The 71,430-nt window shown below is 45.8% G+C and overlaps 1 protein-coding gene across 2 annotated transcripts; it reads left to right on the top strand.

Annotated features, from left to right (window-relative positions):
• Positions 1-21,148: 21,148 nt before the first annotated feature.
• B3galt5 (beta-1,3-galactosyltransferase 5) lies at positions 21,149-70,727 on the top strand. Of its 2 annotated transcripts, none has more exons than XM_074072626.1 (3): positions 21,149-21,249; positions 64,121-64,290; positions 65,111-70,727. In XM_074072626.1, the coding sequence occupies exons 2-3, from the start codon at positions 64,270-64,272 to the stop codon at positions 66,035-66,037; spliced, it is 948 nt and encodes a 315-aa protein (XP_073928727.1). In that variant the 5' UTR covers positions 21,149-21,249; positions 64,121-64,269; the 3' UTR covers positions 66,038-70,727. The 2 variants fall into 2 exon arrangements, with proteins under 2 accessions (XP_073928727.1, XP_073928726.1); XM_074072625.1 differs by lacking the exon at positions 21,149-21,249 and adding an exon at positions 36,261-36,464.
• Positions 70,728-71,430: the final 703 nt, after the last annotated feature.

The following is a 71,430-nucleotide window of genomic DNA, read 5'->3' as shown; positions in this document are numbered from 1 at the left end:
GAGAGGGGGAAAGGGTGGGGGTGGGAACAGGCAGGAGAAATAACCCAAGCAATGTATGCACATGTGAGTAAACGAATAAAAAAACCCATAAAGTAGAAAAAATATATTTTGACATATATCATATATATATTATTAAATAAGAAACACTGCCAGGGGAACTTGTATGAGTATATATTTATATGTGAAATATATGCTACTAAATAAGAAAAAATACTAAGAGAAATCACTAAAGTAAAATCTGAATGGAGAAATTCTGAACGAAGATTGTTATCCACATGTCAAAGCAGTGTTTCTTCACAAAAGTTCTGCAGCAAGCACCTATAAAAACTCGTATCTCCATAAAGAATTGTGCAACTTTAATAAATAAAAATTATATCAATATAATTTAATTTTTAGTTAAGTTTTAATATTTGGGTGTCAAAGTTGAAGAACATAGACATTTTAAATAAAGTATGTGCTGTATTTGAAAAAAAAAGAGTCTATGACAAGGTAATTGTGAGGCATTTTTACAGGCTCTCACATGGGATGAGGTAAAATCCTGGGGTGGGCTGTAGTCTGTCCGGGCTACCATAACACAGTTCCATACATGGGCGGCTTAAAAACAACAGACATTTATTCCTTGTGGTTCTGGAGACTGAAAAGTCCAAGATCGTGGTTTTTGCAGACTGGGTAAGGATGTAGTGCTAAGGAAGACCAAGTCCCTGCCCTCTCAAGCTGCCATCTTATGATAAGATGATTTCAACAAAGTCTAGATTGAAAGAATATCAAAGTAGGAGAAGGAATTACACAGAGAAAATATTGACTGAGGAAATACATGCACCCCCATTTTCCCAGTAGAGTTCAACCGAAAGAATGTTGATTTCAAGTGAGAATTCAGGCAAAGAGAAATTGATCATATATAAATAGCTATCAAGTATTTTGAAAAAATATAAATTCGGCATCGGTTTGTGTAATAGAATGAAATCGTGCTGCTTAATTAGTCCACAGACTGGAGGGAGCGCAGGTCGGCAGGGTGGTGACCGAGAAGGGAGACTCATGGCTGAGTCTTCCTCTCTGACTAGCTGGTTGGGCATGGTTTCTTAAGGCATTTGTGTTTTTGAGTAAAAGATGTGGACTCAGAAAGGTTCCTTTGAGCCTCAGGAAATTTAAATTCTAACTTTCCTTTCTACCAATGGTAAATTGAGAGAATACCAAAAGTATAGTGTCATTGTACACAATGTATCCAAAATCTATAGTTCAAGTAAGTAGTTTAGGTTCCAAAGAGTTCTTTGGTATTATTTTGAATTCAATGTTAGATCCCAAAACTTAAAATACAGATTAGGACTTCCATTTTTATCAATGATGTAATTTACATATACTGAAAACCCTCCTTTGTTTTCAAACAAGAAAAACTAGAAATACTGGACAAAATAGAACCCGGTCTCTTCTAGATCCCAGGTTGAGCCTGCAATTAAGTAGAGCAACTCTCTGATGCCAGGACGAAGTGTTACAGGATGGTCTCACTTGGGTGGTGGTTGGGAGGATCACAGGTTCTTGGCATCTTAAACAAAAGATTGGATGAGATACACAAATAGCAAAAGTACACTCCACGAGACCTTGAGAGTGGGCTCAAGCAAGGTGGCCAAAGAGCCCTGAAGTCTTGCTTTAGAGGGGGTTTTGTACAGTACTCGAGGTTAAACAAAGGAGGGGGACATGGGCCATCCCTGGGAGGGACCCTAGGATTGAGAAAAAGTGGTTATGTAACTCTAAGCAAACTGTTCATGTGGTTACCCAGAATTCACTTGGTTATTCACATATGTGAGCCTATGATTAGGGGATTTTACTGAAAAGGTTACTTTGGGGCAAGATTTTTCCCTTCTGCTGATTTCTGGTCTGGGTAAGTCCCTTGTGGTCAGTCATCCTGTCCAACCATACACTGAGGTTAGTTGTCGCTATAGCTTTAACTCCAAAAGGGGCATTTTGAAGTGGTTTTGGGTGGAGCTAGACAACTTATATCTCATGGGGGTGAACTGCAGGGGTAATTTCCATAAATTTCCTGTCTCAGAAATGAGAACCAGGACCTGAGCCCTCAGAGTGGGACGATGCTGTGTCTGCCTTGGGATGGCTGATCTTGGTGATCCAGGGGTTTATATTTTGATATACGTGCCAAGAAAGAAGCAATGTCTTGGGCTTGCTTAAGTAGGAAGTGGCACAGAAAACGTCTGTGTAGAGTCAGAACCCACAACATGCTGTATCTCAGTGAGTGGGGAGATTGTGATGAGTTGTGGACTCTGTCCCGTGTGCTTTGTCTAACTTGAAAGGTACCCAAGATAAAGAAGAAAGCCAAAGTGTGATTTCCAAGCTAATCTAGGGCAAAAAAGGAACAGAAGAAACTTGACTTATCTATAATTATTATAACACAAATATTCAAAGTCTTGTTGATAGTCTTTTCTTGGTTTTATTATTGGTGTTAATTAAATGTGACCTTATGTACAAAGGGGGGAATGGCACTAGCCTGCATTGACTGACCCACAGGGGCAGGTGTTTTGCTCAAAACATTGGGGTTCATCTTCACAATAAACCTATTAGTACATTCTCTATTGTTCTACCACTGTATTCTGCATTAGTGTGGAACTAGTATAACCCCCAACCTTCAGAAGAAGGAACTAGGGCTCAGAATTAATGTAACTTGCTCACAACCACACAAATTTTATGAGCCAGAAAATAACTTGAAAGTCAACTGTCTGACTTGAAGTCCAGGACTTTTCCACTCTGCCCGATTTCTAAACGCCCGAGTTGCAGAGAGCTCCACAAAGGCCTTTGGATCCAGCCAAGCCCAGCAATGTGTCTTGTCTTGCTCTTGAGAAAATGGGTAGAGAGCCTTGTGAAACAGAAGGTTCAAACTCACTTAAAAGTTAGGAGCTTTTATTCGGTGTTTATCTTCTCAGGCAATAGACGTTACTAGATGAGGGACCCACGACATTTTTTTTTTCATGTAAAGGAAAAAAAACCAAGCCAGGCACAAGTGGCTCATGCCTGTAATCCTAGCTACTCAGGAGGCAGAGATCAGGAGGATCAAGGTTCAAAGCCACCCTGGACAAATAGTTCGAGAGAAACTATCTTGAAAACACCCATCACAAGAAAGGGCTGGTGGAGTGGCTCAAGGTGTAGACCCTAAGTTCAAATCCTAGTACCAAAAAAAAAAAAAAAAAGAAAGAAAGAAAACAAGCAAACAGTCCTTTTACTAAATAGACAGGAGTGCCTGAACTCGACTCTTCACCCCAAACCCTCAAAGGCCCTAGTGCACTTGCACTGTGGGGCGTATTTTCTGCCGGGAGCTGTCCTGCACCAGAAGGGCAAGTCTAGTTAATCTTAAGATTTAGATAGCTTTGTCAGGAAAAACAAGATTTTTAGTTAGCAATAAAAATTTTAAATCAAACTTTACCTGTGTTTAATACCTTCTGATCCAGCCCCACACCCATTCATTCACTCATTCATTCATTCACCTGGCACCTGCTAAGGGCCACGGTGTGCCAAGACCTTTTCTCACAGACCCGGTTCATCATTTCTCACGGCACACACCCTTAGGTCTGAGAATGTTTCATTGGCTTGTCCAGGGTTATGAGCTTCTTAACAGAAGGGCCTTGCCTTTAGATTACTGTTACAGGGCTCCTCCCACTTTATTAGCCTGCATTTTTATTTAATCTCCTTTCTGTCCTTGAGAGATCTGTATCAAAGTGGATGTGGCTTGAAACTTCCCGCATTTTACCAAGAGCATGGTGGAATATTCGCTGTTCTGTAACTATTTTATTTTCTGACCTGCTCTGTTTTTGGTGGGGGACTGCCATGGATCTAGTCAGCCCTAACCTTGGAGAAGGTGGGATTCCAGACAGTGCGGAGGGGAAGGACAGCTTAGACTGGTTTCTTGCCAATGGCAGGGCCATAGCCATGGGGACATCAGCCTCCAGAGCTGGCAGGTGAGGTACCTGGAAGGACAGCAAGCTTAGTGGCTCAACAGCCTGAAGGCTCATGCCCAAGGCGAACAGGTTGGCTGGATGGATGTGAATAGAACAGAGCAGAGCCATTTAGCCTTCAGATAGACCTGTTGCCTGTCCAGAGGGCAAGGAGATCAGAGCAGAAATGGGCTCCATGTCCTTGTTTTGCAGCTCAGTCCTGGTTGATGCCTGCGGTCTCGATGTCCTGTCTTGTTGAACATTTTGCTCTCTTTAACATGGAGCTGACTTTGAGAGATGACTGGGCAGAAGCTGTACGTCTTTTTCTTGACCCTTTTTTCATGACCACATGAACACAACTGGGCAGGTGGACATATCTTCTTCTCAGGAGATGCTGCCAGTGTATTTGCTCTGCTGCTCCTGATGGTGGCTGAGTGTACCAACCAGTGGCCCACATGCAAATAGGTAAATAAAGTCCCAAGGCCACCAGTGGGTGAGTCCCTGGGAAAGTAGGATGTGTGAGTCAGGTCTATGCAAAATGTACATGAAGAACAATGGGTGCTATAGAGCTGGTGGAGAGCCATCTGAATCTGAATGCCCCTGTTATGGTGTCCTTGTCATTTAATATTGTCATTATCAGTTTTATAGTTTGGTTCTGGAATGTCCCCCAAAGTCTCATGTGTTGAAGGCTTGCTACCCAATATAGCAATGGTCAGAAGTGTGTCCTTTGGAAGGTGATTGGATCATGAGGACTCTGGCTTCATGAATGGATTAATCCACTGGTGGGTTCATAGTTTAATGGGATAGGAGAGCTCTCTCTCTCTCTATCTGGCCACCATGAGGTGAGCAGCTTTTCTCCACACATGCTTGTTGCCACAATGCTCTGCCTCACCACAGCTCAATGAAACCAAGCAACTTTGGACTGGAACTTCTGGAACCATGAGCCAAAATAACTCTTTCCTCCCTTAAGTTGGTTTCCTCAGGTATTTTGTCACAGTGATGGAAAGCAGTGCAGCTAGTAATTTCTGGTAGGGTTACTTCGTAAAGCCAGGATTTACAGAAATAGCAAATTCTCCATGTGTAGGTGACCTGGTGCGTCCCCGCAGTAGCGCTCCGGTGTTCACTGATGTTGAGTTGGTAGGGGTGGCCCATGCCAGACATGTTTGAGGCAGGATAAGGGCCCCACAGACTTGTCCATATCTTTCTGCCAGGAGCCTGAGAATATGTCAGGTTTCATGGCAAAGAGGAAATTGAGGTGCATTTGGAATTAAATTGGCTAGTTAACTGATATTAAATTAGGGAGATTATCTTGGATTATCCAGACAGGCCCAATGTAATCACGAGGGTCCTTAAAAGAGTAATAGTGGAGCAGAAGGACAACCAGAGAGATGGCAGCATGAAAGGCTCAACTAGCTCTGAAGATGGAGGAGGGGGCTGCAAGCCAAGGAACACAGGTGGTCTCTAGAAAAGGCAAGGGCTTGGTTTCTCTTCTAGAGTGTCCAGAAAGGAATGTGATCCTGAGACCCAGTGAGACTGTGAGATGTTTGTCCTGTAGAACCATAAGATAATGGGGGCGCAGAAGCACTAGGAAACTAACACGTGGATGCAGTGGGAGAGCATGAGCTCAGAACCCTGTCAGATTTCAGTTACCCTCTTGGCTTTATCTTAACCAGCTGCCTGCTCTCGGGTAAAACCAGAACTTTCTTAGGCTGTAATGACAGTTAACATACAAGCTTTTGTACATGTACGTGAGTGACTGTCTTCAACCTAAAGAAGTATGTAGCCTCTAACACATTAGCAATATATTGTTTTTATCTAATTAAGCTGGGAAGATAAAATTTGCTTTTAATATGTCAAGTTTTCCTTATATCCCAGGTTTGATTAAACAGAAGAGTTCTCATGATATTTTTGCTTAATTAAAATCTGGATAATACAAAAGAAACTCGGTTATTTTGTTATTTCTCCTTTCATAAGGTGAAAGAGACAATATTCGTATTTACCTAGTGGCTGTCCAGGGAAGTCCAAAGACATTTTAGGGGTAAAACATGTCTTGAAAATTTCATGATTCTAAATTAGGGGCTTGAGTTTGGGAGAAAAAGTGACTGGATTTGTCAGGACATATTGGCTACACACATACACAAAATAGTTCTATTAGCATCTTACTAAGTGAGAGTGGAAATAGAGCATTTAAAATTAACATGATGAAAATTAGCACAATTTAATTAAGAATAGTAATTCTTCCTAAGGAGGAATCCATATTGCATCAACTAAAATCACCCAAGACATTCTGGTGTTGACAATGTGAATTAAGATCAGTACAACTTATTTCTACCACAGATCACAAACTCGGGACATGATATCATCACCTGATGACCCTGAAAAGTAAAAGCAACAAATTCAGGACAGAAGTCAAAGTTTGAAGTGACCCACAGGAGGAAAGTTTTCCTTTTCCCTTTCCAGTGCTTATCTTTGGCCTCTGGGTGGCCCTAGTCATGGGACTGTGCAGAGGATGTGGTCACAGAGTGTGAACAAATGCCCCATTTTCCAGCCAGAGGGGCTCTAATGGGCTCTGTGTAAGCCTGAGTGTGTGGGATGAATCCCCACGTTCCTCTCCTGACACATCCCAAGTTGTGGTCTAGTGTGTAACCATCTGGGGGTCCACATTAGCAGCCAAACCTGTGAGTGAACCCCCATCTTTCTAGAAGGCAAGAAGAGCTGGGGAACAGATCTTTGAGGTTCAGAGAGGTATTTTCACCCAAATAGAGCCCCATGTGCTCAGAACCGTGGCTAATACATGGTTAGAAACACGTCCTTTTTGATAGAAGAATCGGAAATCAGACAGATAAAGTGGAGAATATACACATTATTTTGTCATCAAAACCACTGCCATAGAAGGCATGACAAAACTCTTGACAAATTTGACCAGGCTGATGAACTGCTAAATCAACCCCAACCCCAACCCCAACCACACCACCACAAAACATTCTCCAGAAGATTTTAATGTGGTTCAGTCTCACACCATAACCTTCCATCTATCCAGGGTGCAATGCTGATGTACTCAGCACACAAAGAACCAGGAAAAGGTGCTCCATGTCAAGAGACAATATAATCACCGAATATAAACCAGAAGGTGACCCGAAGTCAGCTATTTTACCCATATCTCACGAAGTAAAGGTGAACACTCTTGACAGGACTGGAAAGTTAGTTAGCCATTCTCAGCAGGTGAACAGAAAGTTAAAAGTACATTTAGGCAGCATTTTGAGAGATAAGTGGTGAGGGAACTTCATCATCCAGGTGGCCTGGCCTACTGCACACTTAGACTGTGTGGCACAGCCTCTTGCTTCCAGGCTACAGACTCGTACAGCCTGCACTGAATTCCATGGGCAACTGCAAAATAGTCAACAAGCATTGTGTGTCTAGGCATATCCATGTACAGAAAAGGCACAGTAAAAGCACTAGGCGACAGGGATCTTTCAGGTGCCTTATAATCTTCGGGGCCACCAAACTATACACGTTTATGAGACTCAGTTCCTCTTACAGAAATGTTGGCTATTAAGATTCAGTCTAGTTGAACATACCTCCGTAATCTTAAGTTAAATGTATGAAAGCAGTGTTAGCTTATGACCAGCAAAGCCAGTGTAGGAAAACTAATTCAACGTTCCACAAGGAAGTAAATGAATGGTTACACAAATTAGAATGTTATGATAACATTATTTATATACTGTTATTAAGTCAAGGAAATGGTCTAAATTCTAAATGATTCATTGGGACTTGAACTCAGGGTCTTGTGCTTGCTAGGCAGGCGCTGTACCACTTGAGGCACTTGTCAGCCCCAAAATGACTCATTTTACCTAAGAATATGGTTTGAAAAATTTCTCTTCTTAATTGCCAAGGCAAGTAAATTAATTTTAGCTAAATCTTTCTTTTTGATTTCAGACTCTAGCCTCATAAGAATGTTTTACTCAGAAGATCTAACACATGGGAGCATTAGCTATTCATTTTTTCCCTTTGGAAACTCTTTTATTCTATTTTAAATGTATGTAAGTGCTTAGAAGACTCTATAAAGAAATTAACCCAAGAGACTTTGTAATCGATTGATTAATTTTCATGTACTTAGTATTAATTTCCTATGTGAACGTGCATTTGTGGGTAAGGGCCTCTGTAGAATTGAAAGGGCTTCCTTAAAAGGTGGGGAGGGAGGTGTGAACCACTTCAGGCTGAAGTCCCACGGTGAACACAAAAGAGGCAGAAGGGACTCTAAGGTCAAAAACAGCCCAGCCCAGTGAAAAGCAGCCTTCTCCCCTGAATCACAGTCAAACCCCAAACCAACCAGGCCTGAAATCTCAGTGTTACGACACTCAAGAGTGAATGCAAAGTCTCCCACTGCAGACCAGAGATACACGACAAGCCGTGAGCTGTCTGTGCACAGCTGAGCTTTAGCAGCTAAGCTCAGGAGAGGCTCGCATGCCTCTGGGGGGCACAGGTCATGATGGTGCTGGAGGCCCACGGAGACACATGTTTCTGCTTCCACATCCAGGTCCCTAGCCTGGCAATGTCAGTGGAATGTCCAGACCATTATAGAATAAAACAAACACCACCAGTGCTGTCATATGAAGCTACCTTTATTACTTTGACAAGGACAAGTCAGGGAGCATGTGTCAATAAAGAATCTCACAGTGATGTAAGGGCCAGTTCTATGTGTCAGCTTAGCTAGGCTGTGGTGACCAGTTTTTGGTCCAGCTGCAGTCTAGATGCTGCTGTGAAGACATTTTATAGATGAGATTGACATTGAAGTCTGTGGATTTTGCTGTGAGAAGTTTGCCATCCACAATGTGGGGGGGGTCCTCCATCAGCAGAAGGCCTGACTAGAGGGGAATTTCTGCCCTCTGTGACTTTTCACTCAACCCTTCCTTGAGTCTCATCTGCTCCCCCTAAATCATAGAAGTGAATTCCTTACAATGCCTCTTTCTCCCTTCTCCTCTGTCATTCTCTCCACATCCTTTTGGTTGTTTATCTGAGAATCCTGGATAACACCAGTGGGGAGTCAGGGGGTTTCACTGCTAGAAAGGAAGTCCATGCTGGCAATGCTGAGAAAGCCCTGCATTGTGTCTGTGAGGTAGGATGGGAAGATCCCACAGGTGTGTATGCAGTTGGTCAAGGGCATCTCACTCTTGTTGCTCAGGAAATGATCGTCAGTGAAGTCCAGTGGGTTCTGACATTCTATGTGCTTCTACGGTCACACTTTGGCTGGCTGGAGACACTGGAGGTGACACACAGTGCCGTTTTGGTGTTTACTCAATAAGTGTGACTGGAAATGGAAAGGCTCCCTCCCTTCTCTCTTCCTTCCCTCCTCTCTCTTCCTTCCCTCCCCCCTTCCTTCTCTGGCAGCACTGGGGATTGAACTCAGAGCCTTGCACTTGCTAGGCAGGCATTCTACCACCTGAGCCACAACTCCAGCCCTTTGTGCTTTAGCTTGTTTTTCAGATAGCCTCATACTTTTGCCCAGGCTGTTCTCAAACCACAATTCTCTTACCTCTGCCTCCCAAGTAGCTGAATTACAGATGTGAGCCACCACACCTGGCTCACTGGGAAGGTTTTCTTTATGTCTGTTTGAAGCCTGGGATCAGCATATGCCAAGTTCTCATTCAGAATTCTGCTTTCACTTTTCCTCTTTAAGATTCAGTAGCAATGGAATATGGGCTTCATAGCTATAAATGGCCGTGGTAGGAAAGTAAGATTAGATTTAAAAAAAAAAGAGGGCAAGAAATAAGCAAGAAAGAATTGAGTGAGACATTGTCCTCGTCTTGCCGTGCACTGATGTATGTTAATGTCACTCGTGATCAGAGACCCTTGAGGCATGAAGGGTTCAGGTTCCCCTGGCCCTGTTCACACTGCCTGGAGCTCCATCCACACACTGACTGAAGCCCCAACTTCTTTTGAAGCTCTGCCCCCCCAGCGTGACCATATGTGGAGGTAGGAATTAATCGGGAGGATAAATGAGGTGATTATGTCCCTAGAAATGGAGAGTGGGTCCTTGGTCTCACCAGAGAAAGAATTCTGGGACAGCTACAGAGAGGTCTTAACAGAGCAAGATTTATTGCAGAGAAACTGAAGTACAAAGGCAATAGCACACTCTCAGGGGAAACTGAGGCCAGGCAGCTTGACCAAGCAGCTGAGTGTCCTGAGCCCACAGGTCTTGGCTTAAATTATCATTCTAAGGACATATGCATGAGTGTGGAGACTTCTGAGAAACAGAAGGCATTTCCAAGAACTGGGAACAGGGAGCAGTTTACCTAGTGACATGTCCTCAGAGGCAACCTGGCAGTTTGAGGGGAGGTGTGCGTGAAACCGCAGCTATAATGGAGATGTACATGAGGCCTGTGGCTGACCTCAGAGGACTGGGAAGGTCCCTGCTGGGGACTTTTGGCTGCTGTTCCAAGAAGTGGCCTCAACTGTGGTCATCTGTTACTCCATGATGACGGTGGAGCTGAATGTTTGGCAAAATGTTCCCAGATCCAGTGCTGCACCTGCTCTCTGGCTTCCTTATTATCTTTCTCTTCCCAAATGCATACCCACATCTCAATGATGGTGAGATTGGTGCCTCATAAGAAGGGGAAGAGAAAGACCACACGCCAACGCAGGAGGTGACCGCTACTCACAAGCTGGGGAGAGGCCTCACCAGGAACCAACTTGGCCTCCCCTTGGTCTTGGACATGCAGCCTCAAGAATGGAGAGAAAACAATTGCCTGCTGTTGAAGCTCCCAGGTCTGACACTGAACAATCTCTCCTGTGGACCACAGGCCAGGGGCCAGCTCTACAACTGCAGTTCACCCATTTGGCTCTTGGTAAAAGTTGACACAAGGCCAAAGACACACTTCACCCACCAGCTGTTGTATTTTCTTGCAAACTCAGAGAGTCTGTCTGTGTTGCTTAGTAGGTGCACTAACCTCCCAAAGGTGACAGCCTCCACTAATGTGACAGCCTCTGCTCCTCTCTGCGGAGCCTCCCTCTACCTCAGGCCTCTATCCCCCAGCCCATGGATTCTATGTGGCCAGCAGAATGATGGTCCCCAAAGATTCCCTGATCCCTGACACCTGAGGATAATCATCTTACATAAGTGACAAACTTTCACAGCTAAGACACAGGACTCTAAAATGATGATGTGACCCTGGATGACCCAGGTGAACCAATATCATCACAGAGGCCCCTAAAGGTGACAGAGAGCAGAGACAGGGTTGGAAGGAGAGGCAGGAGAGAGTCAAAGTGTGAGAGGGACGTGAGTGACCTGCTGTTGCTGCCTGAGCTATGCAGTGGGGCATGATCTAGGGAGAACCAGGGCCTCCACGTGACAGGAACAGCCTCAGACTATAGTGGCAAGGAAACAGCATCAGGTTCTTAGGACTGAGCCCTGCCGGCAACCTGAGTGAGCCCGGAAGTTAATTCTCCCCTAAGCTCAGCCTGGGAGCCACCTTGACTCTGTTCTTGAGAAACTCAAAGCAGACGTTTCTGATACTCAGACTGTACGATAATCCATCCTCATTGTTTCAACCACTAAGCTTGTGGGACAGTCATCCTTTGGTATCCATGGGAATCCAGAGATCCTTGAGGTACAAGATCCATGGATGCTCAACTTTCTGGTACAGAATAGTGTAGTATCTGCACAGAATTGTTAGAAATATCTTTAAGATACTGGGTGTCACGAGAGAGACGACTCTCTCAAGTCAACAGGCAAGGCAAAATTTACCTTTGTAGAAGGGTACACAGCAGAAAGTCTGGGAAGCAAGCACCCTGGGTGGGGAGTCCTCAGGGGTTTTATCTGATGCCATGCTGTCCCTCTCCTGCCCCTGGATTTGGACAGGCTTTGGGCTCACAGTCTACGCAGTTGGCTACTTAGAAAGGGGCCAGGGTGGGAGGTGGCTTTGGGAACAAAGAAGTTTGAAAGTTCAGGGAAGGTGCAGGTGGCTCACACCTGTAATCCTAGCTACTCAGGAGGCAGAGTTCAGGAGGATCGAGGTTTGAAGCCTGCCCAGGCAAATAGTTTGTGAGACCCTCTCTCAAAAATACGCATCACAAAAGGGGCTGGCAGAGTGGCTTAAGGTGTAGGTCTTAAGTTCAAACCCCAGTTCTGTAGGGAAGCAGTAACTGTTTTTGGTTATCAGCTCCAGAACCAGGGCATCTAGTGGAATTCTTGCCCCAGCCCAGCTGAGGGTAACAACCCTTTGTTCTTAATAGAAACATTTATCATATTAAACTGAGCCTATGAAATGAGTGAATGGGAAGTGAGTTAGTAAGGTGGTAATTACTGATTAAATTCTTTGACAGAAAAGACCAGACCTAAGCTGATTCTTACGGAACCTCCCCACTTCCTCCTGTGTACATGACATGTAGCACCTAGTGCAATGAAAATGCTGTCTATATAGTTGTATGGCTTACGAAATAATGACAGGAGAAAAGTGTACATGTTCAGTACAAATAAGATTTTTTCAAATATATATATAAATATGCTTTTCAAACATATATATATATATATATATATATAACCACACATATATATGTGTATGTATTTGGGAGTACTGGGAATCAAACTCAGGGCCTTGAACTTGGCAGGCAAGCACTCTCCCCCTTGATCCACTGACCAAGCCCTTTTGCTTTAGTTTGTGTTTAGATAGGGCCTCACACTTTTGCCTGGGCTAGCTTCAGACAGTGGTTCTCCTATCTCTGTCTCCCCAGTATCTGACATTACAGATGTGTACCACCATGCCCAGCTTCTTCATTGAGATGGAATCTTTCTAACTTTTTTATCCAGGTTGACCTTAAACCCTGATCCTCTTATCTCTGCCTCCTGAGTAGCTGGGATTACAGGCACGCATCAGCATTCCTGGTTCTCAAATATTTTTGATCCTCGGTTGAATCTGAGGATGTTGAACCCATGGATATGGATGGGTGACTGTAATTGGTTTCAGCAGGAATAGGGAACTATGCCCCGTGCCTTTCCTCACTTGCATGTCTTTACGTGTGCTGATACTGCTACCGTGAATCCTTTTCTTGGTTTCCCCACTTAGATGGAACCCACCTGTCTTGTGAGGTCCAGCTGTCAGGGCCCCACCCTGAGCAGCATTCCCTCCTAAGGGCTAAGCAGGGTGAATCATCCCCCTGTGTGCTCCAAGGTCATCGGCTCCTGCCCGATGGTAGCCGTCTATGCAATGGCTACCCCTTATTGCACTCTGACCTTTCATGGCAGGTGACACTCATCGCAGTCCAGTTCCTGACAGTCTGTCAGTCGATACTTATTGAGGGGCTATATTGTGCCAGGGGCACCTGTGCTAGGTACTTGTACATGGTGACGTCCAGAGTGGAGCCAGGCCCTGTCCTTACTAAGTTTGCAGGCTGCCTCTTGAACCCGTGCTGAGGTAACAGAGCTAATGTCTCCCAGGCAAGAGGAACCCACAGTTTCCAGGGAGGCTGGCCTCTGTCATATGGTCACTTGTCCCCACACTGTCTTCCTCCTGTCCTGCTGGCCATCTGCAGGGAGGGTGTGGGACCCCAGGAATGTTCACTGTAGGTCTGCAGAGAGGTGCCTTGAGCACGATTTGCTGGGGTGTAATAACCAGAGTGCTTCATTCTTTTTCTCTTAAAATGTCCTCTTTTGTGACTGAAATAATAGTTATACGTGTAGTTTCCAAACTGCTTTATCACCATTCACTTTGACATTGAATCCTCATGACAGGTCTTGGGCAAACACAGAAGTGAAGCCAGGAAAGTACTGTACTGGTTACAATCGCACAGTCGCCTCATTCGTTCATCTTGCTGGAGAGTCCCTTGCTGCAGCCTTGTGTTCCATTTTTCATTAAATGGGCATTGTTTTATGATTGCCAATCAAGCAAGATTAAAGCCACCGATGAAGTCTCCCTGGCTTTGTCTGCGTGGCTTGGTGGAGTCCCCAGGCAGCTCAACCAGCTTCTGGGTTGGTTGAGTTTCTGGTTGAGCTGCCTGTTCCACAAATGACTGTTTGCTCAAAGAAACTCTTGAAACCTCTGCTGTGGCCCCATTTTCCTTTTAACAGTGGCCTCAGAGAAAACCAAGCCTGCCCCTTGTTGGTGTCAGTTGTCCAGCCTCCAGGACTGGGGGCAAATGGGTCCCATACTTGTATAGGTCTTCATTCAGGTTCCCGGCTTCCCCCCAACATCGACCCCTTCATGTGCTACCTTAATCTCTGGTAGTATGTCCCCACCTACTTAGAGAAGGTGGGGACAACCTGATTCAGCAGATCCCTGAGCTGGCATGGGGAGGCCTGCAGGCTGAAGCCTGGTGACAACCAGAGAGTCAATGACACATAAGTCAGAAGCAGGCAGATGAGTCAGGGTCCCAGGGCCAGAGAGGACGCAGGACAGGCTTTCTGTCCAGAGGAGCACAGGGGCCGGAGAGGAGGATGAAGCCTAGACCTGTAGGCAAGAGATACAGAACGCAATCTCCTGGAACCCTGGAGGGAGGGGAGCTGGTTGCCCAGGGGGCCCCTTGCTGGGGACCTGGGAGGAGATGGCCTTCCTGAGCCCTTCAGAGTGGTCAACATCACCCTTCTTTCTCTCCGTGCACCTTCTCAGCCTGACCCTCCACAGCAGGGGGCACTTCTTCCAGAAGGACCCCACGACGCACCATTTGCTTCTATCCTAGTGCCTAGTGCAGTGTCTGACACACAGTAACTCAGTAGAAGGTGCATATTCAACAAAGGGGTGGACTTTGTGCCTCCCCCTTTCAGTTCCCTGGCTGGCACTCAGTGGGCACAATCAGGTTTTGTGAAATGACTGGCCAGGACAAGAAAAGCCAGGCTGGGTTTGTGGCAGGAAGTTAAACACTTAATTCCCATTCAGCAGGAACAGAAAAGCAGAGTTAAGAGTTAAGTGTGATCCCAAGACACCCAATAAATATATCTTCGATTCCAACGTTGGGACAGGTCAAGTGTAAAGACAATGAAAACCGTAGCTCCATCCTAACTCGCCTGCAGGGTCTTACAAGGCAGGTTTGAGTAGAATAAATTATCAGGCAACCTCTTTACCAGTAGGGGAGCTGGTTATTTTAGAGCAACTATTATTATCAGTAAAAAAATGGATGTCAGGAAATTTATAGTGCTTTACTGAGAGAATGGAACATCTAGGTATTAAATGCTTGAGTGGTTTTTATGCTTAAAATAAGATTAATGATTGGCACAGAACTATAACAATAATAATAATAATATTTTTATTTCTATGAAGATGGTCAAATGAGTTTCCCCAAATTGTCTTAGATTAATTCTGTTGCCCAGGCTTTTCTTAATAAAACCAATAATAGAATATAGAGCCACCATGTCAGAGGGTTACTCATTTATTCATCAAGCATTGCTAGCTGGAGCTTCTTTTTTTTTTTTTTTTTTTTTTGTGGGGTTTGAACTCAGGCCTGGCACTTGCTAGGCAGGCGCTTTAAGGCTGGTGGCCCTAGGTAGCATTTTTATTTGCAGGGGAAACAGACAACCAAGGGACAGTAGAGTGAGTATGTGTGGTAGGGGGTTTAGGGAGGGAGAGAGGTACACACCACACATACACACACAGAGAACGGGGGAAGGGAGGGAGGCGGGAGGGAGCTGATCTCCTGCTTTCAGCCCATTTCCTGGCCATTCACTAAGCCATCACTAAGGCATGCCAGACACAGTCCTGCAGAGCAGGGACAGCAGGTGACACCAGGGATCTATGCACCTCAGGCTGTCCGAGGCTGCAAGGGACAGTGTGTGGAAAAGCTCCTTAAAGCTGCAGCGCCATGGACCCCCGCCGCGGTCCCCAGGACTGGAAGCGACGTCCCCCCTCCAGACCCTGACGTCACAGCCGCAGTCCGGCGCAGCCCTGGCCGCAGGCGCTCTCGGCGCGGCCGGTAGGGGCGCTGTTGAGCGAAGGCCTTGACCTTGTCGGGTTCAGGGCGTTGGAGGTCCGCGTTGCATTTGACCAGGGGTCCAGAGAGCAATGCATCAAGTCCCAGGTCCAGCGTCTGGGAAGGTCACTGACTGCACTGTGTGTTCCTGAAGGAGAAAGAGTATTTTTGTGCCCCCTCCCCCCACGAGGATGATCAATGAATGAAGCCAGCCTCCTAGAATTTTTAGGTGAATATCCCCCCACCCGCGACCCCAGGGACACAGCGCGCTCTCCAGTGCCTCCTCCGTCCCTGCTGTTTGCAGACTGGGGACTGAAAGCCCCTGTAGACAGCTCTTTGAGCGTGAGTTTGACTTCGGTGCACCACGAAATCCTTAGTGCTGAGTGGGTGGCTTCTCTGACAAGTGACTGTCACTCGGGAGTGTGGCAGAGGTCCTGAGGTAAGGGTGAGATAAGGATGCGACTCTCCAACGTGTCGGAGGAGTAAATGTTGGTGTTTGTTAAACAAAATCCATTCTGCCATTTATTTCATTTTTGGTGGCACTGGGGTTTGAACGAGGGCCTCCTGCTTGCTAGGCAGGTGCTCTACCATTTGAGCCACGCCCCCAACCGCCCCCTTTTTTCCGTTTAGTTATTTTTTGTGCTTGGAGCTGGCCTTGGTCCACGATTCTCCTACCCATGCCTTGCAAATAACAGGGATTACAGGCATGTACCACCACATTCAACCATCACTGGTCACTTTCCAAGCATCCTTAGGTTCCTTATGTGGCATAAAATCCCATTATTATATCGCATTATTGTTATAATTCCCCAAACACAACAACTTATGTGGAAAATGAGCTGAAATGTGCACTGAAGCAAGGGTATGCTATGCGTGTACCATCTCTGTGCTGCAGGGCTGCTGGCTCTACCTTTCACAGGTGGCCCAGGGCCATCCAAACACAGCATTCCTTCATTTATCTGACCTGCTTTTCCCCGCGTGGACTCCCTTTCTGGTCCTATTCTGAGTGCAAATTCCTGTCATCTGGGCCATGTGATCCCACCTACAGGAGTGAGGGAACACCCTCACCCCAATCTGTACAGCAGGACTGGCCACAGCCTTGCCTGCCTGTCCCACTGAGAGCTGGCAAGCTAAGGCCACATTGGTCATCCTGGCAGGGATGGGTTTCCTCAGCCCCCTGGGAGGGAGGGTGGGGGTTACCATCATACTCTGTTGTCCCATTGAGGGCCTCCCCCCCATGGGGCAAAGCCAGCCTGTCTGTGTGAGGGGACATCAGTCCACATGGGCAAGGCTTCCCCCAGGTGCAGCAGCCATGTCCCCCACAGGGGCCCCTCACGGTGACCATGCCATCCGCAGCACATATACCAGGCCCTCTGCCGCCCTGTTCCCACAACCCTTCATCTCGCTTCACCAGAGCTTTGTTTAATGTTCAGAAAATGACTGTGGGCTGTCGTTCTAATTAGGACGGTGGCTTCCCTGTGAAAATGATTTTCCAAGTCTCAAAGAGCTTCTGATCCTTCTCTCAATTTGCACAAGGGTCCCTGGGACTCTCAGCCATAAGGCTGGTTCCACCCAGGTTCTTGAACCAGAAACGCTGGGATTTCTCACTGGCAGTGGTGTGAGCCTCCCTGAGATGAGTGAGAAACCTGCAAGCAGCCTTCCCCTGACTTCCTGTGACCACCAGCCTGGATCAGCAGAGGAAGGAAGGGCTTGGCCTGTGCCTTTTGGTTCCACCCACACCATGCAAAGAGCCTGGCTCTCTTCATTCCCCCCTCCTAGCTGCTGCACCATTCATTGATTCAAGCATTGCTTGTGTGTCCACCATGTGCCAGACTGGGGCCTCTGCTGGGATATGGTCCTGCAACCTGGAGTCTCATTTGGCAGGGCAAACAGCACAAAGAAGCAGGTGTTGACTACAATGTCAGGTAGCAGTGCTGAACAAGTAGGATAAGGTCGTATTCTGATGCTATAATGAAATACCTGACACCAGGTAATTTTGTAAAGAAAGAGGTTTATTTAGCTCACGGTTCTGGAAGCCGAAAATCTAGATAGAGCAATACCATTCACTTCATTTTGAGTGAGCTCCCCTGGCCCATCACACATGGTGGACGGCACCATTCACATTTTGAGAGATCCTAGGAAAAGACAGAAGGGCAGAGAGCAGGGAGGGGCCGGCATTCCTTTTATAACCACCCTCTTGGAGGAACTAACTGGGGTGCCATGGAAACATTGATCTCTTAATGGACTGTGCCCCCAATGACCTAATTACCTTGTACTAAGCTCTGCCACCAAATATTGCCACACTGGGAACAGAGCTTCCAACACATGAACCCCAGGGACACTCAGATCATTCCCAACCACAGCAAAGGGACAGGCAGTGATGAGGTGCAGGTGTGCACAGACATGGTGTCAGGAAATGTGGTGTCCCAGCAGAGATCATGGGAACCAGAGAGCTAGGTGAATGTCTGGGCAGGGAAGGGAGGGTGCACGGATTCTGAGATGGGGATGAGTGGGGATTGTTCTAGCAGACAAGGGCTGGTGACAGGGGTGGCAGCAGAGGACTTTGGCCAAGATGCTGTCAGGTAGTGTATCAGTAAGTGGCTCTTTTCTTATTTATTTTTGTTTTGGCAGTACTGGGGTTTGAACTCAGCACCTTGTGGTTGGTGGGCAGGCACTCTACCATTTGAGCCACTCCACAAGCCCTTTTTGCTTTAGTCATTTTTCGGATAGAGTCTGAAGTTTTTGCCTAAGGCCATGATCCTCCTACCTATGCTGCCTGTGTAGCTGGAGTCATAGGTGTGCACTACTGCGCTGGATGAACTTCTTTGTTGCAGTGGGGTCTTCCTAATGTTTTTTGTCGGGGCTACCTCAAACCTCAGTCCTCCCAATCTCTGCCTCCCTGTAGCTGGATTGCAGGTGTGAGCCACCTTGCCCGCTGATATGGAATGTCATTGGTGAAGGTCCTCTCTAGCTGATTGTGGGGCACTGGGTCCCTCTCCTTTCTGCTGGAGCAGTAGTTCTTAATGGGGGATGTTTTGCTCCCCATGGGACATTTGGCAAGTCTGGAGACATTTTTGCTTTCTGCAACACATATGTGTTTGTGTGTGTGTGTGTGTTCGTGGCCTGGAGGGAGTAGAGAGCAGGGACACCGCCGAACATCCTACCACGTGTCTCAGCCTACAACAAAGAATGATCCTTACCTGGAATCCCAATGTCTTTACCATGGCTTCAAGACCTTACATGATGGACTCCTTGGTATATTAAAGACTATGATAGATATTATCCAACATTCCCCCAGCAGAAAAAAAAAAAAAAAAAGAATGATCCAGCCCAACCTTGAAGGCAGCAGGGGTGGAGAATCCCGGGTGGGGTTTTAGCAGCTCCTGGGGAGGCTGGCTGTTTGACCAGCAGCCACTGCAGCCAGGCTCCAGAGAGGGTTGGGATGGTGATGAGGACACATGGGGAAGAGGCACAGTGGACATGGCTCACAGATGAGACCTGCCCTTATGGGGGTGTATCAGGCCACTACTGGGGCCCCCCTCACAAGCCTCTATCTACACTGAGCCACAATGTCAGAACTTTAGACCATGACTTCTGGGTCAGGGTGACTTCACCTTCCTGAAAGTGTCTCTAAGCCCAAGGTCAAGGCCAAGGGTAGCTCATTTCCCAGTGGCGTTTATTGGACTCAACAACTTGAACACATCGACCTGCCTGATCTGTCCTCTGCTATGAGCTCTTTTCCATACAATAATACCAACTCCCAGGCAGATAAGGTGGCATCACGGGGCCTTTGGCTCTGCTGCCCCTCTGCCTGGGGGGCTCTCTCCTCTTTCTCCTGGCCTGTTCATCTGGCAGGTCCCTGCTGAGATGCTGCTCCCTGCCTCTGGGTGGACCGCCAGTCCCATTCTCCCCAAGCCTCTTTCTTTGGGTCAAGAACCTTCCTGGCTTATCTGACCTCTACTTAAAAAAATACCTGCCCTGTGTCACAGTCCCCTAGCTCTTGGGGTAGGGTGAACCAGCAGAACCCAGCTGTCAGAGGTATGGGATGGGTGGGGGCTCTCCAGGAAGGAGAGGCAGGAGTGTGGAGGGCAGCCTTCACCCTGGGGGGCTGGTGCAGTCTCTGCAGGAGTCTGCGTCCTGCCTGGCTCTGCTCCTGTGAGCGCCAGGCCCGCTTGTTACCCCAGGAAACCGAGCTTCCGCCTGACGCTGGTGCAGAACAACGTGGGAGTTTAATAATGGGGGGGGGGTGATTGTGTGCTAGCTGAGCGTTCAGACACTTCGCAGCCCCCCACACCCCACAGCTCCCACCTCCCCTCCCGAGGTCTCCTCCTTTTCTCTGAAATGATTCCACATCTTTCAGGCTTTGGACTCTTGCTCCCTAAATTTTCGCTCCATCCCCCAAGCCCCATGAGCTCACTTGTCTTTGTGCAAAAATGATCACATGTTAACTGCAGGGAAACAAGAAGCGGTATTGTTCAGAAGTGGTTGAAGAAGTGACATTATGGGAAAACAAGTCAGATGCGCTTGGCTTGGGGAAGGGACATAAGCTTTGGCCATGTCCCAAGATTCCCAAGGGTTTTACTCGGTGGCCAGGCTGGGCTACCACTGAATCAGATGACAGTTTCTTTAAAAAAAAAAGCCTTAAAATATATGTACATTTTTTGTGCGTAAGTATGTGGACAGTTTTCCTGCTAGAGAAGGGTGTGGTCCTATCAGCATGTTCTCATGGCCTACCTCTCCCCCTTACTGGCTGTTCCTGCGACCTAGGACAGACCCGTTAACGTCTCTGTGCCTCAGTTTCCTCATCTGTGAAATGGGCGTTGGAACAGTACCCACATCACTATCAAAGGATTGAGCTGTTACTTGACCTTGACCCATTGCTCCCGTGCAAACCTCCTGTATGATGGAGATAGCACCTCCTTAGAAAGAGGGGCGAGGGCAGGGCGGCTCTGGTGGAGACAGGGTTTCTGCCCTAGGCCTGAGAAGCGCGTCTGCTCTTCACTGGGATATGTTCGAAGTTAACTTTGGGACTGTCCCCTGGGAGGGACCGGCCGCAAAGGCAAAAGCACGCACGGGCCCTAGGGGGTCTGAGCAAATTCCACCGTCGCTGGCTGGGTGAACGATGCTCACCCACCCGGGGCCTCCGAGGCGGAACTCGGCCCAGGGCCCCCGCCGCCTCCGCTCGGTGCTCGCGACCCCCGCCCGGTCTGGCTCGGCCTCTGCGGGATGCGCCCCGTCCCGCAGCGCCTCCGCGCTCCGCGTCCTCACCTATCAGATCCCCGGTGCGCGCGCGGCGCCTCCCCCGCCTAAAGCCGAGCGGCGCCGGAGCATCGCCGACCGGGACAGCGGCTCGGGTCCCGGCCGCGGCAGCGGGGACGCGGCTTGGACTGGCGGAGGCCAGGTGCTCCACGGCCCGTGCGCAGTAAGGTCCCGGGCGGGGGCGGCGGGGACAGCGGGGGACAGTGGGGAGGGCGCGCGCAGGTGACAGAGGCGCGCCGCGGGGGCGCGTACTGCAGGCTCCCTGTGTCCCTTCTTCTGTTCAATTAAGGAGGAAAGGGTTACGGGGCGAATGGCATCGAAGTTGGTGTAACAGCTACTCATTTCTTAAGTCTTGTCGCCGCTCCCCGCAACAGAGGAAGTTGCTCTGGTGGGGGCCGCGGAGCCCACGCAGACCGGGTATCCACGCGGGTGGGGGCCGGGGCCGGGGCCACCGTACAGGAAGCCTCGCGCACCTGCAAAGATGACCAAGTCCCAAGCACCCTGCGGCTCCTGCAGAGAGAGGGTGAGGGGGCAAGGGGCAAAGCCGGCTGTCCCCGAGGAGGGACCCCACGGTGCTCACTGTGGGAAGGGTGACAGTGAGGCCCTTTAGGTCACTTCTTAGTACACTATGTTGCTCTAAGATTTGGTAATCAACCTGCTTTAAAATCAACAAACCTGTGCCTGTTTTGTGTGTGTGTTTTTGTGTAGGGGTGTCTTCAGATCTGATGGTAATCATTTTTTTTTTCTGCCTCATGTACACCAGGGGTGTGTGTGTGTGTGGGGGGGGAAGGGTAGATGTGTGCAGAACATACTTGCACTTGGGTAAGTTTTTTTCTTTCCTGTTTCTGTTTCATTTTTTGTTTAGGTTTCTGATTCGGGGAGTGGATAAATTCAGCTTCCAAATAATAGAAAATTGAACCAGCAGTAATCACATGTGAAATTATTTTCACTCTTCCTTTATATTAGCATGAAAAATTAATCAAAATCTTAGCTGCCTCTTGCGAACACTTGTGTCACCATCTCCCTCACTGGCTGTTCTCTGTTCTGGGCCTAAGGGTTGGAGGACTACATTTTAATGAGGAGACATGGGGAGGAGCCCTACTCCGGTGAACACCGCCTGCTGAGTGCTGCATCGCTAGTGATGTATACATGTAGGAAAGCCTGAGTTGCATTGTGTGTAAAATGCATGCCGAGCCAGCCCATCCTTCCCTGTAATCAAGGACTGCAAACCAAAGTCTTGCTCAGTGGTAGAGAGCTTGCCTGGCGTGTGTGAGTTCCATCACCAGCACACACACACCACACACACACACACACACACACACACACACACACACAAATATATATCTTCGTGTAGTCTTGTTGACGCTCCATCCAGGTACCCCATCTTTTCTGGCATTTCCAGATGCAAATTTAAGTCAAAGTGAGAGCGGCCAGTATCTTTTAAGGCATGACTGCATTTTCATTACAGCCTGTTTTCTAACCTCCTCCCACTTTTTCCTTCTCTTTTCAAGTCAGTTTATCATCTACAGTTTTTTTTTTTCATTGATACAGACTAAGAAATAATGGAAGTCTGATGTTAAGGGAGGACTCGGTGTGAGGCCCTTGGTTGTCAGCTCCTGGAAGTGCGTCTTGGAGAGCTGTTTTTCCCTGTGCTGTCACCTCAAAAATGCACCTTGGACCATTCTGTCTTCTAGACATAGACATCCTTTTTTGTGGGATGTTTAGGCTGGTGTTTTGAATTTAGCAAGGTCTACCAGTGAGATTCGATGTCATGAGATTCTGCAGACAGACCATGGCCAAGTGCCCTCCCTTGGTGACAATGTTCATCCTTTCAGCAGGGGACTACAGGATGTGACTGTCCTTTCTCAGTCCCCCTCTGCTGACTGCAGGCCCTGTTGGATGGCTGCCAGGTCAGCTCAGTGCAGTGGTCCCTGGAAGGGATTCCAGGGTCCATCACCTCTTCCCTGGGCATGAACTTGGCCTTGGGCTCTGAGCCCACACATTTATTTCCCAGGTCTCTGTGTCCTGTGTGTGCTTGTCCATTTGACTGGGCTGTGAGCTGATTTCTACCTGGCTTTCTGCCAGGATGAGATCCTGGTTCTGAATCTTGGTTTCAATGGCCTTGAAAAGCTGCCTGGCTCTGCCACCCTCTCTCCCCAGGTGAGTGGGAGTCTGAGTAGGATGGGGTCCTTCCTTGAGCCTCACAGACACCCCACCATAACGAACAGCTGTCAGGAGCTCTTAGCCTTGCCCCCAGCCCCACTGAAGGTTGGGGAGTGCAGGTGTACAGCCTCCAGTGGACACAGCTGTTCCCTTGACCTTCCTCCTGTTCCCCATTTCTTCCCTCTGCTCCCCTCCCTTCCCTGTCCTTACTGGCAAGGGCTCCTCCCACCCCTCCTAAATTCAGGTTCTCCTCTTTTGCCTGCACCAGAGGACAGGGCTCCATCAAGCTTGCATGGGCCTTCCATAGATTCTGACCACACAGTCTTTTTCCTGTGATGGGAGGGTGTCACTAAGCTTGTGTCTGAGATGCACAGCGAAGGGGTGCTAAGATGGTGACAGAGATCTTGACCAACTGACAAGTTTTCAGTTGAAAACCAGGATCGGGAGATAACAGAGTGCTGAATTACTGATAACCTGTGGTCTGTTCCCCTTGATTACAAACTTTTTAGTCTGGATGCTGATATCTTCTTACTCCAGCTGTTGACTATCTAGTGACCACATATTCCTCGCCAGCTCGACCTGGCCTAGAGCCATGTTGACACTCCAGATGACCTTGGGCTCATTATAATGATTAAAAACACATTCATGGGTGCCACAACAGGTCTGACTATTCTCACATTAGGGAAGAAATCAGTGAAGGACTGATTTCTGGCAGTCTCCTCCTCTTTCTCTGAAAACATGCATCTCTTCACCTAGTAAAACCCAGATCTCAGACCTGTGTGGGGAAGAGGTGCCTTTAGAGCGTGTGTCCCCTTTCTCCATTCATTGGCCATTGAATGAAATGTCCTGCCCATCCCCAGAACTGTTCAGTCATTTGCAAATGGTCATTCACTTACTTCCTAAGTCTTCAGGTAGAGAGAAACAGGCTCTGGTGTTGGATGCCTGAGTTCAAATTTTAGCTCTGTCAGGTTCTTCTTAGGTGTCTTTGGTCAAGTCACTTAATTACTCTATGCCTCAGTGTCTCCACTGAAATCATAGATAATAATTTACTCATTTCAGTGGGGGGATCATAGAGCAGTGCCGGGCATGTGCTATATAACTTACAGCTATTATTGCTATTATTATTATCTGCTTGTTATTCTCTAAGCACTTTACTATGCTGATCAGTATTATTTTGGATCAGGAAAGCGGTATGGAAATAAAGAAACAAAACTAGTCTTATTGAATTAAAAAATGACTTGGGACTGGCTGCGCTTGGTGGTTCATGCTATAATCCCAGATACTCGGGAGGTGAAAAGCAGGAGGATTGTGGTTTGAGGCTAGTCTGGGAAAAAAGATATCAAGACTCCATCTCAACCAATTAGCTGGGTATGGTGGTGAGGGCCTGTCATCCCAGCTACTGGAGAGGTAAGTAGGAGAATCGTGGTTCACGCCAGCCCCGGCATAAATGGGAGACCCTATTCCAAAAATAGCTAAAGCAAAAAAAAAAAAAAAATGGCTGGAGGGGGGATGACTCAAGTGGTAAAGCACCTGCCTAGTCTTGAGTTCAAATCCCATATACCAAGAAAAAGAGAAACACTCAAACCAAACCAAAGCAAAACTAAACAACAACAAAACAATATAACCTAACAACAAAAAAACCTTGGTTTTAAAATTGCCATAGAGTTGTACCAAAAATATCTTGAGGCACAGTGGAGCGCTTAGAATAAGAAAGCAAATATCAGGATGATGTTGACTCTGCCATCTCAGGTTTGGTCTGAACCTCTTCTCCAGAACCTCGGGTCCTCTATAATTCCCTGAAGTGTTGTCAGCGTCACCAATTCGGTGTACACTGCCCGCTGTCCTTCCCTGTCTCACTTACTGATTTCCTCTGTACAGGTGTTTTTGTTAGCCATGTGTGTTCTGAACTCTAAGTTCTCCATGAAGTCTCACCCCGTGTCCTCGTGGTCTCCTCCATCCTCTCTTGTTGGCTTCAGTTCTTTTATCGGGAACACTATTCTGTCCCCGCCTGTGACATGTGTCCTCCCCCTCCTTTCTGGAGCCATTACACTCTTTGCTCTGCCATTTCTCTCTATGACACGCATATTTAACAAGGCAGGTCCAGCGTAAGGGGTCATCCTTGATTGCTTCTCTCTTGTGGATTTTCTCTGTTTCGTGGTGCTGGGTACCACGCGCAATCCGCTTTGCTGTTGCTGTTTGCTGTTGTTTGTTTGTTGTTAAGGGTCGGGGGGCAGCAGGCATTGTGGGTGAGCTTGACTGGCAGATCGTCTCTGTGCTGTCTGTAATTTTACAGAACGTTGTTTTCCAGCACACCGGGTTTCACATTGTCTCTAAATTTAGGGCAGGGCTTGTATGTATTCAGTTTTTTTTTTTAAATCAAATTATAAGTATTTCAAGCATGTGGGACAGTCAGAGAATAACAGACAAGCCCTGTGTGAGCACATCCCAGCAGGCTTGAGTGCTTTTTGCTACACCTACCTCTGACTTAAAGGATGTGACAGCATCTCCCCCACTGTCACCCCCTCCACCTCCTTCTACCCTTTCTCCTAGCCTGAATCATTCCTCACCGTTCCCAGGCATGTTTTCCCATAATTACATGTGAATCTGGGACTGATTATGCCATTGTTTTCCCTTTGCAAGCTTTCCAATGGTTTCACTACACTGCAGCACATCTGCCCACACACAGAGCCGGGGCACCTCACTTTCATCGCCACGCTATGTTCTGTTGCGGATGACACCACGCGGTGTAAGAATATTTAGGGTGCTTTCTAGTCTCAGAATAAAGTGCACTGATTAACATCTTTGTACATACCTCCTTTTGCACATGTGCGTGAGTTTCCTTTGGATGTATCTAGAAAAGAGTGATCGGGCAAAGGACAAGTGTGTCTCCACCTGTCCTAGACTCCAAAGAACACTTTTCATGGGGGGCTGGTTCCAATTTGCACCCTCACCTACTGGGTAATTCCATAACTCAGTGCCTCACAGTTTCGTCAACACTTAGAACTATTGGGCCTTTATAGTCTATCTGTCTGTCTGTCTGTCTATGTATGTATGTATGTATGTATGTAGCTATCTATCTATCTATCTATATATGTATCTATCTCTATCTATCTATCTATCCATCTATCTTTCTTTCTTTCTTTCTATCAAGGGTTTCCTCTTCTATGAATGCCTGTCCATTTTTCATTTTGGATATCTTTTCTGATTGATTTGTAGAAGTTCGTTTGAGAGTGGGAGTGGGTGGGCTTTTGACTGTGGATTAATTGTCTAATTGTTATTTATTCAAGTTCTATTCTTTTTTAGTGAATTTTCAATTCATGAGTTGCGGCAAAATGATTCCATCCTAGTTAGAAATTTATTGGTATGAATAGTTCATGGTATTCTCTTATGATTTAAATGGTTTTAATTTCTCTGTGGTTATGAGCCCCTTTCTCTTTTCTTTTCATACTGCGAGAAAGCTTTATTTATTTATTTTATTAGTTTTCCTGTAGGAAACAGTTTTTGAGTGTGTAGGTATTTTCTTTTGTCTCTTTCTCCTGTTTTATTACTTGCTACTCATCTTCCCATCATTCTGTTTTCTTATCTTTTTAATGTTTACTTTATTGATTTTATTCTAGCTTCTTGACTTTTATGCTTAATTATTTTAAATCTTTCTTTTTGACCTATCACTTAATTCTGAAATAATTTTTAGTTGCATCTTATAGGTTTTGATATGGGTTCTTCCATTGTTACTTGATTTAAAATATGGTGACTTCTTATTTCAGCCAAAAGTTATTTCAGGCATACACTTGGGAGCTTCAAAGCATATATTTTCCATTGTGTTTTTGCTGGTACACATGCAGTTGGAAATATCTACCATCTATTTCTCTCTATATATAAAATTTATTTTCTTTGTCAAATTATTATCACTGACTTTTGGTCTCCTGGTGGTGCATTTGTAGAAAAATGTGTCAAATGCAATCTTCCTTTGTAGGGCTCAGCGTTGTGCTTAGGGGATGTGCTGATGGGGCCTGCAGCGTTGGACTGCATTCTGACCTTATGTGGTGAGCGGCTTGGCTCTTCTTGCCTCCCAGCGCTGTGCTGGGTTCACTTCTTTCTTTTCTCTCTTCCTTGCTGTTTTCAGGCTCCCCCATCTTTCTTTGCACCTTCACTATATGGGTGTCCCTTGAGCTTGCATGCAACTGAATTTGTTCCCAATTGGATAATTTTGTTTTTAAAATAAGTGGGCTTAATCAGTTTTCAATATTCCTGGTTTCTGAGGCATTTGGACTTGAATTTACTATGTCATTATGTATTTTCTCTTTACCAACATTTGCTGTAATTCTCTTTTCTTCATTTTTTCCTGCTAGATTACTAAATTTTCTATATTTCCATCCTTTTAGTGGTCTCCTTTAATATTGAATTAATCTAAAATTCAGTATGTCTTTCAATTATCAAGCAGCCCTTTTCCCTTATTTTTGTTTATTTCTTTTTTCTGGGGTTTGAACACACGGCCTTGTGCTTGTTAGGCAGGTGCTCTCCCTCCTGAGCCATGCCCCCAGCCCTTTTTGCTTTAGTTATTTTTCAGATAAGGTCTCACATTTTTGCCTGGGCAAACCTGGAAGGTGATCCTTCTACCTCTGCCTCCTGTATAGCTGAGATCATAGGCTCACACCACCACACCCTGCTCATTGGTTAAGATGGGATCTCACTAACATATTGCTGGTGTTGACCTGGAACCGTGATCCTCCCAATTTCCACCTCTCAAGTAGCTGGGATGTGAATCACTGTGCCCAGCCTTTCTTTCCCTTACTTTTGACTATTGCCTAGTACTTGATTTGAACTTGGTAAACATGAAAATGTAGCTATTATTATGGACATAGATTAAATTTAGCTCTATATTTGATCAGTTGCTATGCCCTTTTGTTAGCATTTTATATTTAGGTTTGGTTTATTTAAGTTTAATGGTAATTCCATGCCTTGTTTCAGTAATAACACAGATTCTGTATCCGTGACTCCTCTCAGATATCCAGGAGTAAAATTAGCTTGGTTTCATAATTATTGGACTAAAGAGATTGAGCCAGGGAAGAAAGAGTGGGGACAGGGAGAGAGGGCAGGAGAGGAAGGAAAGAGCTGGACCCAGAACACCTTCGATGCTAACCTGCCTTGGAGGGCGGATGAAGCCAGACAAGAATGTGCAGTCCTGGATGGTGGGACGTTATCAGTACCTGCTTTTCTGTAGCGGAGCTGGGAACAGGTGTTGCAGTGAAAACATTGCAACAAACTTCCCCCAACAACATTTAACCACTTTAAGCTAACACCTAATTCAGCGTGAACACTGGTAAAATTGCACCTTCCACTAGCAGGGAGACGAAAGCTGACACCACGTATGGCTCTGCGGTGAACCTGATCTCCCTGACATGCATCCCAGGAGGCCGACGGCTTCCAGTGTCGTTTCCATCTCTGACAGTGGCCTTGTCACACGACAGTAACAGTGAAAATTCTCTCTCTATGCAGTCTGCTGTTGTCCTAAGGAACATAAAAGCTGGGATTAGTAAAATCCTCAGAAATTCACTGCCACCTTTAACAACTTTTGAAAACTTAAAACAAACAAACAAACAAAAACAACCCAACAACAACAAAAAACAAGGCAGGAAGCTAAATTCAGAAACCAAATGTTAAAGTCAGATTTGGTGGTTCTCAGTGACACTGGGGACTTTCCAAGGGGTGGGACAGGGTGGAGTAGAATGGTCGGAGATGGTGTTCCTTGGTGGGTTTTGGGTCTATCTGGTTTTCACCTTCCACATCCTGCAGCGTTCTTTGTTCTGCTCCTGTGTCACCCATGTGGCTGATGTCCACAGGCCTGGTTATCAGTCGTCAAGCACTGCCTCTAAGTGTCTCATCCTCTTGGCTTTCTTCACCTTGTCACCGAGATCTGTAGTTGCAATATCAGAAGCTGCCTTTGCCCCTGCAGGCTCAGTGAGAGGAATTCAGAATTCCTCAGTAGGGGTGGCACAGTGAGAACAAGACCTGGACGCACGGTTGCACTGGTGGAGGTTGTGCCCTTGCTACAATAGCAATAGTGTCACAAGCCACTGGGCTGCTCTCTGCAGCCTCCTCTTGTCACTTCCCGTGTTAAGTCAGTCACATACTCACACGGCAGTCCACTTCGTTTCATTGAAAGCCTTGGACTCACCAATGTTGGCCTCTGGAATGAGGCATTTGCACACCACCTCCAGAATGTCCCAATGGTGAGCATAGCTCAGTCTCAGCCATTTGCCCCTGAGTCAATTTTAGCTCATATTCTCCCTTGTTATTTATTTATTTTTTCTGTTCAATGCTGCTCACTATTCCCCTGGGGGCTCTTCTGGTTCCAGTCACATTTCTGTAAGCAATGGTTGGGAGACTTTCCTGTCTCTTTCTCCATCATCTCACCATTTCACCATCCTACTCAGTCACCTTCGCCTGGTAGACCAGACCCTCCTGGTCACCCAGAGTGACATCAGCTTGGACAGGGTCTGCCTACATGGAAGCAGATAGTGTCCCTGACTGTCACAGCTTCTTGCTCTGTATCCTGGCAGCAAAATTGCTCTATGCTCTTTTCTGTGTCCTCTGTCCCTTGATAGACGCCTGGGTTTAGGCAACTTCTTGCTGAAGTGTATCCATGAATAATTCTTTTAGCAAGTTTCCATGGGTGGTAAAATATTTGAAAATATTTTAGCTATGGCCTTTCCTTTGCATGTTAACTTAACATAAAATTTGATATTACTATAAAATTCTCATTGGTAGGTTGGAGGCATAACTCAGGTGGTAGAGCGCCTGCCCTGAGTTCAAACCCCAGCATCATCAAAAAACAAAAAACAAACAAAAAAACCCAAACCTCATCAGCAATAACATTTCTCCAACATTTTGAAGTTATTTTCTGGATTATACTGTTGGTTGTGAGAAGTTGCTACCGGTCTAATTGTGCTGTCTGTCTAACTGCTAGTCTTTTGTATAATTTGCCTTTCTCCCTGGCAATGTTTAAGAATTCCTCCATGACTGCCACCTGACTGATATGGTCAGGTGTGGATGTCTCTGTGTTTGTCCTTTTAGGCACTTAAGATGTCGTTTTGAGGACTCATTTGTCAGTTATGCGTGGTTGGAAGATTTTGTTCACATTTTTCTGTTACCCATTCCTTTCACCAGGCGTGGTAGGTTGACCCTCCTAACCTAACTGTTCCCCTGGTTGTTGAAGGAGACGCTTGTGTCCTGAGAGACACAAGGTCCCTGGTGCAGCCCATTACCTGTGTGACAGTGGAATGTCAAGCCCAGGCATCTCCTTCAGGTTTCCTGTTCTCTCCAGCCTGGGACAGGAGACTTAGTGAGCCTTCTCCCTGTTTTTGTTCCTTCTGTAAAAGGTACTTGTAAACTTCTGGTGTTTCTAGTACTTTCTCCTGGCCCTGTCCTTCAAGGAGGATACCACAGTTATTCCCCTTTGTTGGAGTGCTGCTTGTAAACTTGGCCAGTTAGCACCTTTTACAACACAATTTCAGTGTGAACCAAAGAGAGAAACACATGCGCAATGCCTCTACACTTCCAAACAGTAGTAACCCATCAACACTAGGTCAGGGTGGGTGTTCTGTGTCCATGTTTTCTGTGATGTCTGGCACAATGCCCAGCGTTTGGTAGCTTTGGAGAGAAACAGCTGTCTATTTAGCTGGACTTGAATTAAAGAATTGAGAAATTTGAATGTATGAAAAAGATTAAATAAGCAAATGCTAGCGAGCCAGCTTGCTAGGGCAGAGGTGTGGATGGGAGGGTGGTGGCTGACATCCTAGACACAAACCTGTTTGTGACAAATGCTACTGCTTTCATTCACAAAGATTTCTGGAGATTTCATAAATATCTGAAATTAGATTTTTGGGGTACACTTTAGCTTTCTCAAGGAAAAAATGTTCAAATTACCTCATTATTGGTTGTCAACTAGTCACTTTGGTACAAAAAAAATGCAAATAAAATTCACTGCTCCAAGATTGTTTTTTCCCTTTTCCCCAAGTTCATGCTCTTGAAAATCTGCTCTAAGACTTAGTTTTCTAGCTGATCCAGGGGAGAAACTGTTTGTATGGAAGATAACTAAGCTACATCCCAAATCAGGAGTTTTCTCTGGGTTCCTTGATAGGTCTACTTCACACTTTAGGCTCTTGCTATGGCACTACGTGTAATATTAGACCTGTACTTTTCAGTTTCCTGTTTTGATGACTTTTATTCACACTATTCACACTTGTGTAATAACAGCCCTTTGATCATCTTAGCATTGGTTAGAAAAAGCAAAGTATTCCATCAGATACAGGGAGGCGCTCTCTCGAGCCAGTGAAGACTGTTGGTGCCAACCTTGGCGTGGGAGGTTTAGACAGTTAGAACAGAAGAGGTGGGGAGTCATAAGGATGGCTTTCCTGTGATCTGGTTATGCAGGTGAGCCTCTTACTTGTCTCGAGTGTGGGCTTGATCCAGCCATAACCCCTTCGACCCCACTTGGTCAACCTTTATTTGTCTGATTTTTTTGTTGGTCTGTTCTAGTTCCAAATAAATTTGGACAACCTATCTTTGAGCCTCCTTTCTGAAGTTATTCTATTGCTAGCTGTGCAAAGTTTTCAAAAGCCCAGAAGTAAATAAACCTAGTGAATTCTGTTTGATCCACTACTCCTTCAATTTATTAACTCATCCCCCACCCTACTGCCCCCAAATGCACACAGGTGCTCTTGATGTGGGGAGGGGCACAGTTGGGGAAAACCCATCCTTCATCAACAGAAGGGACTCCCCATTCCCTCTAGCCTGATCTTGACTTCCTTTCAGCACTGGAGTTCTTCCCTTTCTTTTAAAATTACTAGTTTTATTGTGGGTATAATATCAATAACCCAGATATCATCTGTGAAGTCTGAAATTCAATAAACCTTTAGTTATTTTTTAAAAATTGTGGTAAAGTTTGCATAAGTTGAATCTGGCAGTTTAACCACAATCCATGACATTTTGTAAGACACAGGTTGTGCCCCCAGCATTGCTCTCCAGCTCCAAAACACCATTATCACCCCAAAAGAAAATAGTGCACCCACTAGTGTCATTTCTCCCCACTGCCCCCAGTCTCTGGCAACCATATCCTAACTTCCTTCTGTGCCTTTGACTGCTCTTGTGGAATCCTATAGTATTTATCCTCAGTGTCTGACTTGTTTCGTTTAGCAGAATGTCTTCAAGTTTTCTCCACGTCAGAATTTTCTCCCTTGTTCAGGCTGAGTAATATTCCATTGTGTGGATAAACCACAGTATCTTCACTCGTTCCACCCATGGACTTGGGTTGCGTCCACCTTTTGGTTACCATGAACAATGCTGTTATGGACACAAGAGTACAACTCCCTGACGTCACTGCTTTTGGCTGGATTTGCTGGGTGTCATTGCTGGATCACATGATAATTTTATTATTTTATTTCTTTTGAGGAACTGTGTTGCTGTTTTCCACAGTGTCTGTACATTTCATATTCCCACCAGCAACGGACAAGGGTTGCAACGTGTGTATAACTTCATCAACACTTTTTAAAAAATTTTTATTGTTTTATTATTCATATGTGCATACAAGGCTTGGTTCATTTCTCCCCCCTGCCCCCACCCCCTCCCTTACCACCCACTCCGCCCCCTACCTCTCCCCCCACCCCCTCAATACCCAGCAGAAACTATTTTGCCCTTATTTCTAATTTTGTTGAAGAGAGAGTATAAGCAATAATAGGAAGGAACAAGGGTTTTTGCTGGTTGAGATAAGGATAGCTATACAGGGTATTGACTCACATTAATTTCCTGTGCATGTGTGTTACCTTCTAGGTTAATTCTTTTTGATCTAACCTTTTCTCTAGTTCCTGCTCCCCTTCTCCTATTGGCCTCAGTTGCTTTTAAGGTATCTGCTTTAGTTTCTCTGCATTGAGGGCAACAAATGCTAGCTAGTTTTTTAGGTGTCTTACCTATCCTCACCCCTCCCTTGTGTGCTCTCGCTTTTATCATGTGCTCAAAGTCCAACCCCCTTGTTGTGTTTGCCCTTGATCTAATGTCCACATATGAGGGAGAACATACGATTTTTGGTCTTTTGGGCCAGGCTAAGCTCACTCAGAATGATGTTCTCCAATTCCATCCATTTACCAGAGAATGATAACATTTCGTTCTTCTTCATGGCTGCATAAAATTCCATTGTGCATAGATACCACATTTTCTTGATCCATTCGTCGATGGTGGGGCATCTTGGCTGTTTCCATAACTTGGCTATTGTGAATAGTGCCGCAATAAACATGGGTGTGCAGGTGCCTCTGGAGTAACCTGTGTCACAGTCTTTTGGGTATATCCCCAAGAGTGGTATTGCTGGATCAAATAGTAGATCAATGTTTAGATTTTTAAGTAGCCTCCAAATTTTTTTCCAGAGTGGTTGTACTAGTCTACATCCCCACCAGCAGTGTAAGAGGGTTCCTTTTTCCCTGCATCCTCGCCAACACCTGTTGTTGGTGGTGTTGCTAATGATGGCTATTCTAACAGGGGTGAGGTGGAATCTTAGTGTGGTTTTAATTTGCATTTCCTTTATTGCTAGAGATTCACCAACACTTGTTATTCCCCATTACTGTAATTTTAAAACATTTTAGCTGTGCTAGTAGGTGAGAAGTGGCATGGCGACGGGATTTAGGTTCTCAATTCCAGTGGTCTGTGGTGCCGGGTGTCTTTTCACGTGCTCCTAGACCACCTGTCTGTCTCCCTGGAGAAATGTCTGCAAGCCCTTCGCCCACTTCTGGATCAGCTGGGTTTTTGTTGTTGACAAGCCCCTGACTCTTGGCAGTGAGAAGCCCTTTCTGTCATGAGCTTGGCTCCTGGGAAAGCACAGATGGGTGTGCACGCCTCTCCTGCGTCCTCTGCCATATTCCCTGCTGGTCATCATCCCTCTCCTCCTCACATTTCCAGCCCAGCCCTGTTCCTTCCACCTGTCCACACTCCAAGTCTTGTGTTCTCTTAGCAGTGGGATCTGTGGAGGGGAGTTTTATTTAAGCTAACTTTAAAAAATGACCATGAAGATGTGCAAATTAGGAATTTGAAAACTGGAGCTAAAAAACCCTTTTAACATATTCTACTGGCATCAACAAGCTTCAAGATAAAAGACTACGGAAAAAAGGGAAGGAATTGTAGGGCTTTACGAATCAAATAAACAAAGTCACAGAAGTCTTTAGGATCATCTAGATTATTGCTTGAGTATATACTTACTAGCTCCTGGGAACTGTATCAGTCAGCTTCATGTGACTACAACAAAATATCAGAGGCAGCTAGTTTTATAGAGAGAGAATGTTTGTTTAGCTCACAGTTTTGGAGGTTCAGGACCAGGAGTGGCAGCCTCTTTGGTTTGGCCTCTTGTGAAGGTGGCCTCCCATGGGAGGTGGTGGGAGCAAAAGGTCACATCTTGAGTTGGAGCAGAGACAGGACAGGTAGAGTCCCACAACCCTTTTTGAGGGCAACTCCTCAATGACTTGAGGACCTCCCACTAGGTCATTCATCCCAAGAGTGCCACCAAACCTTTGGGGGACCCAAACCAATATCCAGACCTTAGCAGGTACCAGGAAGCACTTACTTGACTTCCATAAGTCCTTAGGAGGTGACTACCTTTATGTTCTCATTTCACTGTAGGGAGAGTGTCTGAGGGTACAAGTGTGGCATGGTCTCCTGCCTGGCACTCTGAAGATGGCACCTGATCCCTGGGATGCAGCACTCTTGACATTTCAGTGTCATTTCCTCTGTTTTTCTTTTAGTTTTTGGTGGTTCTTGGGTTTGAATTCAAAGCCTTGCACTTGCTAGGCAGGTGCTCTACCACTTGAGCCATGCTACCAGCTCTCTCTCTCTTTCTCTCTTTTTTTTTTAATTTTTTTTTTGCTTTTGTCATTTTTCAGATAGGGTCTTGAATTTTTTTCAGGACCAGCCTCAGACAGCAATCCTCCTTCCTGTGTCTCCCATGTATCTGGGACTACAGATGCACAACACCAGGCCTTGCTTATAGGTTGAGATGGGCTCTCTAACTCTTTGGGCTAAACCTGAACTATGATCCTTCTGATTGCCACCTTCTGAGTAGGCGGGATTATAGGTAGGAACCACCTCGCCACACCTCATTTCACAGTCTGCTTCTTTTCTTTTTTTCCCCTTACTCTCTATACTTGGTGGACATGCTGGAACCTTGTCCATTTTAGAGGGAGTGTGAGTGCATATTTGTTGTAACATTTGAATTATTCAGTGCTTCTTTTAGTTTATTATTATGCTGTTTTTAACAGTATTATTATACTACTTGTTATATTGTTCTTTTCTGTAATTTCTGTTTTCTAGATTCTTTGAGAACCTAGTCATTTTCTTTCTTTAATAATAAAAGTACTGAGGCTATTTACCTCTGAAAACAATTTTGAGTGTGTCAAAGAGATTAGATTCGGTATTTTTATTTGCTTTAGTTCAAATTTTTTTATTGCACATTTGATTTGTCTTTTGAACTCAAAGTTAATCTTCTTTCTTTCTAATGGCTGGGAATTTTGATAATCTTTTTTAAGCTTGGTGTTAGTTGCTTCTTTCATTGCTTTGTGACCAGGATGATGGTCTAGTTTTTCTTCTGTCTGTATACAGATTAATATGCAAATGATGTACATATAGTCATCATAATAGCAAATCTGGTTTAAAATAAAAATTGTCAGGATTTGAAAATAGTGACTTGTTTTGATGTAAACTTGAATTTTTTAAATTCCAGTAGAATATATCTTCTCAATAAAACTCTCAGAGCAAATTGCTAGTTTGCATTTTGTGGGCAAACAGTTCCAGCCAGGTCAGTAACAGTCAGAGCCAGGTCCCTGTGGAAAATTCAGAGGTGTCTCTGGGTGGAACAGGAGGGCTGTGGACAAACCTATCAATGTTTAACAATTTAATGAGGTCCTCCAAAGTGTCATGTGTTAGCTGTGAATCATTTCACGTTCAAGTCTGTGGTTCCCTGCCAGAGTTATCTGCAGTGAAAGCCATGTGTGCAGGCAGACCGGGAGGGGAGAGAACGGGAAGGCAGCCGGAAGCAGAGTCTAGGAGAAGCCCCAGTGTTGAAGGCGGAGGTTCTGCGCATCAGAGGCTAAGTTCCCCCAATACCACCTTCGATGGTCCCAGCCGCCATCCCGGAACTTCCATCCTCGTGACTCGCTCACTGCTCTGGAATCAGTGCCTTAGGTGAGTGAAATCTTTCTCTCTCTGTCCGTCTCTCTCTCCTCCCTGTCTATCCATCTCTGTCTGTCTGTCTGTCTCTCTCCTTCTGTCCCTCTCTGTCTGTCTCTCTCTCTCTCCTTCTCTCTTTCTCAACCTCTCTCTTTCTCTCAACCTCTCTCTCTCTCTCTCTCTCATTTCTGGTTTACTCTATCAGTTTGTGGTGTCTGTGCTGATTTTTGCCTTCGACTGAGACACAGAAGATGCCTTGCGTTTGGGCTGGCCATGGTGTTTGCAGCATGTTGACATTTTCTTTCCTTCAAACTTACTGAGCTGGCTGATCTCTTGGTTTCAGGGAGGGTGGTTGCTGTATTTGCTGCTGAGCTATGATTGCTTAGATGTGAGCAGAGGACAGAAGGCAATCCCAGGAGGTAAGGCGAGGCAGAAACACCACAGGAAAAGGTGGCATACAACTCAGTAGAAATAGCTCTCTCACTGTCTTCTGATCTAACCCTACTTTTCTCTTTGATGACTGTTGCTGTCTGGGGAGTATTCCTCAGACAGAAAAAAAAATCTAGTGGGGAAAATGTGAGGACTATCCCCAATAAAAACAATTTAAGTGTTGGGGTGACACTGTTGGACTTGTAGTTTGGGAAAACTGTTCTGATTGGAGGGGGAGTTTGCAGGCTGCAAGAGGAGGTGGTGGAAATGGGCCCATGTTGGTGTCATGTGTCTTGGAGTGGGTTCTAGGCCCTCTGTCTGACAGCAGGAATGGCACTTTAGATGTCCGTGGGATGCCCAGTTGGCATTTTCACCTGTAGATGGGGAACTTAGACTGAAAGTGTGGAGGATTTGGGGCTTATTGGATGCATAGCCATAGGTATGGACAAGGGAGGTGTGTCAAGCAGGAGGAGAGGGAGCAGCACCCCTGAATTTAGGGATAGGAGGAGGAAGAAGAGACAGCAAGGAGATTTAGTGTGAAAAAATGGTGTGCGTGTGTGTGAGGAGAACAGAAATGAATGCATCATAAACATCAAGGGCTTTGATCTTGACAAGAAGAAAAGCTGGGCAGAAACATCCAGCACCACAATTGGGTCATGAAAGAAGAAGCCAAGGTGCCTTGTGACTCAGTCTTGACATTTTCTCTTTCCAAGTCTCATCTGCTCCACGTTAGCAGTCTGACGTACTAAAAGCAGATCTTGCCCGCCATCTTTCAGACCTCTGAAGGTGGATTCTAGTCACAAGCCCCAACACAATGGAAAATCTCTATTCGATTCGCTCTGTGCCTTTGTTTCATGGTGATGCTCTGCCCATATAGCACACTTCTATTGTTGATTTATTCAACAAATATTTCTGGAATATTTCCTTACTATTTCCTTCCCACTTCTTCCCACTTCCTTCCCACTGAGCTAGGTTCTGGGGTTCCTGCACTCCTGGGACTACATAACAAGGCAGATACAATATACTTTTTATATCTTTTTTTTTTTTTTTGGTGGGACTGAGGCTTGGACTCAGGGCTTCACTCTTGTAAAGCAAGCACTCTATCCTTTGAGCCACTCCTTCAGTCTACTTTTTTTTGTTGACCTAAAGAAGTGACTATTGGACTATTCTGTCAGAAGGCTGAGTGACATGTGTCTAGGAACAGGTGAATGGTTCTTCTGGTTTATCTAGAAGGGAGTGGGTGGTGACGGCTGGCTCCATCCACTGGATATAATGAGGGTTTGCTTTGATCAACTGTCTTGTTCCATGATGGCAATCATAAAAATGGGGGATGACTCAACATTATTTATCATCACTGTGATAAAGCACTGCCAAATTCAAGAGAACAGGTCAGTTTAAGTTAGTGAGATTGTTATATGTACTGACTTTCCTTGGTTGTGTAGTTACGTGAAACCTGGCAATATGAGCTGCTTGACACAATATTGCTATGGGGCACCATGACCAAACCTGAACTGTGATCAGGGCACAGACATTTGTAATTGGTTCAATACTTATGCACAAATTCAATTGTGAAATTTGTATGGAGAATATTATATTACAGTTGGCTTTCTTCAGTGGACCACAAAGAGATCTCTAGAGTATTCATTGTAAACCTGTCAAGAAGCCTTTCATGTTCTCTCTCTCTCTCTTTTTCAGTGCTGGGGATTTAACTGAGGGCCTTGCATACACTAGTTAAGTGCTCTTTAAGATGAAGGGGGAGCTTTTTGGTGGCCTCAGTTTCTCCTTCTGAGGATGCTAGAAATTCTTCCCACAGGGAATGAAACTTTTAATTCTAGAACCAAGGCCCAGAAGTGCAAAGGCATTGATTTAAGGTGACAGCTAGTTCTTCCTGTTTTATAAATTGCTTTCAAATATATTTGCTTTATTTTTCCCTCTTGACAGTTCAATTCAATACTATTCAATACTTCTGTATTATCTGTTGAAGGAACAGAGTCTCTGGGCTTTACCGCAGTGAATTCCCTTCTCATGATGACACAGTGCACACATATGACCCTCTGCACAGTACTCAACTCATCTGTTCCCACGATTTCTAATATTTTCTTCTGGCCAATTCTATTTTCTTTTCAGTGTATGGTCTTACTAAATTGACTTTATGATACAATGATGGGTCATGATGCAGAATTTGAAAAAAATATATTTAGTTGCTTCCCTGAGGAGTGGAGGACATGAGAAAGGAATGGATGTGTGTGTGTCTTGGGTCAGAGGGGATGGAGGGGCTGGCTTTGTGGCCCTGACTAACATCAGAGGGGATGGGAAAATGTTGGGGAGCAGGTAAAATGGTTAGAGAACATCTCTTCCCTGTCTCCCATTTCTTGCATTCAGTCTACTTCATTGGCTATCATCTGTTACAATGGTTGGCTTAGTGTGCCTCCTCCTTCCTTCTCATTTCTTTCTCTTTCTCCCTCCATTTCTCTCTCTTTCTTTCTTTCTTCTATATTCCCCTCCTTTCTCTCTCCTTCCCTCCCTTCCCCCTTCCCTTTCCCTTCTCCTTTCCTCTTGCCGTTCCATTTCTTTCCTTTCCTTGCACTGGGGTTTGAACTCAGGGACTCATGCATGCTAAGCAGGTGCTCTACCACTTCAGCCATGCCCCTAAGCCCCTTCTGTGCTCATGGTTTCACTGTTCATCACTCATATCTGTAAATGAAGGTCTAGATTGTGCAGCCCTAGAAGACTGGGTGAAGTCTCTTGGCAACTGTGTGGGTCAGAGTTTGAATCCATTCACAGACTCTTCACCCTACCCTAGAAGCAGGTCTCTTGAATTGGACTCAAAGTGTGGTTCAGGGTCTGAGCGTGGCATCTGCTTCAGGCCAGGTCAGGTCATCTTGAACCCAATGAGCAGAAGTCACTAGGTTTACTCTATTTCTATTAGAATAACAACTCAAAGTGCATCCTAGGATGTGTGTGAGCAGTAGAGTTTTCTCACTTTCCCAGAGACACTTAGCAAGTGATGGCAGCCAGAGGAAGCCCCATGAGTTCAGTAGAGAAAGAAAGCATTCTCCCTAGGTAGAAAGTCCCTGCCTTTTATGAGCACATCCTATGTGAATCAGAATGTTCTGTCAAGCCTCTTGCAGCAGACCGATGCCCCCAAAGTCCAGATGCAAGGTCATTCTGGCATACCAAAAAGGAGAGTAATTACAGTTAGTAGTGCTGGTCTCAAAAGTGTGGCGGCTGTGTGAATTGGGTGCTAGTACTTGGGTTTACCATTTAGCTTGTTTGTAGCTTTTGGGGGTCATCTGTCAAGGCTGAGAACTGACTGTGTGGGGTGAAACCCATGGGGGGAGTTTTGCCACAACTAGGGGAGCAAGCAGGTGGATGGTGGTCTCTCTGCACCCCAGAAGGTGAAGGTTTTGTGAGTCAGGATCGCTCTCTGAAGGCATGGCTGTCACAGAGTGACCTGTCAGTAGGGTCACATATGTTTTGGCAAGCCGTGGTTCATGGCAGCCGTGGTTGGTTACTGTTTTCTGAACAGGTATCTTCTCTCCTCCTAATCACCATATGCCCACTTCCAGTGCTGGATTGGCTGAGCGCTGGAAATCGGCATGCATTTGCTTCTGATTTTCAGTGCTGTGTTTGAGCCAACAGTTTTTCATCCTCTTATAGCTTTTTTTCCCCTTTTGACTCTGAAATCAGAAACTTTGTCAGGGCTGGGACTGCATTTTTTGGCTTTCTCTGAACTTGTCCCAACAGCTAGGCAGACATTTTACAGTGTAGAGCTGATGGAGGGGGTTCTGAGTTTCCATCTGGGGTTGTGACCCATCACAAAGCACAGGAATCACTTCTTGGCATGGTAACAGTTGGGTGGTTTACTAACATCTCCTATCTTTAGCACGTCCAATGACACACAGAGTCATTGGAACTTGGTGGAGAAAATGCTCATAGAGAGCTTAGTGGTGCTTGACACATAGAAACCATTGTTGACAGTCTAACTTCCTCAAGTGCCCTAATAGGATGACACACCTCAGGACAGCAATGACAAGAGACTGTGTCATGGCCCTGAGAGGGGAGAGAGGGCTTGGCACCAGAACCCAGAGGAGACTGTTGAGTCATCCCACGGAGGACTTCTGCAGAGACCTGCACATTTGGTCAGTAGAAGCCAAGGATGGAGCCCCAAGGCACGTGCTCTCAGCCTGTCCCTTGTCCTCTGGTCCTCTGCTGCTGCTTCCTAGTTCAAACCCAAAGGACACTTGGCAGCAATGCAGCTCAGGTGGTACCACCCATGGAGGATGCCTTCTGGGCCAGAGCAGGACTGCCCTTTTCTCCAGGGAGGGGTCACACACTTTCCTTTTATCAGTTCCTTTTTCTGCTAGTCTGTGGCCTGACCAGTTCCTCCTTCTCTACAGAATCCTGAGATCCTGGGGCTGGAAAGACCCCTACTGTCCTCACCTAGTCTCTTCACCTGGAGGGGTGGAGGATGCACGTTAGTGGTGGAGCTTTCTGCTGGTTGTGAGGGAGAGAAAAGCACAGCACCTTCCTGCCAGGCCTCATGTGCCCAGAACGACTTGGGGCAGGTATAGCCTTCCTTTATTGGTGTGTGGGAATCGGGCAGAGCAGAGCACACGAAACGTGCACAAAGGTGGGGATGCACCTCTCAGTTCTCACAGTTTTTAAAGCCTGTTCAGCTGGAGCCACACTTTCCTACATTCAGTAGGATGGTGTTTTTCTCACTCAGTTGACTGTTTCCTGATGGTGTCTTCCCACTGGTGTCTGTGTTCCTGGATGGAACTTTCCCTCGAGGGCACGGGATCTGTGTTGTGCTTCCCTCCATCTCTGGAAGATTAGCAGTAGGACTGGTTACTTTAACACTTTCTCCATGAAAAGTCAAAGGGATAGTATGAGAAGCTGAGATTCTTCCAAATTCTAAAGTCAAGGAGCATGGTGGTCTCTTCCCCCTTCTTTCTAGTTGTGGTAGGAGAGGTCTCTCCTTCCACTTCCTGCCCCACGGGGCAGGAGAGAAGCCCTTTTCCACCCAGAAGGCCATTGGCAATGCCACAGAATCCCACAGGAGAGGATGTATACTCACTGGCTCTCCTGGACAGGCAGATACTGTCTCTTCCTCCAGAAGTCCAGCAGGGGTGAGAGGAGAACAAGATAAGCCCCGGCCCACTAGGTAAGCCTTTGCAGATAGAAGACAACTGTATACAATATTGTCATGCCACTTAACCACATCCCATCCCCTGCTCCCTGGTCTGTGCAGGAAGCTACCACAGAGGTGTTCCCTGGTCTTGTCCTCTTCCGTGTTCCCAGTCTCCTCAATTTCTGTGGGTTCTGAGCCACCTCCCGTGGGGCTGTAGCTGCCTCAGTGGCTCCCTCTCCTGCCTCTTCCTGCACGAGGCTCAGGCAACCTCATTCCGGGCCCAGGCTCTTGTCAAACACACCACGTCCTAGAGCAAATGAACAAATTGTTCTCTCATGCCCTTGCTCCCGGGGAACCCATGTGCCATGGGACTAGAAGGTGCTAGAAGCAGAGAGAGTCTTTAGAGTAAAAGGGGGACATTTAATAGTCTGTGCTTGGCTGCAAGAGGCAAACATGCTCTTTGGGGATGTTTCAGAAGAGGAGGGCTGCTCACCGTTCGGCTAAGGGGGTATTTTCTGTGGCTGGCCACTGGAGCAGGTGGGTGTCAGGGGCTGCTTTTTGGGGCCAGCCATCAGCATATCCTTATTGGGCACAGATGCCATGGCAGACCATTCTATTTTTGCATCTGTTGTCAAGGTTACTGATGTGACCAGGGGAGGGATCATGCTGGCGAGGAGTGAGTGATGGGGGATTGTGCGCTCACTGAAGCTGATTGGGCCATTACGGCCCTGTGTTCTTTTTGGTAGACCATAAAGCTTCGAATGGAAGAGGGTCGGGTGAGACTCTTTCCCACAGCCTCGTCCTTGTGTCATCATGACAGGAAATCCCAGGCAAATCCTACCACACAGAAGACATACAAATCAAACCCTAACCCTAACCCTAAGCCTAAACCTAAACCATGCCAATGTCCTTCCTCTAGGTCACCTGACATGAAAGGTAATTGTGTGACCTGTCACTTTCACAAGTGGCTTCTGAAACAGCATTTTCTAATCCAGTGGCTGCAAACAGGACCAAGCCAGTTGACCTCATGGCTGTCACTGAGAGTGCAGCACTTGCTAATCTTACCTTTAATCATGTACACGAGGAATGTGTTCCAAAATGCCAAATAATGACCACCAAATGCACATGGAGAGCTCACTGCCAACAGTAAAGCCTCAGTGTGGCTAAGGATATCTGAACCTCCTTGAGTGGCAGCCTCTGGGGGTGGCCTTTCTGAGGTCATTTCCATGTGATAGATGAGAAATTGGAGTATGAGAGTTGAAGAGGTTGCTGGAGATCTCCTGATTAGTGAAAGTAGAATGAGGGTTCAAGCACCGGAAATTTGGCATTCAAGTCTGTTTCTTGTCCTTCTGTGATGTCTCTTTCTCTAAACCACTGATGTCCCTCTAGATGGTGGCCAGTGTCTTCTGGCTGATCATTATTAGAGTGCCACCAGCCATGCCCATCCCACTGGGGTTGGCTTGTTACCAGAGGGTAACCGAGTTCCGCCCAGCCCTGCTCCCAGTGCCTTTTCTTCCTCATGCTCTCTGACTCAGATCAAACTTGTCAGGTAAATGATTGGTTAATGGTTTCTATCTGCTTACTCTGCGAAAAATCTAGCTTTTTGCAGGAAGTACACGGGCCAACACAGGAAATCTCTGACCACACCTGTTTGTGAGGTGGTCAGTGTTTGGCTGTATCCTTAATGTTCTCAAATACTTAAAAACCATTAAACAATTACTTGCCAATCCTAGACGGAAGTTAAAAACTAAGAGGCATCACAAAGATGAATTCTCTAGTGACAGAATTAGGAAAGATGGAATCCATTCTATTTCTTTGCTTCATTTTCACCTAAAGACTGGGGATGTAGCCCAGTGGAAGAGGCTTGCTTGTACCAACAGAGTCCTAGGCTCCATCTCTAGCATGGGTGGTGGTAGTAGTGGTGGCAGTGACTGGGGACAAAAGTCACTGAAGGGACTTGCTGAAGGGAGGGTTCTTAACATTGGGCCAGAGAGGAAGGTAACTCATGCCCACCAGGCTTTCTCTGGGCTTTCCAAATGCCTATCTTGCAGTAAAACATGACCTGGTCTGGTAGAAAAGACTGAGAGGACCCAACAGCTTCACCTCAAAAGCAAATGCAGTGTTTAGAATGGTATGGAAGCTCAGAACCATTGTTTCACATTCAAAACAATATCATCTATTCACAGGGAGTGAGGTGAAGAATTCCCTGTGTTCTTCTGACACTCACAGAGGGAGGGTGGTGGGGATGGGGGAGAACTAGCTGTGCATTGTCTCATTTAATTCTTCCATCAGTCTTCAGATTGGGCCTTTTGAAGATGAGAGCCTGAGTTGAGAGAGAAAAAAATGATTTGCTAATATTATCCAGGAGTGAGTGGAGGTCATAGATCCCAACACTGGCCTCCCAGGGTCCATACCTCCCTTCTTACTCAATCTGAAGGTGACTGAACCATAACACTTTCTTCTCACCCTTCTTCCACTGCCAGGAAACTCACCTTGCCAGTGATTGGCCTAAATTGTAGTGTAGTTAGAGCATAGCAAGCATGCGGCCAGGGGATGGAGGTATCAGTTTGCCCCTGTCAACATGGTGTTCTAAGTTACGTTCTGCTGATGGCCTGTGTCTACTCATGCTGGTATTGGCCTCTGTCTTTGGCTGTACTTCCTTTGAGATAGTCAAGTCCATTTCTAACTGAGGAATCAGTACACTAGTCACAGGAAAAGGTGATGGTCTTTACTGTGTCCAAGATGGTGCCTTCAAGGCAGTTCAGAGAGTCTTGCCTGGTAACAATGGGCAGGAGCCACCAAATGATACAATCTGGGTCCCCAACAAAGACAACTTGTTCAACTGATGTTTTTTGTTTTTATCCCCCTCTTCTTCTGGGAGGCCAATCCTTAGTTCTCACACAAAGTACATGAGCTCTTTCTCTCTTTGGGAGGGAGGCAGAAAACTCTGTCCCGGTGGATTCAGCCGAGGTGGCTTTCTGCCATCTTCATGCTCTTCCTTATCTAAGTTTTTCTAGTGCATGCAGTAGTTATGAGAAATGGACTGGTTTCTCCGCATCTTGGAAATACCCAAGGGTGACCCAGCAGTGGTTTGGCTTGTGTCCCCTGCCTGACCTAGAGCTGATGTCGCGTGACCTCTGTGTTTTCACACTGGGCTAACATTTGCTTCTTCCCCTTAGACTCAGTTCTTTGGTGAAACTCTTTCCACATTGACTGCTCATGGCACTGTCTGTATTGTGCTCTGCGGATTTAATCTCAGAAGATTGTATTCTATTAATTTTTTTGTACCACCCACCTTTTCCCATTAGCCACTAACTTCAGGGGATGGTAGAGACCTTTTTCTGTATTTTTCACTATGGTAACATTTGCCAGTGCTCAAGGTTTGGCACGGGGAAGCCCCATGGAGAGTTTTAAATGAGTAGATGGGAGGTGAAGATGCTTGTGTTTTCAAGCAACTGAGGTGTGCTTCCTGGTGACTGGGATCTATTTTCTTACTGAGGACAAGGGGTTGGCTTCTCATCAGGGTGGAATTGTACAAAAGTTTTCATTTCATTAGGTATTTTTGCTTTCTGTACCTTTCTGATATCTGAGAAGAATGAGAATTTGGCTTATTTCAGAGGAAGAGGAAGCAGTCACAAAAGTTTTGCCCTCTATTATTCCCCCAGAGGGGGCTGGTGGGAGATGAGTGACCAAGTGTGCCCCTGAGGCGGTTCTGGAAGCTTGACTCAGAGCACTTTTGTGGTCAAGGAACTGAAATAGAACAAGTGTGGCCTGAGGGCAGAGAGGTCACTGGTACAGCTGAGCAGGACATCGTGAGCCAACCTGTGGGATTAGTCAAGAAACCAAACTTGAAGCCAAGTAGAGTTAAGATGGTTTCACATAGCACAGTCAAAAACTAGAGATTGTTTCTACTGCCTCTTGGGGAGGGCACTTTATAGAAACTGATGTGGGCAGACCACAATTTCTAGAATGATTACACTCCCTTATTTTAAATCTCTTTTCTTTCCCATGTGCCTGTGGTTTGTACACTGAATTCCTATCACTTTCTAATCCTGTGTGGGACTTTATAGGAGACTTTAGATTCTGTGGCTGCACCATCAGAGCCATCAATTACCAGAATAATGGGGCAGACATTCTTTTAAGAGAGATCTTCTGTCTCTCTATAAGACAGAAACCTTCCCAGATCTGTGGATGATGTATTTTTGTTCCTTTTGACACTGTAAACAAAAATGTTCAAATATATTTTGGACTATTCAGAAAAGAAGTCATCAGAAGTTTAAAAGAACCAAGCTTCAGAAGCATGTTGAGCTGTGCTCTTGGCTCTCATGAATCAAGAGCTTCAGATAGAGGAACTTAAACACTGAAGTTGTAGCTGGTTGCAGTGGCTCATGCCAGCTATTCAGAAGGCAGAGGCCAGGAGTATCATGGTTCGAGGCCAGCTCAGGCAAAAAGTTAGGCAGACTCCATTTCAACCAACAGGTGTGGTACCGTGCACCTGTGATCCCAGCTACTTGGGAGACTGTAGCTAAGAGAATCACAGTCTGCAGTCAGCTGGGGGCAAAAATTCGAGACCCTTTCTGAAAAATAACTAGAAAGCAAAATGAGACTGGGGTGTGGTTCAAATGGTGCAGTGTTTGCTTAACAAGCACAAGGCTCTGAAGTACCCATACCCTTCCCCCAGGCTGTGATTTTTATAAAATAGAGAAAGCCTGCAGAACTGGGGGGGGGGCGGGCGCAGAGCCTGAATACAGCACAGGACCTCCCCTCCCCCTCCATGGCACGTTCTTACCCCTCCTTCACTGAATCTGAGTCTCCATGTCCAGGACAGAATGAGAATCTGGAAGGTCATTGTAAATTCCCAGTGGGAGGCAGCGCAGTGAGCTGGGAAAGAATAACACTTTCCACCAGAAGTGGGTGCGGGGGAGGCAAGTCCGGCCTCCACAGGGCTTAGGGAAACCTGAGGACTTCCTTGACAACTCACTGTGATCCTGCATGTAGGTGGTGCTCAATAAATGTGGGAGATGACCCTTACCAGGGACTGGATCATGTTGCCTAAATTCATACACCAAAGCCCTGACCCCCCAATGTGCTGGTGTTTGGAGAGGCAGCCTCCGGGAGGTGAGTGGGCTTAGATGATGTCACAACCATGATGTCCTGGTGTGAGGATTAGTGTCCTTGTAAGAAGGGGAGAGACACAGAACTCTGTCTCTCTACCCCATGAAGAAACCATCTGCAAGCCGGGAAGATGGCCCTTTGATCGGAGCCTGCTGGTCTTGACCTCAGACTTCAGCCTCCAGAACTGTAAGAGAGGCAGTCTCCATGCTGAAGCCCCCTGCGGCTGTGGCATCTTGTGGTGGCAGCGTTGCTGGCTGAGACCATCCCTAAGGTCTTCCATCTGGAATTCATCTATTCTGAGACCTGTGGTCATTTGCACAAGTCTTGGCCCCTTCTCCTCGTCCAGTTTGATTGGAGCCATTATGTTCAAAGACTGGGAAGGCTTTTCTGTTATACAGGTGGACAGCACTGAGAGAGAGAGAGAAAGAGAGAGAGAGAGAGATTGAGATCATCTGACTCTGGGCCCATGGGCTTTTAAGGCCCTGGGAAGGACTGTGGACTCCCAACCACTCAAGGGCTCTTTGAGGCCGTGTAGAGTTGCCCTGTCTGGTGTTCACCCTTATCCCTAACTTTCTCTCTGCACACAGCACTGTTTCTGGAATCCACCAGGCCCCTCTGGTTTCCCCACCTCTGCCTGTTGACATCCTTAAAGCAGCTTCCCCTGAACGTCACGGGGTGGGGCCTCTGGTCACCCCCACCTCATGAAAGAAAACCTAGAGCTGGGCAGTAGTGAAAGAGGTAAAAGTAAATTTGATTCAGGATTGTTGCAATGGGGAGAAAGGGACCTCGGAATAGAACCGACTGCATTCTGAATGCAGCAGACACGTGGGTGTTTACAGCCCAGGAGCAGTGGGGGGACTGGTGGTGAAAATTCCCCCGAGAACACACAGTGGGGGCGAGGGGAATTCTGCTGGAGGTAGGCAGGGGAGGAGGAATGTGATCAGATACCCAGGGTGGGGGATGCTGGCTACACCGACCCAGAGCAGGATTCTTGCCACAGGTGGGCCCTGCAGAGAGGTGAGGAAGACCAAAGGTGGAGGCCTCACTGGGACGACTCAGCACCATCGCCTTGGGAGCATATGTTCTGTAGCAAGAGCCTCACACTCTTGGCTTTATCTCTGAGCCTGGCCTGCACGTCCTCTGCCTCCAAGCAGGCTTTCTGAGTGGGGAGGCCTTGGGTGAGGCCAGCTTTGTCCCTCACTGATGGCTGTGGGCCATGTTGAAGGGACTAATGACAGGGAGTGTCCCTTCTTGGTCAGCTTGACAAGCAGGCCACAAGGCGCCCTGAGTCCACACATGTGGGTCAGCCTCTCACAGAGTCCTGGAGGCCATAGCGGCCTGGGGAGCTGGAAGGTGAGTGATGAATGAGGCCTTGTCCACAGTTCTTTGCTGAGCTGCCTGAGGCCACATGAGGGGCAGAGAAATGAGCCCTCCATCCCTGGGTGGGGACACTTGGAGCTCCCTTCCCATCTAGGGCACAACCGCCCTCTGAGCACTTCTGTGTGCAGATGCTGGCGTGTGGCTCACGATGACCACAGGGTCCAGCAGAGCCTGGGACACCTTCTGTCTGGACACTGAGCTGCAGGCTGGCAGAGCAGGCAGCAGAACATACATGAGGATGTGTTGACTGCTTACTTTGCTAAGCAGAAAACATTTAAAAATTGTCATCCACTCTCATCATACTTTTGTAAAATTAAAAAATGTACTCACCAAAAATAAAAAAAAAGTTCCACTGCACTTCATCCCGTCCCAAGACCCAGGCCCTCACTTGAACTCCACCAAGCCAGCAGGTGAGGTCAGGTGAAAACAAACAAAACCAAACCCCTAAACCAAGAAAACCTCCTTAAAGTGGCTGGAAATGAGGTGGCATCTCACTTAACGCCTCCTGTGTCCACAGTGATGTCTCCCCACCCTGGTCAGTGCCATCATTTGTTTTGAAATGTGACTGTCGCTTAGCTCAGAGGCCCCTCTGGCCAGCCTGTCCACCCCATTCTCATTCCACCATTGGCGGTGGGAGGGTTTGAGCACCCATCTGGCCCCTTGCACTGGAAACAAGTTACATGTTCAGTTTTCATGAAGTGTTACCTGACGCGCAGCACATCCATTCATGCTGAACCCAGTCATTACTGTCCTGGAGCTGCCCAAACAAGGGCCCTACAGGAATTTATTCTGCCACAGCTCTGGGGGCCAGAAGACAGGAATAAAGGTGGCTCCTCCCGAGGCCTCTCCTGCCTTCCCGTCTTCGGTGGTCCTTAGCTTGCCGACCCATTGCCCTGTCTCTGCCTTCATCTTGGCACTTTCTCTCCAGGTGTCAGAGTCTGTGTCCAAATTTCCCCTTTTATAAGGACACCGGTCATACTGGGCGAGGGACTGTCTCTGACTTCACTGACACTTCATGAAGACCATTTTTGATGAAGACCACATTCTGAGGTACTGGGGTTAGACTTCATTACAGGAGTTTTTTTGGTGGGGAGCGGGGGAGTGCCACAGTTCCACAAGCACTGACTTACAGTAGTAGAGCCTGTGACATATTGTGCTGCCTGTGGACATCCCTGAACACAGGTGAAGCTCCTCCTGCTTTTGAAGTGAAGGTCATTTCCAGACCCTGAGTTGGACATCCAACAATGAAGATGTGTGGGTTTTACTCCCGTGCACTTCTAAAAATACTGTGATCAATTTATTTCAATACAGTTGATTTTCTCTGTAATCCTGGTATCTTGTTCTATGCATGTAAAAACGTGACTCAGACGAAGAGGTCACAGGTGTCCCCAGAGCGCAGGGAAAGAATGGCAAGTACCATGCTGGGCCTGGGCTGGGATGTGACCAGTGTCTTCTGATTCTGAATCCCTCATTCTTTACAGCCTAGCAGCCTGCTGCTAGGCAAAAGGGGACTTTGATCTGCTCTGTCACCTCATCAGCCCACTTAGAATGGAAATAGGAAAAGATTTTAACAGCTAACTGACTGATTTGACAATTAATGAAGTATTGTAGGAGTTGTCACAGTAAACCTCACAGTGTGGCAAGGGTCCTGTCTTGTGTCTCTGGCCACGTGATGCATGAAAGCAGTTGGCAGTGGTTTGATATGGACAGAAAGAACAAACTTTAGATTTTATTCCTGGGCCTGTTCTGTGACGAAATGCACTATGAAAAATGTCAGATTTGGGGTCAAATAAATTTGGGTAATTCTATTATTGTCCCCAAAAGATGTCACCTTTTCAGGAATTTATTTTTAATTAAAGTGATTAAAAATATTAACATGATGATCACACATAGAAAAGTGCACAAATCTTCACTGCGTGACACAATCATTTTTACACATTTCTACATCCATGTAACCACCACTCGGACCAAGAATAGAAAGTATTCAGCTGTCCAGAAAGTTCCTTGTGCCCCCTCCCAGTCAATAATCCCCTACCAAAGACAACCACTGCTCTGACTTCTTCATCATCGGTAAGCTTTGCCTGACTCTACTTCATATGAATGAAATCGCTGTGTGTTCTCCTTCACGCCTTGCTCTTTTTACTCGACACGTCTGTTGGATGGTACATAGTGTATCAATCATTTGTATTTTTTATGGCTGTGTATCATTTCATGTATCCATCCTGCTGTCGATGGAAATTTCTTGGCAACAGTTAACTTGTTTATCAAGTGACAGCCTCTCAGCTCCAAAGTCACCCTTTTTTGAGGACTCTGTGAAAATGGATCTGAGCCTTTCAAATATTTTTCCCTCTGCAATGCAGCCCTTGACACTTGTCAGTGGAAGATGCTGGGGAGGGCTGCAGAGAGACGTTTTCCTTCCTGGTTCAGAGGTACTGGCTTGCGGGCACAGCCCCAGGTCAGCAGCACCCACAGATGGCAGCTTTCCCGGAGACACTCCTTAGTGGTTTTGCAACAGTGCACCTGTGGGTCATGAACAACTCTCCTTAGATCCTAGAGGGCAGATTTCTGGCTCATTCCAGAGAGCGAATTTTAAGCATGTTCGCTGGTGTGGCACCACAGAGACTTCTCTGCCATTTGGTGGCATGACCCTGCCCTTCCAGCAAGGTCCAGCTCTCAAAGTAGGACCCATGGGCTTTTCTTTGGTGTGCGATGTCAGCCCTGGATTCTTTGCATTAAACTTGCTTTTAAATTATTGTGTGTGTTCTCTCTCCTGTTTGGACCCTGATGGCAGAACCGCCTTCAGCAGTCATGAGCCACACTGCTGTAGCTGACTTGGACCATGTGTCTTGGTGGCCAGAAGCCACCAAGCCATTTCTGGTGGGTGTATGTGCAGGAGTGGTTTTCTGGGTCTGGTTGAAGTGGATGCCCCCAAAGGAGGTAAGTGTTCTTCAAAGTGTTTGTCTTAGTTTTTGTGCTTCCCAGCAAGGTGACAAAGATCCAATTCTTTACTTCCTTGCAGCCCTTGGTACCATTTCATGGTTTCATTTAGTCATGGATTTGGGTGGAGTGGTGTTTCATTTGCATTCCCACAATGAGTAATGATGCTAACCTTTCTTGGGCATTTAGCTTTCTGTATCTCTTCTCTGTGTGAAGTCTCTGTTCACAATTCATGTTTTAAAATTGTGGTGTTTTCCTTCTTGCCTTGATGATCTGTAGACATTCTAGACACATTTTGGACAGCAATCCTTTACTGAATGCGTGTTTGGTGAATGTGTTCTAGTCTGTGTCTTGCCATTGTGCTTTCTGCATGGGAGCTTCTGAAGTTCCAGTTATTGACCTTTCCCTTTATGTGTGTGTGGTTATTTTTTGTGGTACTGGAATTTGAACTCAAGACTTTGCACTTGTGAGTCAGAGGCTCTATCACTGAGCCATGCCTCCAGCCTAGGGTGTGCTTCTTGTGTCCCATTTAAAAATAATAATCCTAGTCTAAGATCAGAGAACTTTGTTCCAGAAAGGTATGTTCACCTTCCACCTTTCCATAAGCAATCTGTCTGGCTTTGATTTTTGCACATGGAGTGAAGAAGCAGTCAGGCTCTTCTTTTCCTCCAAATGGATATCGCACCGACCCATCAGTCTGTTAAATCACTCCGCCTGTCACCTCGTTGTGAGGCATTTGTCATTTGTGAGAACCAGTCTCTTAGTGGGTCCGTTTCTGGGCTCTCACTTCTGCTCCATTGATCTATTTGTCCTTGTGCCGGTTCTCTTAGATAATTAAAATGCCCATTTACCTCCGGTAGTAAAGGAGGCGCTGAACTCTGTTATAGATGGGCAGGTAGTCTCTGCTTTCTTGTCACATATCTGTTGCCCACGTCACCAGCCAGGTTAGAAGAATCATCTTGGTGCAATCTGAGTTGCAAGACATGCTGGCTCTGGCCTCCAGACCTCTGCTCACTTTTTTTTCTGGTATATATTCTTTTTTTTTTTATAATTTTTTATTAGGACATATTCATTATACGGGGGAATTCATAGTAAAAATTCGGACTAGGCTTATATTATACATGAGTTACCTTGCTCCCATCGTCTCACCCCTCAGCCCCCTCCCTGTCCCACTTAAAGCAATTGCAAGATGTTTCTTTGTTTTGATCTTCATACAGGTGTATGAAGTCCATCAACTATATACTCTCATGGTAATCTTCTTCCTTCCCCTTCCCCTGCTGCCAGTACCTCCTCCCCTCACACACTGCACCGATTTTACAGTCCTGTCATCATTAATATTTAAGTTGAGGGATTTCTCTGTGGTGTACTGTGGGTATACTTTATTTTGGTCCATTCAACCCTTTCTGTTACTCTCCCTTACCAGCCCTTTACCTCTGGTCCTCCATTTTTCGACAGCTTTCAGTACACATCCTTGTATCCGCTACCATCACAGATGTTGTGTTTTACGATATTACTGATGCTCTCTTCTTCTCTTTTCCTTTTCCTCCTTCCCTGAGTTGGGACATATTCTTGAGGCTCTTGTGCCTGCTGCCCTGCTCAGGTGGCTTCCTACTCTTCAAGACATGGCTCCTCTTCCTCATGCCTTCAGAAGAAACCTTTTGCCACCTCACCAACACAAGATGCCCTTGAAGCATTATTGACTGGCTTCTCAGGAGAGCCAGGACTCCCTGCATGCACTAGTCAGGGTCCTCCAGAGAAATGGGGAATTGGCTCCTGCAATTATGGAGGCTGAGACATCCTAAGGTGTGCAGTCAGCAAGCTGGACACCCAGGACGGCTCCTGTGGTAGTTCCAGTCTGGGTCTAAGAGCTGGAGGGCTAGGAATGCTGATGGTGTAAGTTCTGGTCCAAATGACAGCAACTCACAACCCAAGGAGAGCGAATGCTTCACTCCAAGTCTGAAGGTAGGAAAAGACTGATGTCCCAGCTCAAGCAGTGGAGGAGGAGGAAGTTCCTTTTTTTCCTGGGAGATCAGTCCTTTTGTCCTATCCAGGCCCTCAGCTCAGTGGATGAGGCCCACGTCAGTTGAGATGGTCATACACTCCACTCAGTCTACCAGCTCAAATGCTATTCTCATCCCCAAACACCCTTACAGAAGTAATGTTTGGCCAAACATCTGGGCATCCCATGGCTCAGTCAAGTTGACGCAGAAGGTTAACCATCTCACTGCAATTGCTGTGCAGCCTATGCTGCCTCTAATGGTAATTCTCAGCCCTCGTGTAGTGGGCAAGGAGTTACCAGCCCTGCACAGGTTGGGACAGTGACTGAGGATGTCACTCCACACTGCTGCTCCGATTGCTTAGAAGGGCATTAGGGATGCTCTGCTTGAGCCCATGGGAGATCCATGTTTCATGGTGTCTGGAGCTTATACCATCTGGGTGGAGGGAAATCCTCTTTAAGAAAAAGGGAACAGTGGAGCTGAGTGGCCCTGAGGCTTGGCTTCCTTGGTCTCATAGAGAATGCACCTCATAAAACGTCTTTTTTCTGAGAAGGCCAAGGTCAAGTCTCCAAAGACTGTGTCCACTGGCATTGGGATGGGGTTGGTTGTGGGGAGCTTGTCTCTTCTCTGGCTTTAGGCCACATGTGACCCCAGAATCCACTCCCTGACTTTGTGTCTTATGGAGAGGTATCTCATCTCATCTGTTCCCCTCAGGCTCCTCTCTGCTGCCCGATCTTTTCAATCCCTACAACTTAAAGATGAGGATGGGTATGGTGGCCTAGGGTCACTTGTTTGTGCTGCTGTGCCCACATCTGGGCGGCTCTGAGCAAGTGGTGTCCACTGGTGGTTTCCAAAGCGAGTTGAGTCACTAGGGACACTTGTTAAGTGCAGGTTCCTGGACTCCAGACTGGGATTCTGTATCAGAATCTTGGCAGAACCTGGGTTTTTAACAAGCCTCCTGGGTGATTCTGTTCCTTCCTTGAGTTTGAGAAACTTGGGCGTGTTTGGGCGGTAGGCCTCTGCAGTGCTGTCCATTTTATATTCTAAGTGATGTTCTGTTCTCCAGGCCTGTGTGGTCATGAGAGTCTCCTAAGCCTGTGACAGTGACTCTGTCACTGCAAGTGTTCTGAGGGTAGACCCTAGCCTCCAGGGCTGCACACCATACCCCCTGAGGTTCCTGGGCCTGGAATTCTTACCTCCCTGGTTCCTCTTTGTTACGTCACACTTGACCTTACATCCATCACATGACCACTCCAACCGGCTCTCTTACCCTGGACCTTTCTTGGCCTCGTGTTGGACTTGGCCATTGACTCTTCACACTGGATTTCTTTCCCTTTAGATCCTAGAGATAAATCCCTCCTTCTCCCCACCCAACTTGAATGTAACTTCCTAAACTGTCCCTTTTGGTTTGCCAGTCCTTGGGGTTGTGTGCTTCTGATTTATTTATTTTTTTAAATCTCTGTGGTCTGTAGCCCTAAGTCAGCCTTAAGGCGATGCCGCCTACCTGGCCCAGGGAGAGTCCAGAACCCTCTGTATGCCAGGGCTGTAGTTAGCATGGCAGGATGACTTCCAGGTTTCCTTCAGACAGCCCCTCTCTGCTCTGATGGCTCTAGCTTTGTATGTGCTGTTTGTTCCATTTTGATTCAAAATGTGCCCAGCTCACAGTCCTCTGGGGTATCAGGAGGGGTGTAAGACACACATATCTCTTGCCTTCCTGGCACTGCCTGCCAGAAGCAATCCATGCAGAGGAGCCTGTGGGGCAAGAGGCCAGGAGGGCAGAAGGCCAGGAGGCAGAGATGAGGGAGGGCCTGCTTTTGTTATAACACATGTGCAATACACGTCCACTTCAGTTCTGAGGCTTGGTATTTGGGTCTATGTTGCTCACAGGTTACAGAGCACAGCCTGGGATGCACAGGCTGCTGGGTGAACTGCTGGTTCATTTCTGACTAGCTGGCCAGGTCACTCAGCCCGCCCCATTGTGTCTGGAAGTGGGGCCACTTTGCACCCAGGGCTCATGCTTGATGGCCATTTTGGAGCCTTTGCAGACACACAGTGTTCTAGTCTCTATCTACCTCCTGACTTGCTGGGTGTTTCGCCAAATTCACCTTCAGAGGAAGGTGGTACCTTGGTCCCTTGATCCAGGCTAAGACTTAACCAAGGATGCTTTGTACCTGGGATTCCCAGAATAACTTTGGGTGTTGTTTCTTGGCAACTCCACATCTGGCAGGGAAAATGCTCCAACTGGCCATGGAAACGGGCGACCCCAGGGAGTGCTGGCATTTGTGTGTGACACCTGCTCTGCCTCTACGATGCCAGTGTGCATCTGTGGAGAAGGCACCAGCACGGGTGAGGGGAGCAACCACCCTTGGGAACTGAGATCTGTGTGAAGTGTCTGAGAGAAGGTGCCTTGGGGAGAATGGAAAAGTGACGTTCACTAGTGGGGCAACCCAACTTGTCAAAAAAGACCAAAATGATCCAAGAAGGGAAGCAAAGTGGAAAACACCATCTCTCCGTGGTATTCGGTTTTTGCGTTTCTCTCTAAATGTATCATGGGCAGATTCAGTTTGGTTCTCCAACCCATGAGCTCCATGCCCAGGCCGTGCAGGCAAACACTTTTCAAGGAAAGACGAGAAGTATTCTTGCCTCTATTCTTTCACAGTGGGTCCCCTGAAGTCATAGTGGGCTCCAGCTGCCAGGAACTCCATGTTTTTTTTTTTTAATGGTCAATACTGGGACTTGAACTCAGGGCCTTGTACTTGCTAGGCAGGCGCTCATCCCCTCGAACCACCTCCAGGATTTTTTTGCTTTAGCTATTCTTCTGAGTAGGGTCTCACATTTATGCACAGGACTGCGGTCATCCTATACACGCTTCCAACCTAGCTGGGCTGACAGGTGCATGACACATACCTAGCTTTTATTGGTTGAGAAGGGGTCTTGCAAACCCCTTAAGGACTGGCCTTAAACTACAGTCCTCCTGATCTCCACCTCCTGAGTCGTTGGGATTACAGGAATGTGCTACTGCACCCAGCTTCAGGGCTTAATGAAAGTTTGAGTTACCCCCTTCCCCTTTTTGAGACAAGGTTTTACTATGTAGCACAGGCTAGTCTTAAACTCGACTCCTCCTATCCCAGCCTCCTGAATGCTGGAATTGCAGGTGTGCATTGCCACATTTGGCTTTGAGCTATTTTGAACCATCCAAATAACTCCTCCATCATTTCATTTCACTCTGCCAGTTTCTTTTCTTGTTGGCCCCTCCGTCCTCTCACCCAAGATCATGTTTTGAAGACATAGCTATTGAGTTGGGAATTGATGGATTTCTCCTCTGTGTTAAATTCTTTTTTTCTTTTTTCTTTTATTATTCATATGTGCATACAAGGCTTGGGTCATTTCTCCCCCATGCCCCCACCTCCTCCCTTACCACCCACTCCACCCCCTCCCTCTCCCCCCCCTCAATACCCAGCAGAAACTATTTTGCCCTTATCTCTAATTTTGTTGTAGAGAGAGTATAAGCAATAATAGGAAGGAACAAGGGGTTTTGCTGGTTGAGATAAGGATAGCTATACAGGGCATTGACTCACATTGATTTCCTGTGCGTGGGTGTTACCTTCTAGGTTAATTCTTTTTGATCTAACCTTTTCTCTAGTACCTGTTCCCCTTTTCCTATTGGCCTCAGTTGCTTTTAAGGTATCTGCTTTAGTTTCTCTGCGTTGAGGGCAACAAATGCTAACTAATTTTTTAGGTCTCTTACCTATCCTCACCCCTCCCTTGTGTGCTCTCGCTTTTATCATGTGCTCATAGTCCAATCCCATTGTTGTGTTTGCCCTTGATCTAATGTCCACATATGAGGGAGAACATATGATTTTTGATCTTTTGGGCCAGGCTAACCTCACTCAGAATGATGTTCTCCAATTCCATCCATTTACCAGCGAATGATGACATTTTCTTCTTCTTCATGGCTGCATAAAATTCCATTGTGTGTAGATACCACATTTTCTTAATCCATTCGTCGATGGTGGGGCATCTTGGCTGTTTCCATAACTTGGCTATTGTGAATAGTGCTGCAATAAACATGGGTGTGCAGGTGCCTCTGGAGTAACCTGTGTCACAGTCTTTTGGGTATATCCCCAAGAGTGGTATTGCTGGATCAAATGGTAGATCAATGTCTAGCTTTTTAAGTAGCCTCCAAATTTTTTTCCAGAGTGGTTGTACTAGTCTACATTCCCACCAACAGTGTAAGAGAGTTCCTTTTTCCCCTCATCCTCGCCAACACCTGTTGTTGGTGATGTTGCTGATGATGGCTATTCTAACGGGTGAGGTGGAATCTTAGTGTGGTTTTAATTTGCATTTCCTTTATTGCTAGAGATGGTGAGCATTTTTTCATGTGTTTTTTGGCCATTTGAATTTCTTCTTTTGAGAAAGTTCTGTTTAGTCACTTGCCCATTTCTTTATTGGTTCATTAGTTTTGGGAGAATTTAGCTTTTTAAGTTCCCTATGTATTCTGGTTATCAGTCCTTTGTCTGATGTATAGTTGGCAAATATTTTCTCCCACTCTGTGGGTGTTCTCTTCAGTTTAGAGACCATTCCTTTTGATGAACAGAAGCTTTTTAGTTTTATGAATTCCCATTTATCTATGCTATCTCTTAGTTGCTGTGCTGCTGGGGTTTCATTGAGAAAGTTCTTACCTATACCTACTAACTCCAGAGTATTTCCTACTCTTTCCTGTATCAACTTTAGAGTTTGGGGTCTGATATTAAGATCCTTGATCCATTTTGAGTTAATATTGGTAAAGGGTGATATACATGGATCTAGTTTCAGTTTTTTGCAGACTGCTAACCAGTTTTCCCAGCAGGTTTTGTTGAAGAGGCTGCTATTTCTCCATCGTATATTTTTAGCTCCTTTGTCAAAGACAAGTTGATTATAGTTGTGTGGCTTCATATCTGGGTCCTCTATTCTGTTCCACGGGTCTTCATGTCTGTTTTTGTGCCAGTACCATGCTGTTTTTATTGTTATTGCTTTGTAATATAGTTTGAAGTCAGGTATTGTGATACCTCCTGCATTGTTCTTTTGACTGAGTATTGCCTTGGCTATTCGTGGCCACTTGTGTTTCCATATAAATTTCACGATAGATTTTTCAATCTTGAAAGATTGGTTGATTCTACCAATCCATGAGCATGGGAGATCTCTCCACTTTCTATAGCTTCCTCAATCTCTTTCTTCAGAACTGTATAGTTTTCCTTGTAGAGGTCTTTCACATCTTTTGTTAGGTTTACACCTAGGTATTTGATTTTTTTTGAGTCTATTGTAAATGGAATTGTTTTCATACATTCTTTTTCAGTTTGCTCCTTGTTAGTGTATAGAAATGCTAATGATTTTTCTATGTTGATTTTATATCCTGCTACCTTGCTGTAGCTATCGATGATGTCTAGAAGCTTCTGAGTAGAGTTATTTGGGTCTTTAAGGTATAGGTCATGTCATCTGCAAATAGGGATATTTTGACAGTTTCTTTACCTATTTGTATTCCTTTTATTCCTTCTTCTTGCCTAATTGCTCTGGCTAGGAATTCCAGTACTATGTTGAATAGGAGTGGAGATAGTGGGCATCCTTGTCTGGTTCCTGATTTTAGAGGGAATGGTTTTAGTTTTTCTCTGTTAAGTATAATGCTGGCTGTAGGTTTGTCATCTATAGCTTTTATAATGTTGAGGTACTTTCCTTCTATTCCTAGTTTTCTTAGAACTTTTATCATGAAATGATGTTGGATCTTATCAAAGGCTTTTTCTGCATCTATTGAGATGATCAAGGGGTTTTTGTCTTTGCTACTGTTAATGTGGTTTATTACGTTTATTGATTTTCGTATGTTGAACCACCCCTGCATCCCTGGGATGAAGCCTACTTGGTCGTGGTGAATAATCTTTTTGATGTGTTGTTGAATTCGGTTTGCCATTATTTTGTTGCAGATTTTTGCATCAATGTTCATTAAGGAGATTGGCCTATAGTTCTCCTTTTTGGAGGTGTCTTTGCCTGGTTTTGGGATAAGTGTAATACTGGCTTCATAAAATGTGTTAGGCAGTTTTCCTTCCCTTTCTATTTTGTGGAACAGTTTAAGGAGGGTTGTTATCAGTTCTTCTTTAAAGCTCTGTTAGAATTCAGCAGAGAATCCCTCAGGTCCTGGACTTTTCTTTTTGGGGAGACTCTTGATTGCTGCTTCAATTTCATTTTGTGTTATAGATATTCAGGTGTTTAATGTCCTCTTGGTTCAGTTTTGGATGATCAGAAGTATCTAGAAATCTGTCCATTTCTTTAAGATTTTTGGATTTATTTGAATATAGGTTCTCAAAGTAGTCTCTGATGATTTCCTGGACTTCCATGGTGTTTGTTGTTATCTCCCCTTTTGCATTCCTGATTCTACTAATTTGGGTTTTTTCTCTCCTCATTTTAGTCAGGTTTACCAGGGGTCTATCGATCTTGTTTATTTTTTCAATGAACCAACTTTTTGTTTCCTTAATTCTTTGTATGTTTTTTTTGGTTTCTATTTCATTGATTTCAGCTCTTATTTTTATTATTTCTCTCCTTGTATTTGTTTTGGGATTTGCTTGTTCTTGTTTTTCTAGGAGTTTGAGATGTATCATTAGGTCATTGATTTGGGATCTTTCAGTCTTTTTAATATATGCACTCATGGCTATAAACTTTCCTCTCAGGACTGCCTTAGCTGTGTCCCATAGGTTCTGGTAGGTTGTATTTTCATTTTCATTGACTTCCAGGAACTTTTTAATTTCCTCTTTTATTTCATCGATGATCCATTCTGCATTAAGTAATGAGTTATTTATTTTCCAGTTGTTTGCATGTTTTTTGTCTTTACTTTTGTTGTTGAGTTCTACTTTTACTGCATTGTGACCAGATAGTATGCACGGTATAATTTCTGTTTTCTTATATTTGCTGAGACTTGCTTTGTGCCCTAGGATATGATCTATTTTGGAGAAGGTTCCATGGGCTGCTGAGAAGAATGTGTATTGTGTAGAAGTTGGATGAAATGTTCTGTAGACATCTACTAGGTCCATTTGATCTATTGCATATTTTAGATCTTGGATTTCTTTATTGATTTTTTGTTTGGATGACCTATCTATTGATGATAATGGGGTGTTAAAGTCTCCCACAGCCACTGTGTTGGCGTTTATATATGCTTTTAGGTCTTTCAGGGTATGTTTGATGAAATTGGGTGCATTGACATTGGGTGCATACAGATTGATGATTATTATTTCCTTTTTGTCTATTTCCACTTTTATTAGTATGGAATGTCCTTCTTTATCTCATTTGATCAATGTAGGTTTGAAGTCTACTTTGTCAGAGATAAGTATTGCTACTCCTGCCTGTTTTCGGGGGTCATTGGCTTGGTAAATCTTCTTCCAGCCTTTCATCCTAAGCCTATGCTTATTTCTGTCGGTGAGATGGGTCTCCTGTAAGGAACAAATTGTTGGATCTTCCTTTTTAATCCATTTCATCAAGTGGTGCCTTTTGATGGGTGAATTAAGTCTGTTAACATTAAGCGTTAGTCCTGATAGGTATGTGGTGATTCCTGTCATTTAGTTGTCTTCGTTGTTTGAAGGTTTGATTGTGTGTACCTAAGTTGAAGTTACTCTCTACTGTCTTGCTTTTTCTTTTCCTGTGATTTTGTGCTGCCTGTCCTTTCATGGTTAAGTTGGGTTTCACTTTTTGTGTGCAGAATCCCCTGCAGAATCTTTTGTAGTGGTGGCTTTGTGGTCACATATTGTTTTAGTTTCTGCTTATCATGGAAGACTTTTATTGCTCCATCTATTTTGAATGATAGTTTTGCTGGGTAGCGTATCCTGGGGTTGAAGTTATTTTCACTCAGTGCCCGGAAGATCTCACCCCACGCTCTTCTTGCTTTTAATGTTTCTGTTGAGAAGTCTGCTGTGATTTTGATGGGTTTACCTTTGTATGTTACTTGTTTTTTCTCTCTTACAGCCTTCAATATTCTTTCCTTAGTTTCTGAACTTGTTGTTTTAAGGATGATATGCCGTGGGGTAGTTCCATTTTGATCTGGTCTGTTTGGTGTCCTGGAGGCCTCTTGCATCTGTATGGGAATATCTTTCTCTAGATTTGGGAAATTTTCCGTTATTATTTTGTTGAATACATTATGCATTTCCTTTGCTTGCACCTCTTCTCCTTCTTCAATGCCCATGATTCTCAAGTTTGGTCTTTTGATGGAGTCAGTGAGTTCTTGCATTTTCTTTTCACAGGTCTTGAGGTGTTTAATTAATAGTTCTTTGGTTTTTCCTTTAATTACCATTTCATCTTCAAGTTCTGAGATTCTGTCTTCTATTTGTTCTATTCTGCTGGATTGGCCTTCTGTTTTGTTTTGCAATTCTGTTTCGTTCTTTTTTCTGAGGTTTTCCATATCCTGGGTGGTTTCCTCTTTAATGTTGTCTGTTTTTGTCCTGAGTTCACTTATCTGTTTATTCCTCGTGTTTTCTCTTTCACTTTGGTGTTTATACAGTGCTTCTATGGTTTCCTTTATTTCTTCTTTTGCTTTTTCAAATTCTCTATTTTTGTTGTCTTGGAATTTCTTTAGTGTCTCCTGTACATTTTGGTTGACCCTATCCAGTATCATCTCTATAAAATTCTCATTGAGTACCTGTAGTATGTCTTTTAAATTATTCTTGTGGGCTTCATTGGGTCCTTTGGCATAGTTTATCTTCATTTTGTTGGAGTCTGGATCTGAGTTTCTGTTCTCTTCATTCCCCTCTGGTTCCTGTACTAATTTTTTGTTGTGGGGAAACTGGTTTCCCTGTTTTTTCTGTCTTCCTGTCATTGTCTTTGGTGTTGTTACTGTCCCTGTACTGTGTGCAGTTAAGTATTTTCTAGCTTACAATAATAACAATGGTAATATTTAGAATGGAAGGGTGAGCTGAGATGGAAAGCAAGAAGTTAAAGAAAAGGGGAAAACAAATATACAGACAAGAGGGAGAAAGCAGAGCAAGGTATCAGATAAGAAAGTTTCAAAGGTATAAACAGGGAGCTTTAGTGTACTAATTGACAGTAAGCTGAACAGACATTAGAGAGACAGAGAGGATTGAAAATCAAAAATGAAAAAAATAAAGATAAGAATAAAAATAAAAAATAAGTAAATGAAAGAAATATCTATATATAAAAATGAATTAAAATAAAATGGAAAATAGAAAATTAAAAAAAAAAACCTCCAAGTTCAAATGCAATGAAGTTTCAGTCTTAATAATTTGGGTGTCCATCTCAGTCTCCAATCCTGGAGATGGTGCCTCAGATGTTGTTCTGTAGTTGTCTCATCAAAGGGGACACATAAAATAGAACAAAACTACACACACACACACACAAAACCCCACCAAGTGTCCCAAGTTCAAATGCAATACAGTTTCAGTAAGTTTTTCAGCTTGCAGGTGTAATTCAGTTGTTCTCTCATCAAAGGTAGGGAGAAAAAGAAAAAAAAGAGTCTGGAGACAGGTCTGTGAATGGTATCTGCGGCTGTGGCTTGCCTGCCTGCTGCTGTCAGCCTGCTGTTGCTGGAGGCGTTTTTTATGTAGATCTCAGGGGATGAGCTTAACACTCATCTGGCCCCGCAGGCTTTGTTTGCTCAGAGTTCTCCTGTGCGGGAGCCTCTGCTACAAGCTTTCCCCTTTCCAAGCACACTGGGGGAGATGACACTGCACCTGCTTTCTCAGGCCTGCGTGTTTATTTACAGTTCACGTGGGAGGTGGGTCTTCCCTCCTCTCACCAGCTTTCCCGCTCCTGGTTGCTGGGCATGCGCCCCGCCCCTGCTCCCACCAGAGCCTCTCCGGCCCGCCCGGCTTGTTTATTTACAGTTTATTTACAGTCCTGGGAAGGATTCCCTTCCCCCAATCTTCAGCGCTCAGGGCACCCCATCCTCTTTCCTGCATGTCTTTATTGCTCTTATTGCTTATTACTCAGTTTCTCTTTTTTTCCCCGGGTGGAGGTTGGTCTGTCTGGGGGGCTATGCTGCTCTGGCCCAGGCTTGTCTGTGGGAGTACCGTGGTACCGTGAAGCTCACCTGGTCTGCGTCTTCCCAAGCCATCTGGGCGCCGGCGACTGGCGGCCTGGGGGCCCTCCTGGTTTCTCCGTTTAACGTGAAGTGGAGATGCTCTGCGCAGGCTGGAGGTGTGGAGGGATCAAAGTTATGCCTCTTCTCAGTGATTATGCCTGCAAAGTGTGTCTCCAGTGTCTCTCCAAGATTTCACTATAGGAGGCTCGCTTTCTGCTTCCTCCCTCTAGCCGCCATCTTAGAATCTATCCTGTGTTAAATTCTTGAAGCACCAGCCACAAACTCTGTTAGGTAGGTGAGGTAAGTCATCAGGATAAGCACTGCATTGTAAGTAACTATGAGTTCACCTTGCCTCCTTTCCAGAAGGCTCTGAGGGTGCTGTCTTCACCCATTAGGCCTGACCAGCTTCTCAGAGGTTTGCATATTGTTATTGTTGTGGACAGGTGAATTCCATGGGGAACTTTGTCTCCATTGTACCCATTTCACAAGAGAGAGAAAAATGAGGCTGGGAGTGGGGATCAAATGCTTGCTTAAGATCACAAAGGTTGGTGGCAAAATATGCTACACAGTAAATTGGAAAGACCTGCCAGTAAGGCACGAGTGACTTGAATGCTGTTATTTTCTTCCCTAGTGACTCCTGAGAGGCAGAAGCATCATTTTTGATAAATAAACCAATCCCAGAACATCAGAGTAGAACACAGCTCAGAACGTCGTGTACCAACAGTTCTTTGAAACAAACTCCCTCTCAGCATCTACCCGGAGGCTTAGCTCACAAACTGGATGTTCCCTTACCAGCAAAAAGTGAGTTGTTGTCTTTCCTAATGATGATCCTGAACTTGCCAAGAATAGCAGATATGGGTGGGCAGAAGGTGAAAGAAAATCAGATAGAAGATTTAAAACAAAAATCACAAAAGTCTGAATTCCAAGGTAGCTGCACAAATCAGAGAACTGGACTTGCTTCTCTTTGGGAGTGCTCCCTTAGATCAGAGAAGGCTGCTGCGAGTTCCTGTGTTGCCTTCTAGTCATGTTTTATCACCAGCTGTCAAAGGGCAGAGATGGAGGACCTATTGAGAGACTTGGCCCTGTGTAAAGAATCTGGGGCTCCCATCAGTTAAGGGCTGGCCAGCCATAGAGCAGGATCTGCACCCAGAATCCCTCTGCTCTCTGTCTGGTACCCAGAGTCAAATATGTGGGTGGCCATCTGTGCTGTGTTCAGCCACGGCCCCCTACTTGTGTAGCAGAGAGATGACAGAGTTTCTGAAACATGGGTCTTTTCTTCTGCCCCAGTTATTCCACCATGTGCACTCATACTTTAAAAAAAATCTGATCTTTATTTTAAATGGTCCACATTTATGGGGAACAGTGTGCTGTCTCATTCTATGTACACAGAGTGTGATGGGGTAATCGCTCACATAAGATATCTCCTTAAACATGTATCACTTCCTTGTTTTGAGCACTTTCAGACTCTTCTATCTTTATAAAATGCATAATAGACTGTTGGGAGATGAAGCCACTCACTGTGCCATAGGACACTAGACTTTATTCTTCCTGTCTCTCTGAACTTTTGTACTTGTCCTGCCCTTGTGTTGTGGGGCCTAACCTCTTGAACTTGGTCTTTCAGATGGCTTTTCTGAAGATGAAGCTGATATACACTTGCCTTCTGGTAGTAGGGGCACTCTGTTTATATTTCAGCATGGCTCCTTTTGAAGAAGTGCCATTTATTTTCAAGAAAAAACACGGGGAATTCCTTCAGCTCCCGGATATTGATTGCAGGCAGAATCCCCCCTTCCTTGTCCTTCTGGTGACTTCGTCCCACAAGCAGGTGGCAGCTCGCATGGCCATCCGGAAGACGTGGGGGAGAGAAACGATGGTGAGAGGGAAGCATGTGAGGGCCTTCTTCCTCCTGGGGGCCACGGCTAGCATGGAGGAGATGACGGCGGTGACCCAGGAGAGTCAGCAGCATGGTGACATCATCCAGAAGGACTTCAAGGACGTCTACTTCAACTTGACCCTGAAGACTATGATGGGCATGGAGTGGGTCCACCACTTTTGTCCACAGGCAAGTTTTGTGATGAAAACAGATTCAGACATGTTTGTGAACGTCCACTATCTCACCGAGTTACTGCTGAAGAAAAACAGAACGACGAGATTTTTCACTGGCTACTTAAAGCTCAATGAGTTTCCCATAAGGAACAAGTTGAACAAGTGGTTTGTAAGTAAATTTGAATATCCCTGGGACAAGTACCCGCCATTTTGCTCTGGCACTGGCTATGTCTTTTCCAGTGATGTGGCAAGTGAGGTGTACAACGTGTCTGAAAGTGTTCCCTTCATCAAGCTGGAGGACGTCTTTGTGGGGCTCTGCCTGGCCAAGTTGAAAATCAAACCCGAGGAGCTGCACTCCCAGCGGACATTTTTCCCAGAGGGGTTGCGCTTCTCCACGTGCCGCTTTCGGAAAATTGTGGCCTGTCACTTTGTCACACCCAAAGAGCTGCTCACCTACTGGCAGGCTTTAGAAGGCTCCAGGGAGGAAGATTGTCTGTCTGTCTGAGAAGAGCCCGATGGCACATTGGACAAACTTCAGAAAACCTATGGTGATAGTTCTGAGAAAATTTGGGATGGTGTTGCTGAGAATCTTTGGGGGTAGGGAGGGAGCGAGGAAGAAAGTGAGTAGGACCTTTCACAGTGACTTGTGAAAACTACAGTCACTGGACCCTTGCATGAAGCCCTGAGTAGTTCCTGCTGGCGCCCAAGCAATATCAGGTCCCATTTCTTGAGCAGTGTCACTGTGCTAAGTGTTTGATCCATGCCTCTATTTGCTTGTTTCAAGGCCCAGTAGCAGTGTGACGTGATGGATGTTATCACTCTCGTTTTACAGGTAGTTTAAGCAGCCAAAGACACAGTCATGTGTCCCAAGGCTCACGGCCAGCAGATGACAGAGAGGATGGTGGCCGAGAGAGGCGTGAAGGGAAGCCTTCCAGCTGGCACTCTTCCAGTCCTCTGCTTCTGAGCTCCAAACCTTTGTGCTTCTTAGTGCTTTGGCTGGGATGAATCTCCTCACCCCAGCTCTCTCCCGTCACTGGGATGAGGCATCGGGCCTGGTTGTGCTGGCGATTTGGTATTCAACATACCCTCAAGAACACCCTGGAAGGCGTGCACTCACACAGTGGCTGCAAAAAAGACAAAGCTCCAGGTGGAAATTGGTTTTTATAACTATAACTTCAAGCCACTGCTGAGTCTGACCTGCACACAGACTGACCACACTGCTGATGTCCCCAGGAAGCCTGTTGTCTCTTTGCTATGAATGTCCTGTCTTTGCTGGAGCTCTTCAGGTCCCTGAGTTCAAACTGAAGGGAGGTGGGCATGGCGTGGCCGGTGCAAGAGTCTAGGAGCTTTCCTGGGAGTTCTGTTGGGTCTAAGTCAAGACTCTCTCAAAGAATGGAAGCAAGCCTGGTCCTGGATTCTCCCTGTGTCTGTGGTCCCAGCCTGACCCAGCTCATCAGCACTGAGTTTCCCCATGGCCATGACACAGCTGACTGCTGTGTCTGGAGTTTGACCTTTCATTCTTCCCGCAGTGGTCTGTACGAGTCTGTCTGCAGGGTGGGGTGAAGAACAGGTGCTTCTTGGCAAGGGCTTGTGCCCATTCAGCCAGTCTATGAAAGGTAGTCACACCCTGGATCATGGGAATAGTTGCTTCTTTTTCTTTTCTCCACTTTTTACTTTACCAGACTTTACACTAAGTACTCAGAGAAAAGGCCTCACGCGGCTGTGTAACTTACATACATTGGACCCTAGTTCATTACCTGAACTCAGGAAATGTTATTTGTGGCACAGTGATTAGGATAACATTCAATTGCAAGAGGAGCCTGTTTTGCACAGTGCTTCCTGTGTGTGGTTGGAGCTGTGGCCTTGCAGATGTTTCACCACCCTGGCTGCTCTGAACACACACAGTCATGTCCAGAAGAGCCATACTTCTCAGGTGGAAGAATCAGAGACCGAGAGTCTTCGAGAGCCATGCCCTCGGTTCCTTAGCACGGGCTGCCTCTGATGCTTTGCAGGTGGAGAGGTTTGTCTGGTGGGAGGCCTGGGGCTGTTCAACTGTTTCCCTTGTGTCTGTGGCTGAGGCTGGTCACATCAGTGGCCTCCGTGTGGACAGCTCAGCACCAGCTCACAGCCCTTGGCCACAGAGACAAATGAGGCTAGGAGTAGGTTCCTCCCACCCCTCCACGCGTGCCTAAAGGATGTGCTGCATGACGCTCTTTCCTCCACAATATTTCTTCGGAAATAGTTTTTCTCTAGGGAAGAATTATTTCATGATCTAGCTGGTGAAAGGACCTATGATTTATTCAGTCCTGCCTCCTCTTTTGTGTGGAGACCAGAGAGACCCAGAGGCTGGCCCAACACTGTGCAGCTGGCATGCTGTGGAATGAGAGTCACAGTACAGCCTGTGTCCCCTGACTGAGAGGAAGGCTTTGAGGAAGCGAGAGCTGAGAGGCAAGGAGGCTGTGCTTATTGGTGAAATACAACGTGAACTCCAAACGGGACTGGCAGCAGCCTTTTTGGTTACATGGGGCTTCCCTCACCAGCATGCACAGAGGTTGGTTTGCCAGCAAACACCGTCCACCGGGCACTAAGAGAGGGTTTTCTGCATTCTACCTCACTGAAATGCTCATGTCAGCTCTAGGGGAGGCTGCCATTGATATCCGCCATTTACCGATGAGGAAACTGAGGCAGGCAGAGAGGTAGAACAACTCGCTTGAGGTTACACAACCTAAGACCATGGTGCTGGTATCTGGTGAGGCCTCTTGCTGGACCCTAACATGGGGGAGAGTATCACATGCAACACAGAGTAGGTGTGCCAGCTTGGTCTCTCTTCCTCCTCTTATAAAGCCACTAATGCTATCGTGGGATCCTCACCTCATCTAATCCTAATCACTTCCTGAATGTTCTGACCCCAAATGCCACTAACAGATGACTTTGGAGGTTAAGTTCCAAATGCACGAACTTTTGGGAGACATACTGAAACCACAGGAGCGTCCATAGGGAGGAAGGTAGTTGAGGGAGAAGGGACCCCTTTAAGGAAGCCACCTTCTTGGTACCATGTCGGTATCCCCTGTGTGTGTGTGTGTGTGTGTGTGTGTGTGTGTGTGAGAGAGAGAGAGAGATGAGAGAGGCATATGAATGAATGGACAGGTGCCGCAGGATTCCCCTCGGCCATTGGGGTGAGTGTAGGGGCTGTGAGGTCTCCCCAGTCCTCACTTTTACACAATCATCTGCATACCTATCCTATGACAAGTGTGTGCCACAGGCCAGGTATGGCACCGTGGAAGTGTGAGCTGCTGGGTGGCCTGTCCAAGATTCTCTTAAACTCCAACTTTGAGGAGGAATGAAGTGAAACTGACCCTAGTGCCCTGAGGAAGGAATCTGCGGGATTCACAAGCAGACAGGGCAGGCTGCCCTACAGAGTCCCCCGTGCACAGTTCCAAAGGAAGAATCAGCCTTGGTGGCTCTCCTGGGCTCTCCATCCCGAGTGAGTGGCTCTGTGATGGACTAACAAGCTTGGTTTGCTGTAACTGAGGCTGTGCACCATTTTAAAATAGATGAGGTGTCATCTGTATTTTCTCCACGTCTCTCATTTGGAAGTACTTGCTTTCTTACGACATTTTGTATTAAGAATGAATTTTCAACATTTGCATACGGGACTGGCATTTTAGCCATTTCTGAGCTGTGTCTGTACCAGCAGTCGGGAAGTTTTCTTGGCCTTACTCTTTTCTCTGGCTGAGTCCCTGGCTCAGAGGAGACAACCTTAATTTTCACTTGGGTCCTAAGGGACCTCCCAAGTTGGTGGCCGGCCAGGTGGTTGCTGTCTGTTAGACTGCTGGGCTGATGGTGGATGCCAATGATGCTTCAAACACCAGTTTCTCGGGCTGGATGGCTCAGGTGGTAAGAGCACTTGCTTAGCAAGTGTGAGGCCCTGAGTTCAAACCCCAGTACCAGCAAAAAGTGAAACGAACAAACACCAGTTTCTCGGGCCTCCTTTCCTGATCATTGTTGCTCCTTAGTTTTCTTTCTGTCTGGTTCTTCATGACACAAATGCCCGTATGTGAGCATTAGGAAGTGTTATCATGAGCTGAGAGGTATATTTGAAATAAACTCTCGATCATATCCCTGGGGTGTGAAGGGTCTTCCAGTGTCTGTTAGGATGCAGGTAGAATTTGAAGCTTGCTGCTGCTTGGAACTCATAAACATAAATTTCTGTCTATTCCCCTGCTTTGGAAGTTCAACCCCCAGGAAAGGAGCCCAGAGGTACTTTCATGCTGGCCTTGAAGATGAAGGGTGAAACTGTCCACCCTCAGTGTGGGCAGAAGAAGATGAAATGTATCTGAACAAAAAAAAAAGTATTAATTAACCTAAAATTTTTAAATTAATTAAAAATGTATTCTCAACTTCTCAGCCATAATCAGTTTTTAAAAATTTATATCTATATATATTTACATTTTTGATGTTTTGAGACAGGCTGGCCTCAAAATTGAAATCTGAGTGCTGGGATTACAAACAGGCATGTGCCACCATGGCTGGCAGTCACTTTTAAAAACATGTAGAAAAATTGATTCCCTAGCAAATGTAATTTGGTGATATTGGGGCTTGAACTCAGGGCCTCACACTTGCTAAGCAGGCACTCTGCCACTTGAGCCACTCTGCCAGCCTTTTTTTTGTGTTGGGTATTTTAGAGATAGGGTCTTGTGAACTATTTGCCTGGGCTGGCTTCAAACCTCAATCCTCCTGATCTCTGCTCCCTGAGTAGCTAGGATTACAGGTGTGAGCCACTGTGCCCAGCCCAAATGTAATCCTCTATGTCATGTCGTTTTGTGAGTTTTGGTTCTGGGGATGGAAGCCAGGGCCCTGTATATGCTAGGTGGCTTCATCACCAAGCTACACGTTCCCCAGCCTTGTCATATTGTTCTGTACCATTTTTCTCCCATTGCCATTAACTGGTTTAAAAGATCAGTGCCCCATGCATGCAGAATTTACGTTCTGACTCAGGCCTCCTCATGAATGCATTCCTGGGATGCACCGCCTGGCAATGGTGACCTTCAGTCCCCAACAAATGTAAGCCAAAGAGGCAGCGATACCTTTGCTTGCATTTTGCTCTGGGAAATGTCAGGTGGGGGAGAGATGACTTGCTTTACTTGGCCAGATAAAACATCAAAAAAAAAAAAAATCCATGACTGGAAATCACTTAACCACTGCTGCAGAGACTTTGTGGTCAGATTTTGCAATTAAAGCAAATTTTTATGTCATTGGATGATATTTAAATTGTTATTTCCTCGTATGGTAGAGCAGTCTACCAGAGTCTTATGTCATTGTATTTTGGGAATAGGCACATATACTTATAATTTGTTAGTAAAGGTATTTATCTTTAATAAAAAATTATTAATATAGCATAACACCCTTGACTTGGATTATTTTATGTTGTACATAGATATGATAAGTTTGTCTTTGTCTGAAAAAGCAGCCACATACAATCTAAACTGCACCATCTAGTTTTTCTTTGATGGTTTCTATATTTATTTTGTGTTTGAAAAAATATTTTTTAAATCCACTTTAATTTTATTGGTTTAGAGCAGTATTTGGGACAGCCTTGCTCATCTGTGTGAGAGCCGTGGCTTCTTGTTTTCCTTGGACTTTGAAAGCAAGGCAACAGCACTCTGGTTTGGAGGGTCTTTGGGGCGGTCAGTGTGTGCGTGAGTAGTGAGGGGCAAGGGTCCTGTCTGGAATTCTAAGACAGGGCCTTAGAAGGCAGGCATGCTTTGCAATTTCTTTTGGGTTTATTTTTCTGTGGCTTAAGTTTAAGAAATCAAGTCTTGTGAATTGATTTGATTGTATTTTTGGAGGATTACAATAACTTATCTTTGAGGTAAGTCAGATCCTTGGTATTTCAAA

This window comes from Castor canadensis, chromosome 5 (genome assembly GCF_047511655.1).
Source record: "Castor canadensis chromosome 5, mCasCan1.hap1v2, whole genome shotgun sequence".
Classification (NCBI taxonomy): Eukaryota; Metazoa; Chordata; class Mammalia; order Rodentia; family Castoridae; genus Castor; species Castor canadensis.
The sequence above is the reverse complement of the archived record's forward strand: the minus strand, read 5'-3'. Positions and strand labels throughout refer to the sequence as shown.

What these genes read in the sequence shown, in the direction of transcription:
- B3galt5 (XM_074072626.1), top strand. Translation starts at nt 64,270, where the DNA reads ATGTTCCCTTACCAGCAAAAA. An exon ending in TGTTCCCTTACCAGCAAAAA is followed by an intron (nt 64,291 to 65,110) that starts GTGAGTTGTTGT and finishes TTGGTCTTTCAG; the next exon opens with ATGGCTTTTCTGAAGATGAA.